The sequence below is a fragment of the Poromitra crassiceps genome (assembly GCF_964638095.1).
Source record: "Poromitra crassiceps genome assembly, chromosome: 16".
Lineage (NCBI taxonomy): Eukaryota > Metazoa > Chordata > Actinopteri > Beryciformes > Melamphaidae > Poromitra > Poromitra crassiceps.
This window is the reverse complement of record NC_139645.1, coordinates 35,334,296-35,406,384: the sequence shown is the minus strand read 5'-3', so window position 1 is coordinate 35,406,384 and position 72,089 is coordinate 35,334,296. Positions and strand designations below refer to the sequence as shown.

The following is a 72,089-nucleotide window of genomic DNA, read 5'->3' as shown; positions in this document are numbered from 1 at the left end:
AGGCACAACATATGCTTTAGCCTAAACAGAGTGATGATATAAATATATATGCTACAATGTAATAAGCCCTGTTGTATTAACCTACAAATGATTGGTAGATGTATCTATAATGACCGCTGTGTTTTGGATATGTCTGATGCACATGGACAACCTGGCATTTACACAAATGAATTGGAGGGAATGAAAGAAGCAACACTGATTGGTTGTGTGGATGTTAACGGCCTCACCAAGCTCACCACGTCTTTGAATCATTTAATTAATTAATCCTCTTAGTTAATCCTGCATGAATCACTGTTGCTGCGCGAGCGCAAGTGACATTCTGCACATCACGGAGAATAACCCATTAATTTCCGCTGCGCCCCTCTGTGTGTGTGTGTGTGTGTGTGTGTGTGAGAGAGAGAGAGAGAGAGAGAGAGGATGTGACAGTTATAGAACACAGTGTTATTGGTATGTGATGGTGTTGATGTGATGTATGATGCGATGGTGTGGAGATCGCATCACATTACGCATGGAGATTACAGTATCCATTGCACAATTTCATTCAAATTAGCATATGACATTTGTTTTGGAATCTACGGATTCGCCTGTTCACGTTAGTTTCCAGACCAATACAACGATGCCTGGGCGCCGGGTCAAGTGAGGCCGACCGAGAGAGAGGGTTGTTCAGCTACCAGGTGGACAGTGGGCCGTCCAGGTGAAAGAATGCCTCCCTTTCTAACAGTCACTGGATGCTAATTCCCAGTCCCAAACTGATATACCATTTATGTGTGCTATATGGTTAGCATGGAAGATGTATGTTTCACCCCTAGACAACAAACGATGCCAAAATTACTTCATGAAAATATATACATCCATTTGCGACCGTAACATTTGAGGCCTCGTCCGAATGGCGCATCGTCTCCAGAGTCTCCACCCTAGAAATTGAGCGTGTGAGCTACTCAGTGATATCATCACTGATTTGTGACCCATATTGTGACATCATGAATCCCAGAACATGTTGCGCCCATGGCACATTGTCTCCAGAGTAATTAAAATTGTCTAAGGCGGGCGGTGTTAGCAAATCGTGACATCATCAGCGATTTGTAACACAAACCGTGACATAATCAAATCCCACAACATGTTCCGCCCATGGCGCATCGTCTCTAGAGTCTCTTAGAATTGCTAGCATCATTAAAATGCCTCCAGAGTCTCCACCCTAGAAATTGAGCTTGCGTAGACAATGCACATCGTCTCCAGTCTCCTCCCTATAATCGAGAGTTAAATTAGATTGTAGTTTGCAGGCTGCCAGGTTGGGTTGGGGTCGCTATTGTCACATATTTTAACGGGGCGAGCTGGCTCTCTTAACGGTTTGGGTTGGTGCCGGCCTTAAAAAGCCTGACCCACACAGACAACATAAACATTCTAAATTGCCCTATACTTCCTGTTGCAGTGTTTGCTAATACAATAGCTGGCAGGAAACAGGTTTCAAACTGTTCCTAGCAACACAGTTCTGTGAAAACTGTCTATATGTTGAGGTTTAGTCAAGTCACCTATAAGCTGAAAGACTGAATGGATTGAAGAGGAAGGAAGTGGATTTCCTTGATTTCCTTTAAAAAGAGCGCAGGAGAGACAGAGGAGACGAATGGGAGATTCTACAATAAGCAAGTGAGTCAAGTGGAACGCAGTCAAACACTGCTGTGAGCTCGTAATGGATTTTGATGAATGAAGCCAATGTGCTCAATCAAAGTGTGGAACGTAGCCTATTTGCTGCTTTTGACCATGTTTTAATGTGAAGTGAATCAACTATCAACTAACATGATGCTGATCATCATCTTAAATAATCTTAACAACAATAAATTGCTGAAAGCGAAACTGCATAGATCAACTTAATTTTTTCACCATTCTCTCTCTCTATTGGAATCAATGGAGAAATGTCTCTCTGCTGCTTCTGACTTTTGTTCATAAAAAAGAAAAGAAAAATACCGCTTGAATTTCAGGACTTTTTTCTCTCTGTAGCGATCTGACCTGGGACTGACGTTTGAATGCAAGTTAAAGCCCCAATCAGTAAGATTTTTGACATTTTTTACTGTAATAAAACAGCTATTTAGTCACAGGACATGGTAGATTGACTTTTAATAGGGAGACCCTCGTCTTTATTTATCCCACACCGCCCTCCATTGGCCAGCACTGGGACTAAGCAGTTTGCTGTCAGCGTCCCGTGTCAATAACATAGAAAAAAGAAAAGCATGCGCGCATGCGCTGTACAGCGGAAGCGCTGTGTTCATGAAAACGAGGAAGTAACTTGATTCGGATTTGCTACGAAAATGATGTTTCACGGAACTATGGATTATTATTTCATCACGTGGTGAGTACCCGATGTCACAACATGTACATAGAGCTTCTGGCGCTGTGTTTTGTTCACTTTGAACGGCGATATCGTTATTGATACTAATGCACGCAGAGGGCGCAGTTGGAAATCTTACTGAATGGGGCTTTAAATAAATAAATGAACGAACGAACGAACGAACGAAAAAACAAACAAACAAACAAACAAACAAACAAACAAATAAATAAATAAATAAATAAATAAATAAATAAATACTGAGGCGGGCATTTATTTTTCAAAACGTGTAGCGACATCCGGCCAGTAAAAGGGATCGATGTCTATATGGGACTTGGCTTTTAATTGAAGTTTTATGGTATTAACAGACTGACTGTTCATTTCTTCAATTTCATCATAACACATCTTGTTTCAGCCATCTTGTTTCAGAATAGGATTTGAATGAATAGATGTCACACATGAGCTTTCTATTTCAATAGAAACTGAATCAAACTAAATACACACTTACACTTCCTCAGGCCTGGTTTCAACCACCGCACTGCATCATGGTCCACACTGTGGGGGAGGGGGGTAAATAAAGTCAGACAGCATCATCTATTTGATCATGAACAAATAACCTTCATAAACTTCCATAGGAGGGATTTTCCAGACGCTGTGATTCATATCCTCCATTCAACATCAAACAATATTCCTCAGCTTCAACTTTATGAATCAGAGTCAATGGGCCTGTTCAGATAGCTCTACTCAGCGTACTTTTGATACTCAAATTGAAGAGGTAGTGTGTTCACACTGTACAGTATATTAATTTTGTTTAGGCGAGATATTCGCACAGACCGGGGGCTTACTCAATATACTCATCTCCCCCATAATGCTTTGTGACTCTTCAGGTGGAGACTGAAGTCATTGTCCAACACGGTATATTTTTTTAAATGTTCACACACTATTTCATAACTTCTGTCACTATTTGAGGTGGATAAGGTGTAAATTAATTTGACAGCGCCAGCATTATGAAAATCTGGGGGGAGGGGGGCACCTTCTGTGTCACAATTTTGTTAGGGCACAAGACCACATGTCAGGACACAAAGGCCATTGTTTTATTGACATCGTGAAGAGTGATTTTCCTGAAATGTGTGTTAAAATGAGCCAATGACACATCCTTTGCATAGGGCAGCTACATTAGCAGGCTGGTAGCAGGGCACTGACAAGGTGGCTTTAGGGCCTTAGGTGGCTCCGTTAGATAACTGCAACTGTAAATGTGTAACGTTAACAGTGATGAATAACACGGTATTGCTGTGCATTAGGGACTGGACTGATCTGATGACACCGACCGAGCGGCGAGCACCATGGAGGCTAACGTTATGGAGACCCAACAGGCACAATGCTGTCATATATTACGTTTAAAGTGTTGTAACGTTAATCTGCATGTGGCTCATTAGTTGTTACTCGTATGCTCTTCTGAGACGTCTAAAATTAAGTACATATAGCTGATAAGTTTAGTCATTAACCCGGGATCATTGCAATAACATATCAGCCAAAAAGCTGCTACACAATATAATGATTTACTATTTAACATTAATGGCTGGTGAATTTGAAGGTAATCTGTCAGTGCAATGTTAGATTTTCACGCTTGACCAGAGGATATTGTTATTACTTGCTTGCTTTTGTCAGAATAAACAGAGATTGCCTCCAAAGAGATCCAATTGTGTTATTGTTGTTGTATAATGTGCTAAATCATGTGACGTTACATCTGAATTATGTATCGCATGCAGACGAGGAGCTCATTCTCTGTTGTCTGGTCAGAGGCACGGTTTGATCAAATGATAAGATGTTCATGTTGAGTGAACGCCAAACAGCTGACTCTGACCAGCCCTTGACCAGAAGATGTTAAAGGTAGGGATGCAGCGATCCACATTTTTTCTGTTCCGATCTGATTCTGATATACTATGTCCGGCAGCTCTCCCTGTGGAAAACCCTGTGGAAACTGGCCTTATTTCTCCATGCTGCAGCTCTCCCTGTGGAAACAAGTTGTCGGCTGCTGACATTGTGTTCAGCTTGACAGCTTGATTTTAATTTCTATTCATTTTTCTAATTTCTATTTTGCTCCACTCAGCTCAGCCCTGCCTGGTGCAGCTAGTCCAGCTGGACCCACTCAGCTCAGCCCTGCCTGGTGCAGCTAGTCCAGCTGGACCCACTCAGCTCAGCCCTGCCTGGTGCAGCTAGTCCAGCTGGATGGTGGTTCGACTCGTTACATTTACATTACGTCATTTGGCAGACGCTTTTATCCAAAGCGACTTACGATAACACATTTTTGTCAGCAATAGAGCAATCAACTATGCAACACAGTCTATAACAACTACAACATCTGAAGGAATAGTGGTAAAGTTAAGTTCGTATTTTTTTTCCACTTTCTTTTTTTTAGAGAGAGAAAGCAGTTAGTTCAAGAAGGGCCCAGATGGAGCATGAAAAGGTGTGTCTTTAGTCTTTTCCAAAAGACTAAAGACACACTCGAGTCATGTCACTCACACCTCCAGGCAGGGCTTGCTTGTTTATCCACATTTACCAGTGTGTTGGGAAATGTATACATTTTACAATTTACCCTTATTTAGACACATCTACCATTCTCAGCCTGTATACAATTATAAAAAACCTACAAATGCTGCAAAAAATGTGTGTGACTCTCAGTCTTCTAGCAGATGGTCCCTCTCCATACCTGAGTCTCCACTGTCCAGCAGACAACAGCTTCACTGAGGCTCCTGGATGATTGTAGCTCAGGTCCAGCTCTCTCAGATGGGAGGGGTTGGAGCTGAGAGCTGAGGCCAGAGAAGCACAGCCAACCTCTGTGAGCAGACAGCCTGACAGCCTGCACGCACGCACGCACGCACGTACGTACACACGTACACACACACACACACACACACACACACACACACACACACACACACACACACACACACACACACACACACACACACACACACACAGGAAGACACACATAGGTTAGGTTAGGTTAAGTTTATTTGATATGGACTAGGGGTGTGCCACCTTAGGCACCTCACGATTCGTTTCGATTACAATTAAGGGTGCTACGATTCGATTATTAAACGATTACGATTAATCACGATTTTCGATGCATCTTTTTCACCAAACAGGATTTTTTTTAAGCAAGGTATATTTGTCAGTATCCATTAATTAAAGTAAACAAACAAATGTACCTCAAGTCAAGTCAAGTCAAGTTTATTTATATAGCCCTAATTCACAAGCATGTCTCAGAGGGCTTCACAGAAAGTATGTCTAGCTGATTCTAGCTGACACAACAGTAACAAGAATATACAGAATAAAGATAACATTTGAACAATGATAATATAGAAAAATAGAAATGAAGAGAGAGCAGAGGAGAGAGCAGGAGAAGGGAGAAGAGCAGGGGGAATGTGAGAGAGTGATGGGGTGGGGAGGGAATGGGAGATGTTGGAGGGTATAGGAGGTGGGGAAGGAGCAAGAGGAGAGAGCAGGAGAGGGGAAAGGGGGTGGGGGAGAAGAGAGCAGGGGGAGGGAGGAGGTGGGGAGAGAATGAGAAATATAGACGCACATCTTGCAAACGGACATATGTCAATTTCTAAGCAACCAAACTATGCCTAATTTAATTGGCTGCAAGCCTTTAGTAGTGAGTCCTTTTGCCAAATAAGCACATGTTCACATATAGAGCTTATGGGTGTCTTGCTTTAGGGAAGAGTGGGTGCCATGCTTTGAATAGTGGCGAAATACTAAGAGCATGGGTGCCATGCTTTAAATAGTGGCGGAATATTGCCATGCTATGCCATGCTTTAAATAATGGCGGAATATTGGAGGGGATAGAGTGGGTGCCATGCTTTGGAGTAAAATGTGTACTATGCTTTAGAGTAGTGGGGGAAGGGGGGAAGAGGAAGAACACCGGGAAGAGGAGAAAGCAGGAGAGTGGAGGAGGGAGGGAGAGCGGGGGGATGTGAGGGAGGAGAGGGGGGAGGTGGGGAGAAATAGGAAATGTGGAGGAGGAGAGAACAGAGGAGGAGAGATGAGGGTGCAGGGGAGGGAGAGCCAGGGTAGAGGTAGGGTCTAGGGTTGGGGGAGGGGAGGGAGTAGGATACGGGCCCGGATTATCTTCAATTGCGACTGAAGTCCACGCATCACATGTTACAGCCACCCTGCATGCTTTCTTCAGTGATTCCAGTTTCCAGTACTTCGGTTTTGGTCTCGTTTTACAGTTAAGGAACTGCTTTCCGGGCGAAATACAGTATTTTTTGCAAATAAAGAAAAAATAATTGCTTTTTTTTTTGCTTTTTTTTTCAAATCGATAATCGAACATTGTGAATCGATTTTAATCGTCACGTGACTAATCGCGATGCATCGATTATACGATTAATTGGCACACCCCTAATATGGACATCACAGAGCATTGGAGATGTAACATACATGTATGCACAGATACATGGTGTTAAGTGTTCATAGCGGAACGCTAATTTTCAACACGTGTCCACAGGCGACTCCTACACCAAAACACAACCCAAGAGGACATACCCAAAAAGAAGCTAAATCAAATATAAAAAACCACAAGAGTAAGGCTATACATACAAATGTATTGACTAGAAAGTCACTATAGAAAGTCACTAAAATACACCCTAGAGGACATACCCGAAAAGAAACATAATCAAATATAAAACCACATGAGGAAAGCTATACATACAAATATTCAAGGATGTACATACAATACAGTACACACAATGTACACTAGGGCTGGGCGATATGGCCTCTAAAGAATATCGCAATGTTTTTCGGCTATATCGCGATACACGATATATATCTCGATATTTTTGAAATCTCTCATAAATGCTCAATTTAACCCTTCAGGGTTCATACACATTTTGACCAATGGATTTCCATGACTTTTCCATAAGTTCTTAACCTGTATTTTATGCACACCTGGGGTAAAAAAGAAGAAGAAAGAAAGGGCAGATGTAGTGAGCAAAGATGGATGATTTAATATTCCATAGCTCTGACCTAAGCAAATCTGACATCACTATTGTGATATAATATGATTGTTTTAGTAAAGTGTATCACTCAATAGTCAATACAAAAAATAATGGCTTTTATAGAACCGAAAGCCTAGCTGCTTAGTCTGCCGATAAAACATCAAAGGCAATTTAGACTCTTATTGGCATGATGGCAACATATAAGCTGTCTGAATTTTGCATTGGGGCCAGTTCTATAGTGAGGCATGGAAAGCCTCACTATACGCCATCATATCTGTGTCGTCTCACTTTTGACTGAAAAATGATGCCTCTAGATTAAAGAAAAGACACTATGTGATGATGTTGACTTTTATGTAAATGTGCGCATTCGTTTTCCTTATAGATTACGTTTAGATTATAGACTACGTTAGCTTCACGTTACCTTGCATGTAACGTTAGCGTTAGTTGCTTTTGGAGACACAAACCCTGGACGTTTCATTTTGAGTAATGGTTTACGCCAGCTCTGGGAGTATGAAGTGCTTTAAATGCGGGGATTTTGGTCACAATAAGCTTGTGGAGCGCTGCCTACAACTAGAACTAGGTAGCCACAACCAGCTAGCTAACGTTAGCCCCATTAGCCCCCATCACAACAGCTAACGTTAACGCCAAACAAATCCGCTGCCTCCTCCCCACGTTTGGTTTAGCGTAACACCAGCTCAGACTTTCCCCTAATCTCAGAAACCTTGCGGGACATGTATTGCAAATTGCAATAGTGGTTGTTTTGTTATAATTTGAAACAGTCAGCAGCCACACTGGAGGCGGCCATGTTTCGCCTTGGTTGCTGGGGACGGGTGTGTGACGCGGTTTGACGTATCCATGTGATTCCCCCTCCCTTGAGTGTGACAGAGCTCTCCCTTGAGAGGGAGAGCTGGCAAGAGGAAACGTGAAGCGAGTCATGCCGGCGGCTTGAGTTATAAACAATGCGTGACAATTATACTCGAATGTTCGCGATATAGTCATTTCTATATCTCACGTGGCACAAGCCGCGATACATCGAGTATATTCGAGATATCGCCCAGCCCTAATGTACACACAATACAGACATAATACACAGAGTACCACCAGAGATCTACAAGGGTATTAAGTGTGAGAACACAGTTGTTTCTCTTTTAACCATGACTTAATACCCCTGTTAAAAACATTAAAATTGTGTTGTGTTTTCAGCTCAGTAGGTAGACTGTTCCATAGTTTTGCTCCTTTAACAGAGAAAGCTGATTGTCTTGCTGGTATTAACTCATTCCCTGCCACAGTTTCAAATAGTAGAGCGAGCGGATAAGCTCCCAAAAATACAGGAATTGTGGACTTTTTGAAAGGAACATGACATTTCTCACATAGTGAGTAAATACCATAAGGTTTATTGTCAGATGTGGAGGGAAGTCAGATTTGAGCTCAAATCCAAGATGGCTGCCATTCCCCCGGGTCTAATGTACAAATGTGCTTATAACACTTGTGCACTCCTTGTCTAAAAAGCATGACATTTCTCACATAGTGAGTCAATACCATAAGGTTTATTGTCAGATGTGGAAGGAAGTCAGATTTGACCCCAAATACAAGATGGCCGTCATTCCTCCCTAGTCTAATGTTCAAGTATGCTCATACCATGATAAAACTTTCACAAATCTTAAAGTATTTCTTGGTGAGAGTGTAGGGTGCCCTTGGTAATCTAGTCCAGATTTGAAAGGCCTAAGTGTAATGGTCTTTGAACTAGACCTGGTTTTATGCAGTCTAGATGGGCAAAAACAATGAAATCTTCCATTTTCCATTCACAGATAGGATAAAAGTTTCCCAAATCTCAAAGTGTTTCTTGGTGACGGTGTCGGCCAGGTCCCCTTGGTAATCTAGCCCAGATTTGAAAGGTCTAAGTGTAATGGTCTTTGAACTGGTTTTATGTGGTCTAGATGGGGAAAAACTATGACATCTCAGTGAAACCACCTATTATTTTGCTTTTCACAAATGGGATAAAAGTTTCACAAATCAGATAGTGAGTGAATACCATAAGGTTTATTTTCAGATGTGGGGGGAAGTCAGATTTGACCTTAAATCCAAGATGGCCGCCATTTCCTCGGATCTAATGTACAAATTTGCTTATAACAATAATTGTGCACTTTTTCAAGTGCACAAGTGCTAGTAACATAATTACTTAAACCCATTCAACCTCTTAATAAACAATATAGGTGATTAGTTTATTTAATGTCCATTATGGTGTAACAAAGTCCAATTCTTTGCATGGCAGCCAGCTGGCAGCTGAAAGGCCTTCGGCTGAGAGCACCAACTGAAGCTCGCTGCCACTGTAAATATTAATTTGAGTATGAACCACAAAAAGAAATGTAATGTAACTGCTGACCAGTTGCTGCTGTATTGTCTTCCAGGAGGATCTGTTGTTGAACGTGTTCAATGTGACTTTTCAGGTTGTTTTCTCCTCATTCAAACTCTAAGTCGAGTATTCTGTCAGTAAAAACGTGTTTTAAATTAAATTTGACAGATCTTCTATTCAACTTTTATTCAGGAGGAAAATTAAACTTAGAGAAATAGTGATTTTGCATAGTTATGAAAGTCAACACTGCCTGATATGAACATTTGTATTGTAACATTTTCAGCGTCATCACTCAACACTAATAGTTTATCATTTATTTATTTTGAATCTAACCCTCTAAAAACAGATCATACGTAGCTCTCAGTGGAAACTCTTTGATTAAAACCAGCTACATGTTGGATGTTCTCATTAATAAACTGCTTTGAAATCACTTATAATACAAAAAAAACCTGTCTCCAATATTTGCGTTTTCATTTCAGTTCTGCACTCAATTTAACATATTGTGACAAGTCCTTTGCTTCAGGTTTCACCAACAGAGGCAGTGTGGAGAGAAATAATGAAATATTCTCTCAGCAGAGACAGAGTAGAGCTGAAAGATGGTTTCTCAGCTGGTTTCAAAAATCACTTCAGCAGGAAAATGAGGGTTCACATATTTTCTTTGACATTCATGTGCAGAGCAGATTTTTTTTCTGACCCCCCTCCCCCCCCATTTTTCTCCCCAAATGTACTTGGCCAATTCCCCCTGCTGCTCTAGTGGCTGCCCCGGTCACTGCTCCACCCTCTTCCAATCTGGGGAGAGCCAAGGCACTGACACACATGCACATTTGCCAGCCACTTCTTTTCACCTGACAAGGGAGTTTCACCGGCAGCACGTAGCACGTGGGAGGATCACGTTATTCCCACCAGTTTCCTTCCCCCCGAACAGGCGTCCCGACCGACCAGAGGAGGCGCGAGTGCAGCGACCAGGATACATACCCCCAATCCAGCTTCCCACCCTCAGGCACAGCCAATCGTGCCTGTATGGACGCCCGACCAAGCCGGAGGTAACATGTGGATGCGACCCTCGTGTTGGCAGGGAATCTACCGCTACACTACCGACGCCCATGTAGAACATAATTTAAATGGTCTGTTGAACAGTAACAATGATCCTGACCTGAGAGTCTCCAGTTTACAGTGTGGACTCCGAAGTCCAGCTGAGAGCAGCATCAGTCCGGTATCCTGGAAGTCATTGTTGCTCAGGTCCAGCTCTCTCAGACTAGAGGCATGTGAGCTGAGAACTGAGGCCAGAGCTTCACAGCTTCTCTCTGACAGCTGACAGACACTCAGCCTGAAGGACAAGAAGACATGTTATTCTCTTATATTGTGTCATTGTATTATTTGTACTGACAAGACTTTATTGATGAGGCTAACTGACCCTTATATTTAATGTCATTATTGTATTATTTTTACTGACAAGACTTTATTGATGAGGCTAACTGACCATTAATGTCATTATTGTATTATTTCTACTGACAGACTTTATTGGTGAGGCCTGGTCTAAAGCAGGTCCAGTGTGTTTGCATGGTGCTGTATACTAAGCAGACTGGAGCACTAACACTGACAGGGAAACTGGTTTGATTCCCACTGGGTCACACATGCTAACCATGTATTCACACATGGTGCTGTAAGCTGATTGGATAAATAAATGCTCCAAATTGCACATGCTTTGTTACGCTGCACATTGAGCTATAAAAACAAGCAAAAAAAGTGGATAAATTATGAAACACTTTAAAAGCAAATGGATTTAAATAATATAAAATACAAACATGAGAAACAAGATGAAGAAGTGAGGAGAGACAAAACATGTGACACAAAATGAAGACAAAAGCAAGTCAATCAAAGTTTATTTTCCAAGGAGTTTTAAAGATGATAGTGAATCTGGAGCCTAAGTACTTTGGAAAGGCTTTCCGCCCTGAGGACTAACATGAAACCACCTTCAGTATTGAGTCTGGAGGAAAGTCAGGACCTGGAAATCTCAGCTCACAGGGAACTAAAGAGCTCCACAGTGAAATTCAGGACCAAAACTAGCCTGCTTTAAATGTGTTCAGCAGCATTTTAATATGAATTCTCTATCTAACTGGGAACCAGACGACATTATGTTAAAACTGGGGAGATGAAGAGGTCACCTTCCTACTGGTTAAAATCCAGCTGCTCTATTCTGAAGCAGCTGGAGAGGAACAGAGAGAGGTGCAGTAACAATGACAAGATATCAGAGCATGGATGATCTTCTCTCAGTCACTGAGCTTCACTGCAGTGTATATGAAGCTCGATCAATAAAATCCAAATCCTTATCTAAAACCTGCAGGGCGACCTTTGCAGATTCAGGAATCCTGTTTTGAGAGACGAGAAATGTGTTGAATCAACTGAGAAAAACTGCAAAGTGCAAACTGATTTTACCTGAGAGTTTCCAGTCTGCAGTCTGGACTTTCCAGTACAGCAGAGGCCAGATTCAGACCTGAGTCATGCAGGTCATTGCAACTCAAGTCCAGCTCTCTCAGAAGGGAGGGTTTGGACTTCAGAGCTGAGGCCAGGTATTTACAGCCAGTCTTTGATAAGCTGCAGCCACTCAATCTGAATAAAGAATAAAGCAAAAACATTACATGAAATATTGCTGAGGGCTTTCTGGCTTACTAGACTGTACTCTTTCCATCTGAAACCAGACAGCCTGTCACATCTCTGTCTCAGGATTTCTCCATTTCCCCTCAACACATTCTATAACCAACCAGATGAATACATCTGCAGTTTGTGCCTTGACGTTTGTGACCTTAGGTCCAGAATGCACTTCTTATTGGGACAATATTTTCATATGGCAATTTTCTCTGGAAATAATTGTAATAAAAAGTTGAATTTGAGTTGGGTGGGAAACTTACCCCTAACTGCACCATACCTTAATGGGAACTTGACCTTCATTTAACCTGAACTCTCTAATTGTCTCTACTGGAGCAACAGATGAGAGTGGATCACAGAATTTGGGGTTTTATCAATTCCAGAAAGCTATGAGGGATCAACCGAGCAGCATTTTGGTAAATAAACCGCGTCACTGGGTGGCAACAGCAATGGAACCCTATGGAGCGTGAGCTTTGGGAGGCTTGAGTGTCTGACTCTAGTCGGCTGACTCTGTTTACATTTTAAAACTGCGACAGTTCACACAACTTTAACACGATATGCATATATTATACATCAAATTATTGAGCTAATTCTGCTCTCACTCAGAATGTATGAAAATATAAGTGATGGTGATGTATAGTTTTTGAGATATTAACGTTTGTTTGGCTCAACTCATACGAATAACTGCCGCAGGGTTCCGCATTTCTGGGTAGCAAGTGACGTCACGCTGATTCGTCTTATACAAGCCAAGGTTCTACCAGAGTTCACATCACACCCCTTTAAGTCTGGAAACACCTCTGGTGTCCCAAGTGCATTTTACATCAGAATATGTATTCGAATTGGAGTTATGATAGAACAATTCATTTTACCACAAAGGAATTTACTCAGGAAGAAAAAATGTAGCACTGTCTGATAGTGATGGTACCAAGCACCGATATTATTTGGTACCGGTTCCTGATTGGTCGGTACCAGGAATTAATAAGGTCCTGGACGTTCGGTGCTGCTATCGTTTTTTTTTTTTTTTTTTACCATTCCCTAACAATGAGGAAGTTGCACCAGGCTTTTGATGTTGCGTGTTTACACTCCTGTCCTGTGACTACACTTGCGGCAGGTTTAAAAGATCAGTAGTATATTTGGAAGAAAACTAGTTTTATGATGGGAGGCATCGCGTTGCTGATTCACACAATATAAATACAATAATCTGATAAAGCGAGTGACTGCCCTGTGATGATTCTGAGACAGAGAGAAATTTCTGCCTTGCGTTGCACAAACCTCACAGTGCTTTGCTGAACCTGACCTATTTTCTGACAGTCACAGAATATTATGTGGACTTTGCCAACTCTGAATACAGAACAGCAACATACAGTGACAGTGTTCACTTTGTAACATGTTAGCTTGCAGCAAATTAGTTACATCCAGAGCATCCGTTCAGATAAAGTTGGTCCACAAACTCCACGTAATGTAACATCGTGCTGGTTTGTTTCATAATCCTTTGAAAACGTTTGTGATTTATCCAGACTTGATGAAGAAAACGTTTTGTAAATGAAAATATGCCCCAGTAAAGAGATGTATTGCAGGCGACTTTGTTAGTGTCGAGTTTCCAGTCAGTGACGTGCGCAATTAATTCTACGTGCAAGTATGATTCCCCCTTAAGAGTGACACTACATAGGTGGCCTAGGTTTAATAAATCATCATATTCACAATCACAGAGGTGAAATAGGCCTTCTCAGGAATTTAACTTGTAATAAGTAATAACAAAATTACTGTTGAATCTTTTCACATCTCTATATGTCATGTCTTTATTTTTTGCACCAAATTATGCAGAGTAGTATCGATAAGAGTATCGATAAGTAGCTCTATCGATAAGCAGTACAGAAGTATCGAAAGGTATCTTGAAAGGTATCGATAAAATCGAAACGATACCCATCCCTATACTGTCTGATTTCAGATGGAAAGACACGATAGAGACATCCTGAAATTACAATATTCATATAATATTCAGATCAGCACATTATATGTCTGACCTGAGAGTCTCCAATCTGCAGTGTGGACTCTCCAGTCCAGTAGAGAGCAGCTTCACATGTGAGGAAAGCAGGTAGCTGTCACTCAGGTCCAGCTCTGTCAGATGGGAGGGGTCGGACTTCAGAGATGAGGCCAGAACTTCACAGTGAGCGTCTCTCAACTCGCAGAACCTCAATCTGAATAAATAATAAAGGAGTTGGACTTCAGAGCTGAGACCAGGACTTCAGAGCTCAGGTCTCTCAGAGTTCACAGCCACAAAGTCTGTTTACAGATTTAATGTAAAATGAGAGATTATCAAAGCAGAACTGAGACTATAGCATACCATTCAAAACCTATAGAGCATACTACTCTTCTACTATGACTAGTAGTATTACTACCACCACCACCAATCATAATAATGATAATAATAATAAAAATTAACAACAATAATAATAATGATAATGACTAGGACAATAATAATGATAATGTTTGTTGTTGTTGTTACTAGTGCACTACCCATGCCCGTTCCCTCACTCCCTATCTTCCCATTCACCCGCCCCCCCATGGGTACATCTACCCATTCCCCTTGCCCCATTCATACATCATGCTCTCCCCCTCTTCTCTGCCCCCCGATTGGTGCAGTATCCATTACATATTGCCCATTCCCCTCCTCCTTGACATCACTGATGATGTCACACTGAAAATGTAAATATCGCTGTAGCTCCCCCTGTGGGCACATTTATAAAAAAGAATCTCAGACTGCACTCGGTCAGGTCCCCCTAAGCACACTCCCCAGGTTTCAAGTCGATCAGAACAACGGTTCTCGAGATATGTGAAGGAGAGAGAGAGAGTGACAGACAGACAGACAGACAGACAGACAGACAGACAGACAGACAGACAGACAGACAGACAGACAGACACTACTTGGATTATAGTATATATTATTATTATTTATACAGTATCATATTATTTGAAATTTCCCAAAAGTGGTTAATGTATCAGTAAAAACCACACATAAAACAATTCATAAATGCAAATTCATGGAAGCCTTTCTGTAAAAAGTGATTAAAAGTAGAATGAAAAATTAGATTTACAGCCTGAGCTCCACAGTCAGTCAGGCTTCACCACAGATTTGGTCGGGTTTTAAGTTTTGAGCCTAAAACACTAAATTCATAAATATCTCTGACATGAGCTGAAGGCAGAATAATACAAGAAGGATATTTCATAGAAATTACACCAATAAAGAGTTGATAGACTTAAAGAATGAAACTCACAACCTATCTGTTAGATTACTAATTGGAATGTGAAACTGAACCTGCAACAGTAATGACTTTACTCTGTTAGAGGAAAAGTAATGTGATTACTGTGTGCCACACTGCTATGTAGAACAACACAGTAGTGTATGTTTGAGGAACTATATATCTTTATAGTAATTCTGATTGTGTCAGCTATATTAAGGTCACTCTACACTGTTCTATACTGTTGGTATTCACATCAGGACTAACCGAGCCTTCCTGCAGTTCCTCACAGCTGGGATCAGCCTCTGTCGCCCAATCACTGATGTGTTGTAGGCATCCAGGTCCAACACATCCAGAACCTCCTCTGACATCTGCAGCATGTAGGCCAGAGCTGAGCAGTGGATCTCAGAGAGTGTATCTGATCTGTTCTCTGACTTCAGGAACTGTTGGATCTCCTGATTTACTGACTGGTCATTCATCTCCATCAAACAGTGGAAGATGTTGATGCTTCTGTCTGGAGAGGTAGTGATGTCATCTGTACTATCATCAGTGTTCATCTTCTTCAGGTTGCTGATGGCTCTCTGGATGCTTTCTGGTGTGCTCTCTGTCTGACCCAGCAGGCCTCGTAAGAGTTTCTGGCTAGACTCCAGTGAGAGACCATGAAGGAAGCGGACAAAGAGGTCCAGGTGGCCATTTTCACTCTTAAGGGATTTGAGCATGGCTCTCCTCAGGAAGACATCCAGGGATTGTTCACTGTCTTTAGATCTACCGTCTTCTTCTTGTTCTTCTTCTTTTTCTTCACCACCCAGGAATGCCTCCAGAACCTCCTTATCCCTGTTTGTGTGACAGTGGAACATGTAGACAGCAGCCAGAAACTCCTGAATGCTCAGATGGACAAAGCAGAAGACCTTGTCCTGCTGGAACAGCACATGCTCCTCTTTAAAGATCTGTGTGAAGACTCCTGAGTATACTGAGGCTGCTGTGATGTCAATGCCACACTTCTTCAAGTCAGCTTCATAGAAGATCAGGTTGCCTGTCTCCAGCTGCTCAAAAGCTAATTTTCCCAGAGAGAGAATCATCTTCCTGGTCTCTGTCTCAGTTCTCTCACCAAACTTGATGTTTTGCTGTTTGGACTGAACCAGCAGGAAGTGGATGTACATCTCAGTCAGGGTCTTGGGCAGGTCCTCTCTCTCACTGGCTTTGAACAGATGGTCCAGAACTGTAGCAGTGATCCAGCAGAAGACTGGGATGTGGCACATGATGTGAAGGGTTCGTGACGTCTTGATGTATTTGATTATTCTTTCTGACTGCTGCTCATCTGTGAATCTCTTCCTGAAGTACTCTTCCTTGTGTTCATCAGTGAAGCCTCTCACCTCTGTCACCATGTCAACACACTTAGGAGGGATCTGATTGGCTGCTGCAGGCCGTGTGGTTACCCAGAGGTGACCAAGGGGAAGCAGTTTCCCATTGATGAGGTTTGTGAACAACACATCCACTGAGGTTACCTCTGTAACATCAGTCAGGATCTCGTTGTTCTGGAAGTCTAGAGGAAGTCGACACTCATCCAGACCGTCAAAGATTAACACAACCTGGAACTCTTCAAAGCTGCAGATTCCTGCTTTTTTGGTCTCAGGAAAGAAGAGATGAACAAGTTCCACCAAGCTGAGCTGTTTCCCTTTCAACAGATTCAGCTCTCGGAAAGTGAACAGGAATATGAACTGTATATCCTGGTTGGCTTTGTCTTCAGCCCAGTCCAGAGTGAACTTCTGTGTTAAGACTGTTTTCCCAATGCCAGCCACTCCCATTGTCATCACTGTTCTAATTGGTGTATCTCTTCCCGGTAAGGGTTTAAAGATGTCTTCAGATCTGATTTTTGTTTCTGGTCTCACTGGTTTCCTGGATGCTGCTACCATCTGTCTGACCTCATGTTGATCATTGACCGCTCCAGTCCCTCCCACTGTGATGTAAAGTTCTGTGTAGATCTTATTCAGAAGTATTTTGTTTCCTGCTTTAGCAAACCATTCATGCAGACACTGAAACTGCTGCTTCAGATTAGATTTGTGATGACGTTGGCACGCAGCAAGAGTTTCTGAAAGACCAAACAACATATTCAATCAATGAGTGAGTAAAGAGTAATGCAAACATTTCCTGATCATTTACACATTCCAAACTCCATGGACTCAATTCAGCTCATTACTGGTGGGTGGACAAGCAGGACCTGCCTGGGTGTAAGGTAGCTGTTATAGAATTGGCTGTTATTACTCAACCAGGAGTTTTAGAGCTGACCAGGCCAAGGCACACCTGTGCAATAAATAATCATGCAGTTTAAACAGCATATAGATATGTCACACCTGCCAGGTGGATGGATTATCTTTGCAAAGGAGAAGTGCTCACTAACACAGATTTAAACACATTTGTGAACAAAATGAGAGGAATAAGCCTTTTGTGGAACAAGCCTTTTGTGTGCATATAAAAAGTTTTAGAACTTTATTACAACTCGTGAAAAATAGGAACATAATTTTTTGTCAAGTATAGTTTGAGGTGAAGGGATATAGTAAGTAGAGCTGTACAGGAAATTATTTGCACGTTTATTCTTATTCTTATTATTATAATGCATCAATAGGAATAATTGCATGAGTGATTTAGGTACCGACCTTCTTTCAGCTCCACTGTTACTGCAGGAAAAGAAGTATAGGAAAGAATATGTTAAACAATCACTCTTAGCATAAATTACTAACTGAATCATTGGATGTCTGCTAAATTTAGGTTCAGCCGAAGATAAAGTTTAAATCATAGTTTGATCAACGATGAGTTTCAGAGCTAACCAGGCCATGGCACACCTGTGCAATAGAGTAGTGCAGGGATGACATATTTCTGTAAGCGCTTTCTGAAAATCGTGTTTAAAAAATCAATTTACGCTTCAAAAGTCATAAAAGTGGTCCTAGTTTGTGAAGATGATCTTGCTGATACACAAACTTCACTGTTTCATAAACTTTTGTTATTATATTACCTTATCTCATGCATTTAACCTAAATCTCCATACACAAATCCCATTGCCTTTTACACATACTCATTCCTGTGGTCCTCTATCATGCTGTTTAATCACCATCTTGATATGTCACACCTGTCAGGTGAATGGATTATCTTGGCAAAGATTAACACAGATTTAAACATATTTGTGGACAAAATGAGAGGAATAAGTCTTTTGTGTACAAATAAAAAGTCTTAGATCTTTTATTACAACTCGTGCAAAATGGCAGCATATAATTCTTGTTCAGTATATAGAGCCCTGCTGGAATCAGTCCGGAAGTAGCATGTTGGTGCTTACGGAGAAAAGTTAATAGGGTTTTAGAATGGGGATTTTCACTTAAATTCATAAAATAAGGTCTGTGGCTAACAAAAGTTTATGGGAGTGGCAATTTGTGTGATTTTCAGAAAACGCTTCAAAAGGCATAGAGACACTGCATGAAATAGGCCACGCCCATCACGGGGGAAAGCTCTCCATTCACTTCCAAACACCAGCATTCATTTTCCTTGAATTAAACATAGCTAAAAGCTGTTGTGTGGTGGGCTGTGCAGACTACAAATATAAAAAATCGCCAATTAAAGTTTTTTTGTACTCCCGAGCAAAACAAGGAAGCCAGTGAAAATTGACGAGAAGAAAAATGTGGATCTAGCTGTCAAGGAAGTAAGTTGGAGTGTTCATCTTCCATATATATGATCTTGTGTGCAACATGCGACCATGCACGCAACATAGGAGAACGCCAGGATTGGGGGGGGGTTTGTGTTTACCCCCGTTTTGGGTGTGGTTTCTGAATGATGACGTGCTCCGCAGTGTCTCTATAAAAGTGATTCACATTCATGAAGATTATCCTGCTGAACACAAATTGCCACTCCCATAAACTTAATCACAAAGAGACCGACTGACTGCCTGACCATGCAGGTGTCAGACCTCTCTATAATGGTCTTGATGCCAAGGGGCTGTCTCACTGTAATAAGCAGGATAGTGTAGAGCAGCGAGTTGGTCATGATCACAAAATAAACCCCTGATCAACCTGAATGATCTCCCTTTCAGGAGGTGGAGCGGTCTTGAATCACCCTGAAAGAGTATGTATCAGTAGCTACTGTACTGGCTCACTGTTAGTACAAAACATTACTCTGGAATCATTACGCTGTACGTTGCAGGCTGTAATGTAAAGCTTTAGTGAAAACACCTGGTAATCTTTTATTCAAGTCTATGGGAGAGGAGTGCAGCGCCTCCTGTGTTGGCAGGGTGGAAATGGAACTCAAGAGAGGCAGTTCAACAACATTAAACATGGAGGGGGGGGCTGGTCTAGGCCTGGTTATGGAGTAAGGCAACTAACCCTAAATAAAATATAGACACAATGTGAATACTATCAATTAGAGGCAAAGATCCTTTTGATTACATCAGTATTAATAATATCAATTAGACAGTAATTAATTGTAAATAAATATAGTATTTCTTGGCTTCCTACCTGTTCTGCGTATGCGTTTGACAATGGGAATCATGACGAGCAGCAACATTGTCAGTACCAAGAAGATGGTGACTATTCTCCCTGTTCTCCGTTTCCCTTCACCATCAGACTCTACAGAAAAACAACAGCAACAAGTGTTAAGTCAAGTCATGTTGCTTTATACAGCAGCAAATCATAACAACAGTTTACAAATTAAAAATGACTTAAAAAATTACATCTTTAGAATGGTTGAAGACCAGGGTCTTTACTAAGTTTCGACCCATCAATTTAAACAATTCCCCAACATGCATTTGGCAGCAGCAGGAAGGAAAACAACTCCTCGAGCAGACCTGGCTATAGGTGGCATCTGCCTTGACTGGTGGGTTGAGATTAAGATAAATAGAGAGAGAGAGAGAGAGAGAGAGAGAGGCAGGGAGGGAGGGGGAGACACGAGAGAGAGGGAGGGGAGAGACAAGAGAGAGAGAGGGAGGGCAGAGACAAGAGAGAGAAGGAGAGAGAGACGTAGTGGCAGCCCTGCATTGTTGTTAAAGTGTTGTAACTCACTCGGGATGAGGGGGTTGCTGATGAGTTGGCTGACCTCCTCACTGACTGGGTTCTCCACCTTACAGCTGAATGATGCATACTTCAAATCCTTCAGCTATAAAACCAGTGAAATATAAGATCACAAACCACATCTCACTTTCATTTTTAACAGTGCTCACTTGGTGCCTTTAGCCTTTGAGTTCCCTGGAGCTGGAGGATATTCAGTGCCTTGCTCAATGGCACTTCAGCAGCTTAAACCAGCTACTCTGGTTAAAGCACAGTCTTCTTAAGCCAACGCCCACATTGGAATCATCCAAAAACACCACCCCTCCTAAAGCACATGATGTACCGTAAATTCCGGACTATAAGCCGCACCTTTTTTCCCGTTTTTTGGGCTTTTTTGGCCCCTGCGGCTTATATAACGGTGCGGCTTATCTATGGATTTTTTCAAAAAAAAAAAAAAAAAAAAAACTCTCTTTTTTAGCACTCTTTCTAACTATAAATCCTATATAACTATAATAAGTTTTAATTTCCTCTCTTGCCCTCTTTTCACCACACTGTATGACACTGTATGACACTGTGTGCACTGTAAAAAACAACACAGGTGGTGTTGTGTTATGTTGTTTTGTTGAAATGTTAATAAATGGGAGCTTCCTCAAACAGCCATCTCTTTCCCGACAATCCCCTCTGTGCATGAACCCTTACATATGGCAATTAAACATTAAAACACAAAAAAAAAAAAAACACACAAAAAAAAAAAATACCATTAAAACACCCGCGGCTTATAGTCCGGTGCGGCTTATATAAGAAAAAAATAGTCAACTTTGCAGGTGCGGCTTATACACCGGTGCGGCTTATAGTCCGGAATTTACGGTAATCTGCTGTGTTGAGAGGAGCTGCTTAGACACAGCTCACAGAAGCTGCTAGCTAAGAACTTCACATGCTCACTCTCTTTCAGTCTTTCACATGTTTCCCATTGTAGCCCTGAAAATCTTTATGATATAAAACTGACCAAATCTAAAAAAAATAGTGGATTTAGCATTTAGTCTGAGTGAAATGTTCTCTCTTTATGGTCTCTCCTGATTCTAAATATAGCTGAATCGCTTGGTTTGACCAAGTAAAACTATTTTACAAAATGTCTATGGAAAAATAAATGGTGGAAAATAAATGGTGGATGAAACCCCTTGGTTTGTATGTCTAACCCGGAAGAGGGCGTGACTTTGGCACTCTGTATTTGGGCTTGCTGCAGGAAGGGAGGGGGAGGGGGGTTAAAACAGCTGAAAACTCACACATGGACAGAAAGACTCAGAGGTACAAACACTGTCAGTAGCATTGCTGTATTGTACCTTTGTAATGATCATTTGGTGTTTGAGTAACTCTGTGGAATTCTCTCTGGTGTTGTCTTTCTCCCAGGTGTAGCTGACTGGTTTAGTGTCTGTGGTGTTTGAGTCACAGCTCAGAATACAGGAGGTCAAATCATCTGCACACCATTTAGAGATGGAGGGTTTAGAGACAGTAGCTGTTGTTGATGGAGAGAAGAGGAGAAAAGCTGTTACAGTCATGATCACTCACATGCACATTGTTCTTTCTCTGTCTCAATGTAGACAGCTGGAAAGAGACAGAGACACTTGCACACCTAATGTGCACTTAAAGGGATAGTTTGGATGTTTTTGATGTGAGTTTGTGTGAGGTACTTGCATACAGTTTGTGTACTACATTTATGCAGCCAGCCTGGTCCCAGTTTGGAGAAATGCAGACCGGCCACATCAGGCAGAGCTGTCTGCTGATGTGAAGGAGGCCATGAGAAAGGTGCAGGTGGTGCATCAGCCCCACTTCTTCCCCACTTAGCTCCACACCTGGCTACAGTGAAGATTTCAGCTAAAAACATGGTGTAAAAGACACCTTTTCAAGTCAACTTGGTATCTGAGGGCTTGTGGAGTCTTGGATTACACCAGGTGAGCAGTATGGAAGCATTTAATGTTTTGTTTTTTATACGTTTTTGGTTCCCTTCACACTCAGCAGACAGCTGTACTTGCGTGATGTGGCCGGTCTCCATTTCTCCAAACTGAAACCACGCCGGCTGCTTTCTACTGCATGTAGTAGGCTACACTGACTGTATGCATGTACCCCACATAAAAAAACTATCCCTTTAACATGAACAAACATGTAACATGGAGGGAGGGTTTCGGCACAATGTTAATAGATTGTATAAACATATCATGTAGCCACCATGATTGTCACCATTTTGAAGCCTTGAGTTTGGCATTTTGACCGTTGCCATCTTGTTCTTTTGTTTTGCCAGACAGAGCCGCAGCGCTGCCTGCTATTGGTCCGTGATAGGTGAGCTGCGAGATCACTGGACAGGTGACCTGTCAATCACACCCCAAACAGGGTTTTTTCTGGCTCAAAATGAGGCAGAATTAGAGCCGATATTCACCGATTACTGATATGGCTGCAGAGTGCCGAGCATTTTTGAGCAGATATAGACCTTTTCTATGTGGATGGTGCACCGATATAACTATGTGCAAAGCTACTCAGACGGCTGCTTTCTTGAACAAATAGGCCAACTTTATTTAAAAAAGAATTTAACATTATGCATTGTCAACTTCTGGAAGTGAGCACTGAGGAAATAAAGAATAGAAATATAATAGCTAAATAAACATCAGTAGCCAACAGTTACTGTATGTTCAGTATAATTGCTGACCATTTACAGTGAATAAAGAATGTAATAAAATAAAATGTCCTGAGATCTACTGTGCACAAAAAGCTTTGGGTATGTGTTGTTAATTGTCTCAATACAGTTAGCTTCACCTAATCCATGGCTTCATCATGAGTCAAGTGAGCTGTCTGTGTAAAACCATGCTCTCGCAGGCTCTTGCCAGTGACTTTTTATCTATTTTGTTGTGCATCTAAACGTGTCTTTAAGGTACTTCCTTACATTTAATTTAATTTTCAAAATAAACCTATTATCACTTTCAATGGCTTATGTGTGCTTTAGACGTGTTATTTTGAAAAACTCTGACCAGAAGTCTTATTGTTGTTGTCGCTGGCGGACATGGGTAGTTGTGAGGAGCCGATGGGAGCTGCTAAACACAGTCGCACTAATGATAAGAGAGCTGATATTCCCTCGAAAACATCTTTTTCCTGGTTGGAAACAGCATTAAGCAGCAGGACTGCAGACTGTGCTTTCAGAAAGGCTCTTTATCGTGAGTGGGAGCGCGTAGCTGCACTGATGTCTGATAACGTTATTGTAGCTAATCAGAGGCTAATGGGCACGGCTACATTACAGTTTACCATCTCATACAGAACAAGTGGCTGTGAAAAGGCAACCAGCCAGCCATCACTTACAAATAATGAAATGGTTATTTGATTGAAGGTTTAGGGGGTAAATTCATGTCTATATCTGACATTACTGGTAAAGGTTGCTGAGCTACTATTTCATCACCAAGCCACGAGTGCAACAGTTGTTAGTGTAAGTATGGTTTCACCTGTCAAGAGCTGGAGGCGGAGCTAAATTATATGGAGGCGGCCACCTCGTAATTGTCCATGCAGGAAAAACCCTGTCAAAGCATCGTCTTTTCTCTCGTCTATTTGAGGCTTAATTGGACCATAATTTACAAAATGAACATCATGCTGTTTTAAAGAAGACTTGAAACCTAGAGATTGAGATCATGAACTCATTAGCAAACCAAATTCATAAATCAAGTGAGAAGTAACCTCATTTTCCCATTGACTTCTATACAATCTGACTTTGTTTTGTAGAAACAGGTGAGTTACATAAACATTCACTTCCCGTACAGTTTCATGAACGGTGAAATAGGGACCAAAACCATTTTTTGAACCAGGTTGTAAACATGCTTATTTCTGCTGTAAAGTTGGGCATTTTAACATGGGGTCTATTTGGACTTACTCGCTTTTTGAGCCAGCCTCAAGTGGCCATTCGAGGAACTGCATTATTTGCACTTCTGAATTGCTTTCATTTTTCCCAGTCAGAGGTTGCCGCTTATGGAACCCAGTGTATTTTAACACATTGAGTGCCAGCCATTTTTTCATCCTGTAGGTAAGTTGTGCCAGGTTTTTTTTTGAGGATTCTGGCTCATTTTACAAGAGCCGAGGATTATTTTCTGTTAAGAATTCATGAACACCAATCATCTAAAAATAACTAATAGAATGTGTGCTTTCTCTGTCTAAAAGAGTTAGTTTGCAGAGTTAGTAGTTATGTAGATATTAGCCGTTGAGTACAGCATGGTTTCAGCGTCTGGAAATTTATTCAGAGATAAATGGCTTTTTGTGAAATTCGACAGAACAGTCACTTTAACCATTCATTTTTGGCATCAGTAAGACCGTCAGACATTCTAAACAATAGTTTTGAACAGTAATTTCCTCCATAACAACAGGAAACACCCCTCTCATTCAAACTCCTCCCTCCGTGTGTCTTCTCCTCCTTCCTCCTGGCTCTACAGCGGGCGTGTCAGAAGCGCGTTGCTGCTGCCTGCCTGCCTGCCTGCGTGCCTGCCTGCCTGCTTGCCTGCGTGCGGACGCTCCTTGTGCGAGTCAAGATGGGCCGGGGAATGCGTGGGCGATGGGCAGATGTTGATTCTGGCCTTTCTGAGGTGTTTCAAAGTGTGTTTCACCTATAATCTATTTTGCAAATCGCTCTCCGCTCTCTGTGTGCGGCTGCCTGCGCGGCCGCTCTCGGGCAAGACAAGTGTGGAATGGATTACTGTAAAATCGCCTCGCCATTTCCTTGAATGGCTTGCTCCCGCGGCAGTTTTTTCTTTGATTTCGCTCGTCTGGGGGAGCACTGTCAACACTTAGTGGGTCGGTAAAATAGATTATACACATTCTCTTGCTCCAATAGTGATCTCGAAGATGTAAAAGTTGTTGATTGATGTCCCACCGTCAAAAAAAAAAAATGTTTATGTAAGACGAGATATCTCGGCTCTGGCACTCAAGCGTTGGATTATGTAAGACGAATTATCTCGGCTATGGCACTTAACGTGTTAAGAGGAGAAATGTCCAATCACAGTGGTACATCAATTCTAGGTTATGAAGAGACTGGCTTGCACTTTTAAAAACACAATGAGGCGGTTGTAGTAGGTGTAGTTCTGTGTGGATCGGTGCTCTCTCAGTTCAGAACTGGGTTTACAAACAAAACCAGTCTGAACTCTTCTCTCTCTCCTCTCATACCAAGTGACGAGCGGTCTTCTCTTCCAGTTTTCACCTCCAAGCAAAATCCTCTTTTCAGGTATAAAGCTAGCATTAAATCATCTTCTGTATCTTCCCTCTGTGTCTCTGGTCCGGATCTTCTCTTGCATCTACATATTTCTCTCCTGACATCCTTCATTTATATTTTTTCAAGCATCTATATTCACTTTTCTAATTATTCCTCTCCTGTCTAACATTGAGTCTCAGCTTGACTTTACTTTGCGTCCGGAGGAAAAATGACGTCGCTGCCTGTTGCACTAATGCTGCCTTCATGGGCTGTCAGAAATAACAGTTATGAAATAGCAGTGGGCTACACTTAATTAAAAGCAAGTGGTGATTCGCACACAACTCCACATCACCGACTTGAAACTGGACAAACTGCCAACATAAAACACTTACAGATGACTTTGAGATGAGTCTCGCTGTTGATGTTGTTGTTGATCTCTGCTGTGTACGATCCACTGTCTTCTCTGGTCAATCCTGTGATCTTCAGCTCTCCAGTTGAAATGTTCAGGTCACCACGATCTATAGAGCAACATGGTTAGGTTTAGCTTATCAACAGAATTCTTCTCAACATAGTTCTTAACATGATTAGGGTTAGCTTCTCAACAGAGTTCTTAACATGATTAGGGTTAGCTTCTCAACAGAGTTCTTAACATGGTTAGGGTTAGCTTCTCAACAGAGTTCTTAACATGATTAGGGTTAGCTTCTCAACAGAGTTCTTAACATGGTTAGGGTTAGCTTCTCAACAGAGTTCTTAACATGGTTAGGGTTAGCTTCTCAACAGAGTTCTTAACATGGTTAGGGTTAGCTTAGAGTTCTTAACATGGTTAGGGTTAGCTTCTCAACAGAGTTCTTAACATGGTTAGGGTTAGCTTAGAGTTCTTAACATGGTTAGGGTTAACTTCTCAACAGAGTTCTTAACATGGTTAGGGTTAGCTTCTCAACAGAGTTCTTAACATGGTTAGGGTTAGCTTCTCAACAGAGTTCTTAACATGGTTAGGGTTAGCTTAGAGTTCTTAACATGGTTAGGGTTAGCTTCTCAACAGAGTTCTTAACATGGTTAGGGTTAACTTCTCAACAGCGTTCTTAACATGGTTAGGGTTAGCTTAGAGTTCTTAACATGGTTAGGGTTAGCTTCTCAACAGAGTTCTTAACATGGTTAGGGTTAACTTCTCAACAGAGTTCTTACAGACAAAATGAACCCAACGGAATGCAAGTAGCGCGAGGGTCGGAGATGTTTCAGAGTCTGAACTAAACAAATCTTGATGACAGGGTTGAGAGGCGGACCATAATAGCGTGTCGATGATTTGATTTGACAATTCTGGGGACTGGCTTTGGCATTGTCCAATCCTGGCGTGTTCCGCCCCCAAATCCAGTGGGATTCAGCGTGTTCTGGTGCTACGTGAGTGGGATCCGCAGAGTACCGGCAGCCAGCTGCTTCTGTGTGGAGCGGAGCGGACAATCCGATGCATGAGTGCTGCCCGCCCGCCTGGAATCTCTGAGGGAAGACCCCTTATGTTATCCCCTAATGCGAGTTTAACGAGCCAGTTACATTTCTTTGCATTCTTAGACATTACCGTTTGCTTTATTTTGTATGTTACATACAATTAGCCAAGTTAGTAGTTAGTTTATGGCCTAGAAATTCGGCCAGATTACAAACACTAGGCGCCATTTTCTCCATTTGGAGAAGAGAATTCTTCTGAAATTAAGATTGATTGACAGCTGCCATGTTGTGATATGATTGGTTGAAATCATAGACTGTATGGGTGAAATGGGGTAGAAATCTATTAGTACTATGTGACATCAGCAAACTGTAGATTACTGTTATGAATTAAATCTTGAAAAATGAACTCTTGATGTGAAAAAGTGTGAAAAACGAAAGAATTTTGATTTTTGTGATTTTTTTGCCATACATTATTAAATAGGTGCACTGATACCCAGGTATTTGAACTAAATATAGAAATTAGCATATTTCTTAGTATACAAGAAATTTGCACGCTCATTTCTAGGTGGATACTGGGAATTTGGCACCGCACTCTGGTCACGTCACGAACAGCGCAACCCCCAAGTTTGAAATCGATTGGACGAATGGTTCTCAAGATATGTGAAAGCCATAATCCCCGAACCGCAACCTATTGATGATTTATTCCCAGTGGTACCATCTCTCAAAGGCATTATATCCGTTATGTATAATAAACTTTCGTCTATGCAGACAACATCTCTTGATGTGTTGAGAGGCGTGGCAGTCTTATCTGAATGTACAATTCACGGATACTGAATGGTCAGACATATTCTCAAGAATACACTCCTCATCAATATGTGCCAGGCATGGCCTAATTCAATTCAAGGTGGTACACAGGCTGCATCTGTCTAGAGTCCGACTCTCAAAGATGTATCCGTTAGTTGATAATTCTTGTAATACAGTAGGTGTAAGGTCTCGCCTGCGACACTAGCTCATACATTTTGGTTTTGCCCACGGCTCTCAGGTTACTGGTCCTCCATTTTTGAAGCCCTATCTAACATATTTGACAGGCCAATAGACCCAAATCCTTTAACAGCCATCTTTGGCATCCAGTGTGAAGACGATCACCTCCCCAGGGCACAGTCCAACTGTATTGCTTTTGTCACACTCTTAGCCAGGAGACTCATTTTATTAAATTGGAAGCAGGCTGCCCCTCCTTCTTTTAAACACTGGATCAGAGATACATTACAATTTTTGAAACTAGAAAAGATTAGATTGGCTGTACGAGGGCCTAAGTATAATTTCGATAGCATATGGCAACCCTTTATTAAATATATTATTGACCAACTGTGAGAGAGCAGTGTTTAAAGGATGGGTTTTCCGTGGGGAATATGAATATATATTAAATCTCACGCCCCTAAGGTTTTCGAATCCGTTGAAATTTTTGAAATTGGAGGTTTACTCACAGAGATATCAACCGAAATCCACTCTGTGTGTGGGGGGGGGTGGTGGGGGGGAGGTGCGGGTGCGGGGACTCGAAATACTACATTTCCCACAATGCACTGGGCTCGCGTGGCCTTCGTTTTTATGCCCACCCCTCAGGCATTTGGCTGATATCAAACTCCAGTAGGTGGCGGTAATGCACATATATGTTTGCCAACCGCCATAAAACTCAAAGAAGAAGAAGAAGAAGGCTTCGACAATAAAATATACAAAGAACAAGAAATAAATCGAAAATAAAATTGCCTCCAAATTGCACCAAATGTAAACGGTAGTATATATGTCGGGAGATGTCTTCATAAAAAAAAATTCATGCAATTTAAGGCATTTTCGTAGGAGTTACGCGCATCTGATGTTGTAACTATTTTCTGTAAAAATGTGTAAAAACGGGTACATTGCTCAGCGTTGATTTCGTTACTTCAACCCACCTACTACTAGATGTAAAATTTGACGAGCTTTCCAATGCCGCCAGTCCCGTGTCGATTAGTGCTTCCGTTCCCGAGATAATGGTCTCTTTGCAAGGAACTATGGGAAGCTAATATTAGCTACAGCAGGCTAGGCGGTTGGAAAGATGGCTGCCTTTTGGTTTTTGTCAAGGCCTCTGAAGGGGCGTGGAGGACCTCTAGAGGCGGGACCATGGCCAACAACAGTTGTAGTTCATAGGTGCACGACTTCCGCAAGGCGGACTTAGGCCAGATGACGCGAAACGCGTCGGCTGGCCCAAAAAATATGTGAGAGATGCTTGATATCTCTGGGAGTGAAGCTCCAATTTCAAGAATTTCAACGGATTCGAAAACCTTAGGGGCGTGAGATTTAATATATATTCATATTCCCCACGGAAAACCCATCCTTTAATTGCAGCAGAGAAAAGGTGGTTTACTGTGAGCCAAATATCTGTACGCACAGTCGCACATACATCTGTCCATTATTGTTATTGTTGTTGTTGTAGTTGTTTTTATTTTGTAGTTGTTTTTGGTGGTGTTGTTGTTGTTGTTGTTGTTGTTGTTGTTGTTTTTTGTCAGTCCCCATGGGGTGGGTGGGGGGTGTTAGGGGGGAGAAAAAATAAAAAGAGTTTTCATACACTTTTGTACTTCATGACATCCATATTTTTTGTGAAAACTGAGAAATAAAGTGATAAAAAAAAAAAAGATATGTGAAAGCCATGTTCTGATTGGTCGAATTGCAGGACATTTGACAATGCACTTTCTTGGCTCCCCAGTAGCCTGTACTACGAAGCTAGTTTAATGCCTTATCCGAGTAAGTTTGAGTTTAAACCTGGTTTAGCCGTACTACAAAGCAAGTTAACTTTCAATCACCATGGCAACTGACGCTGCAAAGCTAACCTGGTCGCGAGCTTCAGAGGATAAGATCAAAATCCATGAGAGACCCATATAATATCGGCTCTCTGGACTCACTCACCATTCATAAGATCGCCATATGAAAAATAGATTGCAGTCAACTGAGAATAGAACAAGCAAAACATTCGTGGCTCTGTAGGCTACATAATTAAATTAAGCCTACTTACCACTTTATGTCTTAACAGCTCAACGATGCGTGGAGAAATATGATCACTATTAATCACCGCGGCGCATATCATGAACGGACCCTCAAATGGAGTGAGGGTGATATTCTCCTACATGCCAGAAAAGCCTATACATATAATATAGATATTAGTTTAAATATGGGATAGCCCCAATACTAAATATGCAGGCTATTCTTGCATCTTTCAGCTGGAACTGTGTCCTGTAGGCTGTATGCCAATATATGAGCAAAAATAGGCTAGTTTTTATCAATGATAACTATGCCCGCATCGTCTCAATTCAGTTCAGCAGTTTTCTCTTTTATAGTAGGCTATTAGGCTTTATACTAGGCTATTTTATATATGAATTATTCGATCAGTGCAACCACACACATGAGTGATAGAGATCATTATTCATTGAGCATGCGTTTCTAAATCTATGGTCTAAATAGGCTTACAGATTGTGGAAATGTATAGACTGAGATTACACTTTTACATTTGTTGCTGCTGCCTGTATCAATGCAGCTGTATCAGACAGAAATCGCTGATCAAAGTAAATCAAATGACTGATGTGAATACAAGCTGCTGCTTTAGACAGCCCTTCAGCAGACTATCCAACGCGGATTTTCATTCTGACATTAAATCGCGGATACATTAAATATCCGCAAAAATCTCTGATCACACTGTGGCTGCGCTGAATGAGGAAATGGGTGTGGAAATGGGTGTGGGCGTGGATCAACTCAGCTGTTCATAATGTGATTGGCTAGCGCACCTCTTTCGCGTGGACGCGCGCCTGTGCACGAGCGAAAAACGTGCGCGTGCACAGGCAGATCCCAGCTTCAGTTATCGACTAGAAAACCAGCGTCGTAGTATCCTTAAACTAGATAGCTTTGATCCTGTTCAGTCAAACCAGATCAAAGGGACTTATCGCGGATCTGTTAAACTAGCTTCGTAGTACAGGCCCCAGTACTGCCCTGCAAAGCCAAAAGGGGGTAACTAAATTGTTTGTAAAAAAAAATAGTTTGTCATTTTTGGAACATTAAAGATCTGCTTTGTCATGTGGATAAATATCTTGAGTAATCTTTTTGTTTTTTCTTGAGAAAATAGGGGGTCATATTTTCAGTAACTTCCAAAAACCCTAGAGAAGCCAGACTGAGGTAACATTAGTAGCACACACCCACCAAGTTTGAAGTCAATCGGAGGAACGCTTCTTGAGATAAACCACTTTTTGTGTTGCCAGTAGGTGGTGCTATGACAATGAGTGTGTCCGAAATTCAGCACCACACTTTGTGGAGATCCCAGCAGCGCACCCTCAGATAAACCGCTTTTTGTGTTGCCAGTAGATGGCGCTACAACTATGCGTGTGTCCGAAATTCAGCACCGCACTCCGTCGGGTTCCCGGCAGTGCACTCAGTTTGAAGTCGATCTGCCGAACGGTCCTCGAGATAAACCGCTATTCGTGTTACCAGTAGATGACGCTATGACTACCATAAAACTTTCCCAAATAGACGGCGGTCCCTTATAGATGCTGTGTCTGGCTACATATTTTGGTAAATAAACGCTGGTCCCAAATAGACGCCGGGTACTTTTTCATGACAGTATGTTTTTGTGTTGCGCTCAAAATGAATTAACAGTCATGGTAATGACGTGTGTTTTTGGCGGAAGTCAGTCATCTTGTTTGGCAAGTGGAGAGATTGTACTTTCTCCCCTTGTCAGACATTATGGTTAGAGGGCAGCTATAACAAATTGAGCTGTAAACTGAAATCCACTCTTCAACTTTAATCAGGTTCCCTACACGCACTGAGCGTAGGGCACCAAGTGTCGCCTAGGGCATCATCCAGAGCAGGAATACCACGGTCAAACAGACAGTGTGATGACCCGCAGTTTGGTAATGCTGCCCCTTCTAAAATTAACTCTCCCCTTAAAAGAAAGTTGCGGGATCTCCTCGTTAATTACATGCGACGCAGTAAACAAACTCACGTTTCCCTCGTCACCAGTCATGCTGGACATCAGTACAAGTGCGAGATTCCTCCCATTCCCGCAAATATGTAACGTAGCCTACGTAAATACAGTGTTGTGTAGTGGAAGCCATCATCTTGCTCTATAATGATCAGAACGGGTGTTGTTCAAACTGAACATTTATTTCTTTAACATGCTGCAGCAAAGGGAGATAAACAGTGGACTTTTCAGTCCATCTTGCAAGACACTATTTCCGTAGTTAAGCTACTGTACTTCCCTGCATATGGCAGATACTTCCTTCTTGGAGTTTCAAAATAAAGCACATCTGCTTCTCAAGTAAAACATAACAAAATTACTATTACCAGATTTCTCAATATATACACACACACACACACACACACACACACACACACTCAGGCGATTGCATTTGTGAATTTTTCTTGGTAGGGGCGGGGGTGGGGGCACAATGAAAAAAATAGCGCTTAGGGCACCCTAATGGCCAATGTGTGTGTGTGTGTGTCACAGGAGGTTATTCTAGTGAGGGAGAGGAGGATGGTCCTCCATTTTTTAGAAGAGATTGGGGATTTATATAATATTTTTTTTATTTTATAAAATATCAATCAAATGTGTTTTTTCTGATGTGCGGACGCTCCTTATTTATTTTTTTACAAGGAGTGTAGTTATAGTATAACTATGGGGTACAAGGAGTGTAGTTATACTATAACTACGGGGTACAAGGAGTGTAGTTATAGTTAAAGTCTAAATTCACTCCTTGTACCCCGCAGTTATACTATAACTACACTCCTTGTACCCCATAGTTATACTATAACTACACTCCTTGTACCCCGTAGTTATACTATAACTACACTCCTTGTACCCCGTAGTTATAGTATAAGTACAGATCTTGTTACCCTCTAGTTAAAGTATAAATTCACTCCTTGTACCCCGTAGTTATGTAGGCTCTTTCACACCGGCCTTGAAAGCCGAAAAATGCACGGAAAATAGGATTCGCGCTTCCGATGTGAAAGTTGTGAACGCGCTTTGGTGGACAATTGTTTTACGCCTTTTGTCCCGCGACGGTAGGTAGTAACAGCGCCGGGTTACCTGGCAACCCGCCTCCATTTGAAAGTGTCGTAGCAGCGAGCCGGAAAAGGTGCGAATGGTCAGCTCATTCATAAAAAAATTACAGGGGAAATCACCTCATGTATCAAGAAAGTGCAGGAGTGAAAGTAAAAAAAGTAGCCTATACAATCATGACTGCAGGGGCGCCAGGAGGAATGCTCCGTGCGGTTAGGCTTTATGCTCAAACGATGTTGACATTAGTAGGTAAAATTAACGGATATAATAATAAGCTTCAGAGGGCTATAGCTGTCTGTGGGAGTTGGTCTGAGGATATTCCCTCTCGAAATCAGCTCTGTGCATTCCCTTACAAAAACTACTAACGTTAAGTAGTCATATGCATTTATAGCCTATCCACCTTATTTTTGAATGCCCCACTGTAAAAAAGAATCGTGGGTACAAGGTCCGGTTTAACGTGACTCATTGTTGCCGCTTGCCATTTCCTTTGTTATACTCTGGCTGCAGACCCGAATTATAAACCGGAAGCTGGAGTCCGTTATAAAAGTTATAAATATAGTCACATTATAAACAACTAACCAACGCTGGAGGTCCGTATGGAAACTCGAAATGTGTGTTACGGTTGGTTATTGGTTAAAAGTTAAATCAATTTGGTGGCGTTTTACTGCCATGTAACATAGCTAGCTAGCCGCTAACATTAGCCACAGTTAGTAGCCGACTACCCACAATGCATTACGTTATCCCAGCACCCGAACGACACGGCTGTAGAGCAGAATGGCTCTGCTGTAAAAGGGTAAAATCCTCATAGACGTTTTTTTTGTCGGGGGCTGGGGGGTTATCTAAATTGGTTACACCGGAAATATAACCCATAGTTAATGTAAGGCAAAATAGCCGCCAAAAATAAGGTGGATACTATTCCCCCGACGAACGTTATGCAGACTGCAGCTGTTTGATATGCGGGCGGTCGTGTATCATTCCAATTTTAGTAGGACACCATATCGATCTGCCCGCCCACCATGCGAGTGCACCTATCCTCCCTGCCAGGGTTGGGGAGTAACGGATTACATGTAACGCCGTTACGTAATCTGATTACAAAAAAACGGTAACTGTAATCTGTCACAGTACATTTTAAGATGTGTAATCTAGATTACAGTAACGGGGGTATAGTAATGGCGTTACAGGTGGGATTACATTCGCCTTTGCCTCTTCATTTATTTTAAACAATAACAACAAAAAACGGTGTAGCCTACTGTGGCTGGTGCGGTGCCAGTGACTGACGAGTCGAGGACGAGCGAGGCGGAGCAACAGCAGCAGCTGCAGGCAGCATTCATGATGACAGAGGCACCCGCGCCGCCTGATTTCTATTCGCACATAGGATAAGCAATAACCACGCCCTGTGGCGCCGGGACTGGCCAGGAGCGTTGTCTTCTTCTTTTGACAGCTGGAATCTCCCACAGCACAAACACTGGAGGGCACGCAGCCCAGCGATTTCATGAACCAACTGAATAGCTCTTGAGAACGGACAGCGTGGTTATTGCTTATCCTATGTGCGAATAGAAATCACGCACCCGCGCCTGTGGTGCCTCCTCCCACGAGTGCATTCACGTCATGGAAATATAACAAGCATTTCACTTTTACGTTCGCTCAGTGTTTAGACAGATCAAGCATCTTCCACATGGATTCTACTGAAAATGACATTCCTGGATAAAAAAAATAAAAGTAATCCAAAAGTAACTGAAAGTAATCCCTACTTTACTTTTAAATAGTGGTAATCGGATTACGTTACTAAGTACAATTTTTAACAAGTAACAAGTAACTTTAAGGGATTCCTATTTAAAAGTAACCTACCCAACCCTGCTCCCTGCTCAGCGGACTAGGAGGAGGGACGTCTTGTTGTTGAATGAATTCGTTCATCATACAGTAGCCTAGGCTACACTAACCTATGAAAATATTCATTTGGGCTAGGAGGAGCAGGAAATCCCTCCGCTCGCCTTTCAATCCGGGAGCAGGGGATTTCACCTGAAAGTACACCACAGCACGGGAATGTGTGTATGGAGAGATATATGTGTCTTTATTCTGTGACTGAAAGTTTACATCCTATAACCAAAGACTGTGCCCCCTATTCTCCCACAGGCCTTCGGCGCTAAAACGGGCCTTAACCGCAAAAAAACGTGCCTTGCGCCTGTTTTGGGACGATATCAATATGGCTTTACGCTGCCAAATGCGCTTTAGGCCGAATGGGCGTGGCGCAGTCCCAGAATGGGCCAAAGTGGGCGTGTCGGCCTTAAATCTCGGCGTACTGATATCTTCGCACCTGGCGTAAATTTAGCGCTTTGCGCCTTTGAAAACCAGGCCTATTCAGTGCGCCAGTGCTCTTCTGCCTCTCCCCTGTCACCCTTCTCTGTCTCTCTCTGAAACCAGGCCTATTCAGTGCGCCAGTGCTCTTCTGCCTCTTCTCTGTCACCCTTCTCTCTCTCTCTCTGACTCCCTCGCTTAGACAGGCACAACACACTTCCCATATAGGAAAAATAAGTTGTAAGTTGTCTGGCCTGTCCCAGCATGCATTGTGCTTCTCCATTTCGCTACTAAATAGCAACCAAATGAGGCGAAATAGATATAAAAGGTCGATCTAAAATAATGTGTAATGGTAACACAGCCTGCAATTGTAGAACATTTCAATATTGGACCAAATAAAACATCGAAATTAAAACACCACCCTAAGTGAAACATATATGTCCTCCTGGGGCTATATATATCCCTTGTCGATTTAACGTGATTTAGATAAGTGACAGCGGAACGCGCTTCCTACTGTCATCTGCTATACTGTGATGTCCGCTCCAATAACTTGGCCCTACTTCACATTTAGTTTTACAATAAAAACACATTTATGCAATGACTTTACATAATGTAGGGTATATTTATGTGCATCATTCTACCTGCAGCAGGGGAGAGAAAACGATATCTTTCTGGACAAACTTTCACCAATATAAAATTAATCTCATCATATAGACCCCTTATACGCCTACGTCACAATGACAACAAACAGCGTCAGATGCGCAAGACGGAGGCAGAAAGACAGACTCCGCGCAGCCCTGTCAAGTAGTTTTCCAGTCGCCTGAAAACTATTCGAGCTAGATATGTCTTCGTGTTGTGCAGTGGGATGCCAGAATCGGAAAGCTATTGTAGGAGAGTATTCGGGTCCGCCTATTCACACTTAGTTAATAAAATAATAAACGATAGAGCCAGGCTGTAACGTTATAATTCACCTAATTCTCCCCACATATCCTGTTCTACGCAACTCGAGGGAACATACACAGCCTCGCACACACGCAATAGAACACAACACAACACTGAACAGTCTGTTACACTATCTACAAAGCAAGGACTAAAGTTTTACCGAATCCCGTCAACTCATACTGCTTTTAATGCTAACCGTAAGTGTCTTTGGTTGCAAGCCGAAAGAGGAAATCGTTAAAAATGCCCGACTTTGCAGTGCTCGCTCATTTCATATCAGGTAAACTGTAGTAGTAGGCTGCAGCCACATCGCTCGGTTAGTTAACAACCAAGTAATGTTAAATAATGTCATTATTGAGTTGAACTGATTGGAACGAGGACATCATTAAAAATGCCCGACTTTGTAGTGCTCTTCATAATCAGGTAAGCTGCCTGAAACTGTAGGCTGCTCAACATCGCTCGGTTAGTTAACGGACCAAGTAACGTTACATAATGTCATTATTGAGTTGTGTGCATTATCAACATAACAATATATCTTTGCAAGTTACAGAATAATTATCTACGCTATCCCCAGTTATAAAGGAATGCACGATATGTATTGCTGGCCATAGGCTTGGCCAATTGACAGCGCCAGTGCGTATGGGTGGGTCTGTAAGACATATCCCATTAAACAACGTTAATTTCGATGCATAACATTGCTTATCACTAGGCGATAAGCTGTGGTAGTAAGCCGAGAACTGCATTTTAAAACTAAAATATAACTGTGTGTTGCAGATGGGCACAGAGCAGTCCTGACAGCGGGGTTCTCGCTGTCTGTCAATGCAAAGCTGACGGCTTTCTGCCTTCAAGTTGCGCGCGCAGCTCAATGTTGACAAGCTGTATAAGGGGTCTATAGGATAGGCTATATTTTTCTAGCTGATGCCTCTAGAACATTCTTTTCACTTTGATCTTGCTATAGTGTAGCATATTTACATGCTTGCAGTATTTAAACTGCAGTTAGATTGGTTTGAGAAGCATAATAATATGGAATAATAGCCTATAATGGAGACAGACAGACTGGATGAAGGGAGGGGGGGGGGGGCAGAGCGCTTGGCTTTCGTCAGGTTTTGCGGGACCACTGGAATTGGAGCTAAAAAGGCAAGCGTGCGATTCGTTTATTGCACTTATCCAATGAGCATGACGGTGCATAATTTTACGCTTAAAAGGCGTGGTTGTAATGCTTTAGGCTGCGTGTAGCGCCAGCACGACGATATCAAGTGCGCTGGTCCACGCCCACTGATTTGCACTGCGCCAGGCGCTCGGCCTAGAAACAGCGCCGATGCAACGATAGGGGCCTGTATCTGTGAGAAAATAAATCCACTTTGTAATCAAAAAATAGATCCGTAAGCAAAAACATAGATTTGAAAACAAAACTATCAACAATCCAATCAAAGAAAAAGATTTTTCATTAATGTGAATTAAAAAAAGTTGCATGCTTGGCTCTGTGTGAAAGCAATTTCTGTGGCGAGGGTGCGGTCTTTGCGGGACTCCTAAACTGCAATTTTTGCGCGATCTGTGTGTGAAAGAGCCTATAGTATAACTACACTCGTTGTATTATACTATAAGTACAGATCTTGTTACCCTCTAGTTAAAGTATAAATTCACTCCTTGTACCCCGTAGTTATAACTACACTCCTTGTACCCCGTAGTTATACTAAAAGTACAGATCTTGTTACCCTCTAGTCAAAGTAGTAATTGACTCCTTGTACCCCGTAGTTATACTATAACTACACTCCTTGTACCCCGTAGTTATACTATGACTACATGCTTATTTGCGGGCTGTATTCTAAAGCGTTACCTAATTTAACGCATTTTGACAACAGTTTCGGCCATAGCCTTTGTCAAGTCTCATACAAACACAGTGCAAGACAGCCATTATAAAGACAGCTGGGCTGATTGAATGGACAACACTGCCCTGCAAAGCTAAAAGGGGGTAACTCAATTTTTGTCAAAAATGAGTTTTTGTCATTTTTGGAACATTGAAGATCTGCTTTATCATGTGGAAAAATATCTTGAGTCAATTGTGTTGTTTTATGGAGAAAATAGGGGGTCACATTTACAGTAACTTCCAAAAGCCCTAGAAAAGCCAAGCAAGACTAAGGTAACATCAGTTACGGTTGTTTGGTTTGGTTTGACTGCACTCTGAATGCTCTGCCCTGCAACGCAAAAAGGGGGTAACTCACCAGAATGCTCAGGTTGAGTTGAGGTGAGTTACCTTACTGGGCAGGCCTAATATCACGATTATGACATCAGACCGATACCACCCCCACCCACACAGACACCCACACCACCCACATTAACTCCCAAGGTTGCCAGCTCATACGGCATTAACCCCCTAACCCTTATACATTAACCCGCGAGGCACCTCATATGACATTACCCCCCGAGGCACCAGCTCATACCACATTAACCCCTGAGGCTCCAGCTCGTACAACATTAACCCCAGAGACGCCAACTCATATGACATTAACCCCCGAGGTGCCAGCTCATACCACATTAACCCCCGAGGCACCAGCTCATACCACATTAACCCCCGAGGCACCAGCTCATACCACATTAACCCCGATGCGCCAGCTCATACAAATTTAACCCCCGTGGTGCCAGCTCGTACAACATTAACTCCTGAGGCGCCAGCTCATATGACATTAACCCCCGAAGCACCAGCTCATACCACATTAACCCCGAGGCACCAGCTCATATGAAATTAACCCCGAGGCACCAGCTCACATGAAATTAACCCCGGAGGTACCAGCTCATACAACATTAACCCCCGAGGCGTCGCTCATATGAAATTAACCCCAGAGGTGCCAGCTCATACAACATTAACCCCTGAGGTGCCGCTCATATAAAATTAACCCCAGAGGTGCCAGCTCATACGGCATTATCCCCCGAGGTGCCAGCTCATGGCAACATTAACCATCCAGGTACCAGCTCATATGACATTAACCACTGAGCTACCAGCTCATACAACATTAACCCCAGAGGTGCCGCTCATATGAAATTAACCCCAGATGTGCCAGCTCATACGACATCAACCCCCGAGGAGCCAGCTCATACAACATTAACCCCCGAGGCGCCAACACAGACACACAACGGGCCAACAAGAGTCCCACCAAACTAGGCTTGAAGGATGTGTAGCGGCCTGATAATCTAGTTATATTATATTTATACGTATATTATATTAAGCGTAATTGTGCCATGAACATGAGACTTTATGTCTATGTTATCATTATTATCATATACTGGTTTTATATAGTGATAAGCAACCAAATGAAGGATTAAATTGAAGTTACTGTCTTTTTGCTTGGCATCACCCCTTATTATTTTGCAGACAATGCAAAGCCAGAGTAAGGTAACTTCCAAATAAGGGTCAAAGGTCAAGTTTGAGCTAAAAAAAAAAATGTAGATAAATAACTACATTAAATAAACAAATAATTAACACATTTACAGTTTTCTTCCTACAATACATTTGGCTGGACAACAACAAAACTTTAAAGTCATTTTTCTCAGTTCTACACTCTGGCGAGTTACCCCCTTTTAGCTTTGCAGGGCAGAACACCTGTCCTGTGAAAGCACACCTGAGTGTGATTACAATGACATCATAGGATCAGTCACGCAGTAATTGATAGTATTCTGTTACATCACCACACGGCCATCTTGGTAGGAAAATAACAGGTGATTTTGATCAATTTACAGGTGATTACAATCAAGTGACACAGTCAATGAGCTGTGTGTATTGTAGCGCCATATTGGTAGGAAAAATGCTTGTGACGTCATCGCAATACTATGCTATGAATAGGCTACATAGACAGTAGATTAATCAGAACATTGATGTCACAGGCTGCTATATACCATATCATGAATCTATGTGAATAAATAGATTTATATAAATAGCCTAATGCATAGAGATCAATCCTGAAACAAGAAGAAAAAAGAAGAAAAGAGCTGGTTGGTACAGTTGTAGCCTAAGCTTGGTTTTCAAAGTGGGGTCCCTAGCAAAAAGGGGGGATAATCTATTTTCACTATAATTCCATCCATAAGTAAGTAGGTTAAAACTGAACAATGATATGAACAGTCTAATCCTAATGCTAAATTGAAATGAGATATTCCTCTAAATCTGTCTTTAAACTGCAACAGAAAAAAACCCGCCTGAGTTTCCTCCCTTGCTATCAAGCTCAGGAGCCGCCGTGTGGGTGTGTGTTGTAACAAGTTTGGGGGTGTTGTGTAGCTTCTGTTAGCCTCCTGGATAGCCAGCTAACATGACAGACTCAAACCACGGCAGTTGTGGGATTTCACACAGACTGTTTATTTATTGTCGACCATATAAAGCCTGGTCTCTACGGCACTAATTCTCTACACACATGTAGAAGCTAGACATAGAGAAGGCTAATTCACACACACCAAGTTGTCACAGAATCTGACTTGCATCTTGCATGGAGGCAGACTGGAGGAGAAGTGAGACGTAAAGTACCGGTAAGTTGTTGCCGTAAAGTCAATACAATAACAAGGAGCGCCACACAGTGGACCAACATGTAATTGCAACCAAAGTGACTGTTACAGTGTGTGTGTGTGTGTGTGTGTGTGTGTGTGTGTGTGTGTGTGTGTGTGTGTGTGTGTGTGTGTCTGTGTGCGTGCGTGCGTGCGTGTGTGTGTGTGTGCAAATACCTATAGATTAGTTTTAGCTGTAAAATTCTAAATCAAAGATGGTAAGCTGGAGAGACAGTTGACGGCCGGAGAGACGGCAACCGGTACGGGATGGGATTAGCACCCCATCTTGGCTCTCTCGTGAGGGAGAAATCCACAAACGCTACGGATTAGCCTCCTGAAAATCTGCGCAAGATCGGCGCGGCCTGGGGTCCTTCAGGCGCAGGTAAATGACGTGCAGCGCACAGGCCCTCTTGAGGCGTCCTTGAGGTATCCTCTCAGCCTCTGGATTGCCTTTGCCACGGGAGGGTCTGGTGAGACGAAGGAGGAGCACGGCCGGGAGTAACCCACAGAGCCTAGATCCTCCATGCACCGAAGGGCCAATACTGCGGCGTAGCACTAGCTCTATTGCAGCGGATTGGGTTCTCTTTTACCCCTCCCGCGGGCAACGTTGCAGACAGAGTAGTAAGGCTGATCCGTGAGCGGCTTCTGGGACGCGAGTCGGGGTCTTAATTGGCCTCGGCTGGGTCTACTGGGCGAGGGTGTATGATGTTGACAGACCCGAAACACCTTACGACCCCAGATAACATCACTGATGACGCGTCCTAGCGCAGGCGGTAGCAGTGTATTTGAGAATGTTGTATAACAAACGTATATGTTTTTGAGATACATCTAGAACTGATACATTTTCTTGATTATGTTTCTCTTATTTATCCATGTTACATCCTTTAGTCAGAGTAGACTTTTTTTGGTTCTATTAATTGTGTGTGTTTTAATCATTTTTGGTTTTACTAATCTTCTGTACTATTAATCTTTTTAGTTCTATTAATTTTTTTTTCTCTCTCTTTCATGATTACATCAACCTGCCATGGGACTACAGGTGGAAACTAGCCCTTGGGCTATAACCTGGCATGTTTACTGTACGGCTGTACTGTTCATTAACGTGTAAAGTCCCATTCTTTAAATAAATGAATCTGAATCTGAATCTGAACTTTGTTCAACTTTCTTTCTCAAATTTAAAAACTACAGGACCATTCAGCAAACATCTGAGAGAACATGTCCTTCCCTCACCCTCACTCCCACTCAAGAGTGAAGCGCCCGGCATGGTTTTGCGCAGCCACGACTTGGAGCCTTGCCGCCGCTAAGCGGCGACAGCGAGACTGTGCATACTCGAACGTAACTCGTTCAAAACATGTCCAAAATGTTCTCGTGTCGTTTACCAAGAACTTGCAATCATGTCGGTGGGGGAACATTTTATTGTCCCTCCATTTCAAAACTCATTCCGGTGAGCCTGCAGAAGGCTTTGCTAGATGAGGGACAAGCACGTTAAATGAGGAAATGGCATTTCCTCATTCCTCACAACAATGAGTTGACGACGCTAGACGGCGCAGAGTCACATTTTCGAGGAGCTGCACGCCCCTACACCGAGCTGCGCCGATAGGACGCCCAGCTGCGCCGATAGGAAGCCCAGCTGCGGCGACCCCCTCGGGTCGCTCGAGCATAATTTGCGCTTTAGTGTTACATCCGTATCTACCCTGGTCAAACATGGGAAGCTTAAATCACCCACTGTGTCTCAGTATAGCCTACCTTCGAGTTGCTTGTAGGGATGCACCTCCTTTCCATACCAGTCTATGGCCAACGTAAGTCCATGTCTCCAACTTATGGCTGTGATGGGGCCAGTCACAGAGGACAAGTCTGGCCTGAGGACAACACTGCCCCCTAGTTTCCCGTAGAGTGGTGTCTCTGCAATGACAAAAAGTATGGACGCTGTGACATTTTAAATGTGAGCATGTGCTTTGGCAGTGTCAGGGGGGGCGGAGCAGCAATGCTTCAGCTAAACATCCAACCTGGTCATAGGCGGCGCTACCTATTAAGCAGAACAGGCCTCGCAGACCAGAGCATTTTATTTGTTATTTTTTTGCGAGGAGCAGTCTGCACTGTGACACTACCAGTATGTTGCATTGTCAAATATCAATTCAAGTGTGTTCTCAGAGCAGGCAGAACAATGAAGAAGCATTTTCAGAGTGGCGTAGCTAGTAGCCTACTGCTGCCTTTGTTGGTAGATTAGGTTCGTTTTAGGCATCAGTCACGGTCAGGCTGACCCTCTGCTCACTGATTGGCTTTGATCCGGTCTGAGCCAATCAGAGAACAGAGAGATGGGGCGGGTCTTTGCAGAATGCTGGCGTGAAATATGACTGCCCCTACCTACTCCACCACTTCCACTGAAAACTCTTCAAGTTTCAGAAAGAAATACAGATGTGAATGGGAAGAATCAAACACTTGGCCATTACATCTGTTAACATCCACTCTTCTCCCCTGGTTGGCCTCTTCAGTGTCCTACTGTACCTCCTGACCTCTTCCTGCCCTCACACTGTGTTGATCTAGTGGCCTTCTTTATGGTCTCATTATAGTCGAGTGAGGCTCGGCAAGGCAGATCACGTGCGCACTCCACGCTGGGGCCGATGCTTTTATAGTCAGAACGGCAGCCAAGTGATCAGCATGTTACATTGTACATTGTGAGAACAGCCCATGGAAAGTCGCAATGAAACGCTATTATGTGCAGTACTGAGTGCGCTTTCACTCTCAAACGACCGTACATGAATGAATCACCAAACTTGTTTTTACTGAATAGCCGTTTCAGTTCTCAGCCCTGATAGCCTACTCTGTGCTGATTTTAATCTCTCTCAACACAACACATTTACTTGTTGAAATGACTAAAAACGAACAGTTACAAATCAAAGTTTTACCACATGGGTAAGGAAATGTGGTGAAAACACAGCTGAGTGTGCTTACTTCTTAATTTCATTTCTCTCCCTGCAAAGAGCAGTGCTCCCTGGGAGCTGTGGAGGTACGCGCTGTTAGAAAAATCTTTGTGGCGGGTGGGTCGGAGTCAATTTCAGACTGAAAACATAACTTGAGATGACAGGTTGAGAGGCGGGTCATAGTAGCATGTCGATGATTTGATTTGACAATTCTGGGGCCTGGCTTTGGCATTGGCCAATCCTGGCGTGTTCCACCCCCAAATCGAGTGGGATTCAGTGTGTTGTGGTGCTACGCGAGTGGGATCCGTCGAGTACCAGGCAGCCAGCTACTTCTGTGTGGAACGAGTGGACAATCCGATGCATGAGTGCTGCCTGCCCAACTGGAATCTCCGAGGGGAGACCCCTGACAACCAGGCTTTCAGTCGCGCGCCATTATCACTATTGCGGTAAATACAATATTCCTGGAATGCAAGTTTTAACGAGCCAGTTACATTTCTTTGCATTCTCAGACATTACCGTTTGATTTAGTTTGTATGTTCCATACAATTGGCCAAGTTAGTAGTTAGTTTATGGGCTAGAAATTCTGCCAGATGACAGGCACTAGGCGCAATTTTCTCCTTTATTTGGAAGAGAAAATTATCCTGAAATGAAGATTTGATTTACAGCTGCCATGTCGTGATATGATTGGTTGAAATGGGGTAGAAATTTGATAGTACTAGGTGACATCAGCAAATACTGTAGTACTGTAGATTACTGTTATGAATTAAATCTTGAAAATGAACTTTTGATGTGAAAAAGTGTGAAAAACCAAAGAAATTAGATTTTTGTGATTTGTTTTGGCATACATTATTAAATACGTGCACTGCATACCCAGGTATTTGAACTAAAATAAAATAAAATTCATTTTTGGGTTCAGCTCGACTTTAACACTGCTAGCGAGACGTGTTATTCTGATGCATTCGAAGAGCCCTCGTCCCCCCTCACACACCCATTGGATAAAGGATGCCCTCTTCTTTGTCAAATTGGAAAAGATCAAGCATGCTATCCGTGGTTCAAATGAAAAATGTGCACAGATTTGGCATTCATTTTTAGAACATGTTGGCTCTCTCCACCTTGAAGTCATGTCCACTGACTGAGAAAGCCGGATTGTGTCCTGGTCGCATGTATACTTTTTACAACCCAGTTTAGGTGAAACCACGCCCCCATGTGTCACGTCACTTCCACTCGCTCGCACCGAAGCCAGCAAGCTTGGAAAATACTTGGGAAAGATGAATGAAGATCTGCCGTTATGCAGCAGAGCAGATATAATACACTTTAAGCATAATATGACACATTAATTAGGCGGATATATATCACTATGTGTATAATATGACATTATTTAAGTAGTAAAACTGATATTAACATCATTTTTTCTTGGCTTTTAAATGTAATCATCTCTGATTCTATATTAGTAGTATATTGGGGGCTGCAGAGTGTCACCCACACAGCCATTTAACGTCCCTATGAAAGCAATGCAATTATAATTTTTAAACGGTGATGGTAATCTGAGAAAAGTAACAAGTCAATGACTATAACATGATCCTGCATTTGGATTTTGCGACAATCGACTGTATCAATGCACCGCAATTAAAATCACGCTAGTTTGCTGGCTTGACCGCAGTCGGATTGCAGGCAGTCTGCAGTAGAAGGGCGTAAAAAACGATGTGTAATGTGGATATTCACAAAAAAGCAAAAAAACAAATCATATCTGTTTGAAGTCTTGGAAGAAGAAGCGGTGTTGCGTGGCGGCATGGTTTCACCTAAACTGGCTTGTAAAAAGTATACACGCGTCCTGGTTGCTGCACTAGCGCCTCCTCTGGTCGGTCAGGGCGCCTGTTTGGGGCAGAAGGGGAACTGGTGGGAAATGGAATAGTGTGATCCTCCCACGTGCTACGTACTGCCAGTGAAGCTACCCGCTGTCAGGTGAAAATAAGTGGCTGGCAACTGCACATGTGTCGGAGGAAGCATGGTGCTAGTCTACAGCTCTCCCCAGATCGGCAGAGGGGGTGGAGCAGCGACCAGGCAGCAGAGGGGAACTTGGGGAGAAATAATTGGGGAGAAAATGAGGGGGGAAGCAGAATAAATGATTGGGGGGGGGGGGACATTTTATCCAGTGAGTTCAAGTTTCAAAAAATTATCTCACTACTACGAAAAAAATAAATAAATAGACGAAATGGCTACTATGGGTATTAACATAATCACACATGAATACAATTGGGCTCATGGAATCATCAAGAGTCTCATCTTTACAGTCATATCCAAATGATTATGACTAATGATTATGAATAATTATGACTTTTTAGGGACCCCAGTATGCACATATATTCAAATATCACTTTAAAAACTTTAAAAATATCACTTTATGTAAAATGAATAAATAAGTAAAAACAAACAAACAAAAAAACAAACAAACAAACAAATAAATAGTGTTCATACAGTATATAAGCCTGTAAAATAAATCCAAACTTACGGGACTCTGGGCTCTCTGCAGCCAGCAGGCAGGCCCACAACAACCACATCAGAGTTACAGAAGGCCACATCCTCTTCTCTCTAGTATATTACAGGATATTACAGGATATTACAGGATATTAAAGTATATTACCGGATATTACAGTATATTACATGATATTACAGTATATTGTAGTATATTACAGGTTATTACAGTATATTACAGAAATGGATGAAACATATCAAATAGTTAAAAGTTTAAAGGATTACAGAATATACTGTATTAGTGATGGGTGAGTTTGAACGAATCATTCAGACTCTTTTTACTGACTCGGGAGTCGCGAGTCATCGTCTGTTTTTATACTTGCCTACACACACACACACACACACACACACACACACACACACACACACACGTACGTCCGCACCAGGCTCTGTCAACCAGCCTCTTGCATCTCCCTCTCTCTGCATGTGTGTATCTATCTATCTATCTATCTATCTATCTATCTATCTATCTATCTATCTATCTATCTATCTATCTATCTATCTATCTATCTATCTATCTATGTGTCTATCTATCTATCTATCTATCTATTTATCTATATATATATATATATATATATATATATATATATATATATATATATATATATATATATATATATACACACACACACACACACACACACACACACACACACACACATACAGGGTTTGAGTTATGGGGGACCTATTGTTATGAATGAGTCCCGTATACTTCTGGGTTCTTCAGTGGAAAAGCCTATGGGATTTAACATGGGGGTTTCACTTAAATGCATAAAATAAGTTCTGTGGTTAACAAAGGTTTATGGAAACGCAAATCTGGGTTCAGCAGGATAATCTTCACAAACGTGAATAACTTTTAGGACTTTTGGAACGTAAATGCGTTTTTTTTACGTGATTTTTATAAAATGCTTCAAAAGGCATAAAAGTTATTCATGTTTGTGAAGAGTATCATGCTGAACCCAAGTCGTTAAACTTTTGTAAACCACAGACCTTATTTATATGCATTTAAGTAAAATTTCCATTCTAAAAGCCCATAGACTTTTCCACTGAAGAACCAAATGGCTGCGATTTCTAGATAAAGCCTACAAAAATATGTCATCCCTGCGGTACTCTATTATTATTATTATTATTATTATTATTATTATTATTATTTAGTTACCTATAGGGTATTTATCAGGGAAGATTTGTCATTAAGAAGTTAAGAATAGGACGAATCAGCCTGACGTCACTTGCCACCCAGAAATGCGGAACCCCGCGGCAGTTAATAGTTTGAGTTGTGCCAAACAAACGTTAATATCTAAAAAAAACTATACATCACATCGCTTATATTTTGACATTCTGAGTGAGAACAGAATTAGAGTCAGACACTCAAGCCTCGCGCCACTTGGGCTCCATAGGGTCCCATTGCCGTTGCCACCCAGTGACGTGGTTTGTTTACCAAAACGCTGCTCGGCTGATCCCTCGTATAGGGGCGGACTGCATAATCGGGCACGTCGGGCAAATGCCCGTTGGCCTGGCCTGCAATTTTTTTTTTTTTTTTTTTTTTGCAGGCCAGGCCAGGCCACTCACTGAACAGCAGGCCAGGCGCCGCCTACTGGTTTACTAGTGGTTTTATTACTTTATTCAGGGTTAAAGTGGGTGCATCTCATTGTAAAATTGGACTTGGCCCAAATTGGGCTTCAAACGGCCCAAATTGGGCTTCAAACGGCCCAAATCTGGTTTTAAATGACCCAATTTGGGCTTCAAACGGCCCAAATTTTTCGCCGCCGCCCTTCGGACGCCGGCACGCACGTCGGCCCGTATCGGCCTGGCCTGCTTGGTATCTAATGCCCGGCCTGAATTATGATCCCAGTCCGCCCCTGGGTTTTACAATACAAACCAGACTTAATGAAGGCAGCTGACTCAGTCATGAAGAATAGACACCCCAGTTTCAATAAACACATAACCCAATGCCTCCTCATGCTTGTTGTGTTTACAGATTTAACCAAATTGATAAAGACTCAAACTAAAGACAATTTTTCTGTATGTTTTTTTAGTTGGTTTTGTAACCACACAATATCATTTCAGTTAGTTTTTTCTAAAGCCTAGTTTATTTTTATATAAGTTAACTAATGCTTTTCACATACATCTCTGAGCTTAAGAGTTCTCCCCATTCCTTAGTCAAAGGTCTCAGGCTCAGCATCTTTGTGAACATGTTTTAAGACAAAACTCTGAGCTAGGAACTTTTCGTGCAATTTAGTTAAGATAAAATGCTTTGTGTGAATTTGGGCCCTCGTCTAAGGAAGAGACAGCACAGGTCAGCTGATGTAGTTCTACCTTGTCCACTAGATGGAGACATTAACCACATCATACAGTGAACTAAACAGACAATAGCAGAACAGCAGAGAATGTTGTTTATGGTCACAAAGAGAACCCAGGTTAGAAATGATGGCACTATGAAGGCCATCTGCTAACAGCAGGTGATTTGAAAGACTTTAGCAGCTGGTCTTTTAACAGTGGACTATACACATCAAAGCCATACATCAAACAGTTGTGTTACAGTACCTGTACCAGTACAGGACAGTACCTGTACCAGTCATGTTACAGTAGCTGTAGCAGTACAGTACAGTACCTGTACCAGTACAGTACAGTACCTGTACCAGTCAGATTCATTCAGATTCATTTATTTAAAGAATGGGACTTTACACATTAATGAACAGTACAGCCGTACAGTAAATATGCCAGGTTGTAGCCCAAGGGCTAGTTTCCACCTGTAGTCCCATGGCAGATTGATGTAATCATGAAAGCGAAAGAAAAATTAATAATACAACAAAGATTAAAAGTACAGAAAGTTAGTAAAACCAAAAATGATTAAAAACACACAATTAATAGTACCAAAAAAAATTAATAGTATAAAAGGTTAGTGAAACCTAAAATAAATAAAATAAATAAAACACACAGAGCATGCTGCAAAACATGGCAAATGATCTGTTAAGTATGTTAATTGTGATCACATTGTTGGTTTGATCTGAGCCATATTTTCAACTGGCCTTTGAAGGTGGCGAGACTCGGGCATTCTCTAATCGAGGGAGGTAGATTATTCCAGAGAGTGCTTCCCATGAAGGATAGGGTCTTCTGACTAAAGGAAGTTTTTCTAAAGGGGACCTCACAGACCTTGTTCGTAATGGCCCGGGTGACACGGGTCGAGTTGGCGGTCGCACGATATTTGATAAAGTCAGCAAGAGGAGGCGGCGCCAGTCCATGTAGAACTTTGTATATTAGACAGGCAGAGGTGAAATTTCTAAAGTTCTCAAAACTTAGCATGCCATATTTACGTATGACATGGCAGTGGTGATGAGAAAAGGGTTTTTTATCTAGTATTTTCAGGGCTTTTTTATAAAGTAGTTCGGCTGGTTTGAGTCATGTTACAGTACCTGTACAGTACAGTACCGTACATGTACCAGTCATGTTACAGTACCTGTACAGTACAGTACCTGTACCAGTCATGTTACAGTACCTGTACAGTACAGTACCGTACCTGTACAGTACAGTACCTGTACAGTACAGTACCTGTACCAGTCATGTTACAGTACCTGTACCAGTACAGTACCTGTACCAGTCATGTTACAGTACCTGTACCAGTGCAGGACAGTACCTGTACCAGTCATGTTACAGTAACTGTAGCAGTACAGTACAGTACCTGTACCAGTACAGGACAGTACCTGTATCAGTCATGTTACAGTAGCTGTAGCAGTACAGTACAGTACCTGTACCAGTCATGTTACAGTACCTGTATCAGTACAGTACAGTGCCTGTACCAGTACAGTACAGTACCTGTACCAGTCATGTTAGTCAGTACCTGTACCAGTACAGTACAGTACCTGTACCAGTAATATTACAGTCAGTACCTGTACCAGTACAGTACAGTACCAGTACAGTACAGTACCTGTACCAGTCATGTCACAGTCAGTACCTGTACCAGTACAGTGCAGTACCTGTACCTTGGAAGATGTTTGCCTTGTGAGTTCACAGCATCAAGTCACAGACACCTTCTGTCTTAATCTGGAGAGGAGACACAAACAGAGAAGACAAGCCTCAGTTCAGACTGTCTGTCCGGCGGGAACATTTTCTGAGGGTGCGGCCATTTCCTCATAACTTCTGCCTGCCTGTGCTCTGCCTTGAAACAGGAAATCAGTGAAACAGCCTGGCTAAATAAGTCAATATAAGACTTGAAAATAAAGTTTCCACAACATCACTCATGTTGAACTAGATCTGCTGACGGAGTCAGGAAAGTAAAATAGACTGGAAACTGTGGAAACAGATGTTACAATACCTTTCAGTGGAGAAAAGAATTCGGTGACTGATAACAATCCAAAGAGAGAGGGATGAGCAGAGGAAGAGAGAGAGTGACGGGCAGGCATGAGACAGAGACAGAGAGAGACAGAGAGAGTGAGATAGAGGGGGAGGGGGAGTGTGTCAACAACATGCAGCCTAGTCAGATTGTTGTGAAATATTTTTGTATGTCAAACAAGATGTGAAACTGCCTGAAAATGGATGTGAAACTGCCTGAAGGGACTTCCCATTTCTGCTCAATGCTCTGATGCAACCAACCACACACACACACACACGCACACACACACACACACACACACACACACACACACACACACACACACACACACACACACACGCACGCACGCACGCACGCACGCACGCACACACACACACACACGCACGCACGCACGCACGCACGCACGCACACACACACACACACACACACACACACACACACACACACACGCGCACACACACACACACACACACAGCGTGTTAAACCACCAGGAAACATGAACTCACATTTCATTTAGTTTAGACAGTCTGGCCTTCAGCCCTTCATCTTCAGTTGTGGTGTTTCATTGGAGATTACACCTGCCAACACGCGGGAGTCTCCCTATTTTTAACCCTCTCTCCCGTTGTGATAGATCACGAGATTTATAAACATAATTCTGCCTTTTATTGAGTTTTTGGGGGTCGTTTTGTTTTTCTTTGAGTGCGGTGTCATACACAGATGTTTTGCACACCCGCCGAGAATTGCATCCCCACCACATTTTGGGGCCGTTTTAACTTAAAAACAGGGATGCAAATCTCGGCAGGTACAAACAGCCGAGACTTGCCTCCACCGCCATAAAGCTAGGAGAGACCCCAGGCCTCGAGGTCACCTGTACCCGGATTTTAAGCACCAAATTTTTGCCTCCATGAGCCAGAAGAGAGCCCCAAGCATGGAAGTCACCTCGATGTGGATTTTATGCATCAAAGTCGGTCTCCATGAGCCAGGACAGACCCCCTGGCCTGGAGATCACGTCTACCCAGACAATTATATAATTTGTAAACAGTTAAGTTTCCGTATAAATCATTAAAATATGCAACCGTGAGGTGGGGATGCATTTGGCGGCGGGGGTGCAAAACTCGGCATGACACCTGGACACTTGCGAGAGGCGGACTGCTCTCGTCCCTGCAGGGACGGATAGCACCTGTACCAAGATAGGGCCCTTGGTGTCTATCTTATGTTTGCTTTTTTACCATTAGAAAGGTGTTGGAATGCTTATCTTTAGTACTACTACTACCACTAACAAGAACCATAATGGAAATAAGCGGAAGCTTTTTTATGTAATCCTTGACTGTTTTTTTTTATTACACTTTACTTTTGCAAAGTTTTTTATGAAAATGTGTCAAATAAATCAAATCAAATGAATCAAATCAAATACTAGGGAAGATGTGTATGTGTTACAGGGCCGAAAGTCACGATAAAAATGGTTAAAATCTTGTCCAACAACGCCACCTAGGAGAGAGCCTAGGACTCTGCTAAAAAGGCCAGAACATAGGGTCAAACCACAGGCCCCGAAATCACTCAGAGTCAATGTTTCACTGCACTTCCACTGCACACTAATATGAAGCAGAACCCGGAGGTATTAGGCTTTTGTGCCTTTAACTGCATTCAAGTTTAGGGTGATAAAACACCGCCATCCAAAATCAGAACCCGAAGGTATTAGGCTTTTGTGCCCTGCACTGCACTCAAGTGTATAAGCAAATAAAACAACAAAAACACAAAAGACACAGTCGTCTGAGTGTCCGGGGCAATAAGTGACTAAAACAGACAGGCTAGACTTAAAAGTGGCGGGGCAGATAAAATACCAGACTTAATATAACAATAATAAAATGTCCGTGGTAAGTAGAACAACTGGGGTAGCAGTGTCCAGTAATGGCAGAGAGGAGAACAGGGGGGAGGGGGTACTTAGCTCGAAGAGGGGTGAGCCGTAACTTCACCCATCTGCCGCGGTTGGATAGTCTGCACGTTGTCCCACTGAGGCCGATATGATCCACTGCCTCCAGGCTGGTCTGCTCCCGTCCGGCACGTCACCACCTGGGGAGCACGAGAAACACCGCCAATCTTCCGTACATAAACCACACACTCGCCTGGCCAAGCAGCCGGCCTCTCTGTGTATCCGCCGCAATGATGGTAAACTACTCACAATTATCCTGGGCGATAACGGCGTCCTGCTATCGACCCTGGCTGGAGTTGTAGAGCAGAACGGATACTAGGCTGCTGCGCTTCAGGTTCGTGTGCCTCTGGTTCTCTCTGCATGTCGGTAGTCACGGCTGGTTGGGTGGCGGCTGGGTCGGCTTGGTCTCTCCTCGGTCGGCTCTCTCTCTCTCGCTCGGGACTCCGCGTAGGCTGTCTCTCCCTCCAGTCTCTTGGTTTGCTGTGTTGGCTGGCTCCTCGCTGTCTCCGGATGGTTGGCTGCTGGCCTCACGTTGGGTCGGTTCGCTCTCTCTCTCATCTGGAGGAGGAACGGCATCTGTAAGAGACTGGGGAGCCCCACCCCGCGTGCGGCTCCCAGTGGAGCGGCTTCCGGGCCTTCCCCCTCTCTCCTTCTCCCCCATGAATCCGCCACGGTGCGCCCATAGATACGACCAGGAGAGAGGGGTACTCAGCGGCCATCCCAGCCGAAGCCGCTTACACCTGCATCTCACCCAAGCCGCAGGCAGGGCTAAACGCTGCTCGCCATCTCAGCAGCTCCTCCTCTGGACTCCTGCTGTCAGCCAGCCATCTCCATTCTTCTCTGGTCTCTCTCCTTATATCGCAGTGCCTGCCTTTGATTAAGGCCACAACTAGTGTGGCCTTCAGGGGCAGTCAAAACAGAACACAAACGTTCCCAGAAACAACTAAACAAATAAGATAAATATAAAACAGTCCCCATCACATCTGGACCCCTAATTTGCATATTTCTTCTTCTTCGGAATGACGGTCTCGTACCGGCAGACGGTGGTACGCTTGCGTGACAGACTAGGCCGTGTGGTGAACAGTGGTGTGTGAACAGGCTCGCCATGGGGTGAAAGATGTGAGGCGATGCTGGCACGGTCTGTGGCCAGAGAGGCGTTCTCAGTCAAGGGGCACAGCGGCACAGTGCACCGAGCAGCTTGATGGTGGGCTCAACTCCCCCGTGACTGCCGGGCAGCCACGTGCCCCGCAGTGCCGGCGCTGCTGTTGCAGCCTGAGTGGGTGTGGCGTCGAGGATGGCCCAGCAGGGGGCTGGGCGGGCTGGCTCACCTCCGCACGGGGAGGCCCTGCCTATTAAATGTTGTAACGTTAACTCATAATTCTCATGTGCATGGCTCATTATTAATGCTAGCTATTACTGTGCAGGTTAAAATTGCTGATGATCAGTTGTTTCAACATAGGATATTGCAATAACACAAGCCAAATGCTGACAAATTTGAGACTTTGAGAGATTTGCTTTGAACCGTTTGTACGTATCTGCCAGTGACCGGAGAATATTTTTATTGGCTTCTTTTAATGCTTTTGTCAATAAACATTGCCAACAAAGATACCCTTATTGTTATTATGTATGCTATGTACTTTAGTGGGTATCTTTGGTATGGCACCCCCCCCTCCCACCACCAAAGACCACCCATATCCCCCTAACCACTAATCCTATACCCACCCCTCGAATCCCGACTATCTAGCACCTTCCTATCCATATGGCCCCTCCCCCCCAGTAAAAAACGAGATGTAAGATGTAAACGTGTCATGAGCAGGATGTGATCAAATGAATACTGCAGGTTCCCTCTTTCTGTCCCCCCCCCCCCCGCCCACACACACACACATACACACACACACACACACATACCCCCCCCCCCCACACACACACACACAGACACACACACACACACACACACACACACACACACACACACACAGAGTACAGTACACCTCTCTATTGTATTTATTTATTTTTCAACTGTTTTATATATGAGGGGCGAGACTTCTCAGACATGAATAGCTGCAACCAGAAGCTTTACAGCTCACTCTATCAGTCGGTCGGTGGGTTGGACGGTCCACAAATATGTCTCCGCCCTCTGGCAGCCACAGTTTTCACACCTATAGAGAAGCAAAGTGACCCCCTACTCCCTGCTTCAGCACTGTACCAGAGATTTTCATCCACCATTTATTTTCCCATGGACATTTCGTAAAATGCTTATAAAAATAGTTTTACTTCGTCAAACCAAATGGTTAAGATATTTAGAATCAAGAGAGATAGAACATTTCACTCTGACTAAACTAAAACTAAAAAAAACAACACAGAAAAAATATTTTCTTTAAATCCATGATTTTCTTTTAACGTTTTGGTCAGAGTAAAATGTTATGCGGTCTCTCCTGTTTGTTTCTAAATATATCTGAAGCGTTTGGTTTGACGAAGTAAAACTATTTTTACAAGTATTTTACGAAAAGCTATTGCAAATTCACTTACTTTATTCAGACAGCCTCCATCTGACAGGTAGGCTACTGTTGTGTAGTGGACTTAGCTTTACTAAAAACTCATCTGACAGGTAGGCTACTGTTGTGTAGTGGACTTAGCTTTACTAAAAACTCATCTGACAGGTAGGCTACTGTTGTGTAGTGGACTTAGCTTTACTAAAAAACCATCTGACAGGCAGACTACTGTTGTGTAGGTCTACTGTTGTGTAGTGGACTTAGCGTTACAAAAAACTAATCTGACAGGTAGGCTACTGTTGTGTAGGTCTACTGTTGTGTAGTGGACTTAGCTTTACTAAACACTCATCTGACAGGTAGGCTACTGTTGTGTAGGGCTACTGTTGAGTAGTGGACTTAGCTTTACTAAAAACTCATCTGACAGGTAGGCTACTGTTGTGTAGGTCTACTGTTGTGTAATCGACTTCGCTTTACTAAAAACTCATCTGACAGGTAGGCTACTGTTGTGTAGTGGACTTAGCTTTACTAAAAACTCATCTGACAGGTAGGCTACTGTTGTGTAGTGGACTTAGCTTTACTAAAAACTCATCTGACAGGTAGACTACTGTTGTGTAGCGGACTTAGCTTTACTAAAAACTCATCTGACAGGTAGGCTACTGTTGTGTAGGTCTACTGTTGTGTAGTAGACTTAGCTTTACTAAAAACTCATGTGACAGGTAGGCTATTGTTGTGTAGTGGACTTAGCTTTACTAAAAACTCATCTGACAGGTAAGCTACTGTTGTGTAGGTCTATTGTGTAGTGGACTTAGCTTTACTAAAAACTCATCTGACAGGTAGGCTACTGTTGTGTAGGTCTACTGTTGTGTAGTGGACTTAGCTTTACTAAAAACTCATCTGACAGGTAGGCTACTTTTGTGTAGTTCACTTAGCTTTACTAAAAACCCATCTGACAGGTAGGCTACTGTTGTGTAGTGGACTTAGCTTTACTAAAAAGTCATCTGACAGGTAGGCTACTGTTGTGTAGTGGACTTAGCTTTACTAAAAAGTCATCTGACAGGTAGGCTACTGTTGTGTAGGTCTACTGTTGTGTAGTGGACTTAGCTTTACTAAAAACCTCATCTGACCGGTAGGCTACTGTTGTGTAGGCATACTGTTGTGTAGTGGACTTAGCTTTACTAAAAAGTCATCTGACAGGTAGGCTACTGTTGTGTAGGTCTACTCTTGTGTAGGTCTACTGTTGTGTAGGCTACTGTTGTGTGGGTCTACTGTTGTGTAGTGGACTTAGCTTTACTAAAAACTCCTCTGACAGGTAGGCTACTGTTGTGTAGGTCTACTGTTGTGTAGTGGACTTAGCTTTACTAAAAACTCATCTGACAGGTAGGCTACTATTGTGTAGCTCTACTGTTGTGTAGGTCTACTGTTGTGTAGGCTACTGTTGTGTAGGTATACTGTTGTGTAGGTCTACTCTTGTGTAGGTCTACTGTTGTTTAGGCTACTGTTGTGTAGGTCTACTGTTGTGTAGGCTACTGTTGTGTAGGTCTACTGTTGTGTAGGTCTACTGTTGTGTAGGCTACTATTGTGTAGCTCTACTGTTGTGTAGGCTACTGTTGTGTAGGTCTACTGTTGTGTAGGCTACTGTTGTGTAGGTCTACTGTTGTGTAGGTCTACTGTTGTTTAGGCTACTGTTGTGTAGGTCTACTGTTGTGTAGGCTACTGTTGTGTAGGTCTACTGTTGTGTAGGGCTACTGTTGTGTAGGCTACTGTTGTGTAGGTCTACTGTTGTGTAGGCTACTGTTGTGTAGGTCTACTGTTGTGTAGGAGAAACAAAGCCAACACTGCACCGTTCTTTTGTTTTTAGGTTTCCTTTTCTCTGAGCCTGCGACAACAGAAGGTAAGTCTATACTGATACTTTTTCAAGGGTAATAGTTTGCTCTCAGCAGAGTGACCTGTACTTTAAACTCGGGTGCCTAAATAAAGTCTAGATACAAGAAGTCAAAATTTAAGTAAAACTACTAGCCCTCTTGGGATATCCAGCTTCTATACGCCTATGAGAGCTAAGGTTGGGTTAGCGAGCTGAAGGGGAAGGGACTCCCCCACACTAAACCAAGGGCCTGAGGGACAAGTGAGGCTGATACAGGGTTTGTAAGTGATTCTGAAGAGCATCCACCATTGTGCCATTTCATGATTATGTTTTATTGGTCCTATTTTTCTCTACAAATACAGAAATTGGATTTCATTGATGTTCCCAATGGCACAACGACAAAGCAAACATGTTTTTTATAGAGCTGTGTTCGAATCGAATGTGATTGTAATGGAGCCTCTGGTGTCCATGTTAGAGGTCTGCAGGTACATGTAAATGGGACATGTCAAATTGATAAAAAAAAATCCTCTGTATTTTTTTTTATGAACTTCCTTCATATAAACAGGTAGAAACATTCAACATAAAACACTAATTAATTCTAATTAATTCATTCTACTTTCATTCTAAGCGACTACTATACGTCTATAGTATACAGTACTGGGGTCTGGGCGGGCGTGACGTGATCACGGGGAGAGGGGTGTGGGTGGCCGCCTCAGTCCCAGGAGTGCCACGCCACCTGTTGGTGGATGGTTTGGTTTTGTATGGAGATCATTTTTGGAGCATGGATGGTGTTCTTCCAGTGGCTGCGTGCGCAGCGAAGATGGCCCTAGAGTGAGAGCTCTCGTTCTCACTCGTAAAACCCGGGTTGTAGCACAACCACCCTAACGTTTTAAAACATAGATAACTGTAATTACTGCTAAAAGCTGCAGGTCGGGGGGATGGTTCCGTAATACGGATATACTCACAAGAGGGTGAGGTGATGCGTCAGGAGGGACGCACGCGTAAGGGAAGCTTACTTGAGCCGTACTCGTTTTAAGCAAGGTTTAGAGAAAAAAACTGGCCTGTTTGTCGACGGGCAACAGATGACGCTAGGTACAATGCTTGGCGTCCAAACTGCAGTATAGAGGAAAAGAGGAGGCCGTACCCAGACCTGAGTTTTATGTGTGTGTAGTCAGAGGTGTAGTGCTAGAGAAGTGGGGGAACACACCTATATGGGGAACACCTGCACACGCACAGGTCCCAACAACCCCCCCCCCCGGCGCGCGCGCGCGCACACGCACACACGCCAACAACATGCAGCCTAGTCAGATTGTTGTGAAATATTTATTTAAATGTCAAACAGATGTGAAACTGCCTGAAGGGGCTTCCCATTTCTGCTCAATGCTCTGATGCAACCACACACGCACACACGCACGGTCGCACGCACCCCAAGTACAATTCCTCTTTTCCCCCCTATAAATACTGTCAACCCCCACCCAAAGTCCTCACCTCCGCACGGGGAGGCCCCGCCTATTAAATGTTGTAACGTTAATGGTAATTCTCATGTGCATGGCTCATTATTAGTGGCCGGGCCAGCGAAGCGGCAGGGCCACTGCTTGTATTTGCCTGTATTATTATTATTTTTTTTCTTCTTCTCCCAGGAAGTCAGACTTCCCATGCATGAATATAAACCAAACTTTGCACAAAGGACCAGTCCCATGCCAAACTAAGTTGACGTGAATTTGGCACCAATAGTCCTGATGGTGGCGCTACAGCGACCGTCTAAAGTTTCAAATTTTGAAAATTCATAACAAATCAGGCATATGGGCTACAACTTTGACACTTTCACCCAAATGTGTGCCCAAATGAGGAGAAACTTTTGTACGCTGCAACCTATGGCCAATTATGAAGTCTAAAGACTGCAAAACTGCAAAAACTGTAAAACTAATTAAACCCTACTCCTCCCACATTTTTTCTTCAACCGACACCAAACTCCAGCATCTGCATCGATAGACTGTCCTCCACAAAAGTATCAATGTCACTTGAGCAATGATGTCATCAGTGATGATGTCATCAATGATGTCATCCTTCCTGGCTGAGTAGGACTGGGTGGGTGATGTGTTCAACTGCCATGTACTTAACCTGCTGCCTTCTGCCCCAGCCCTGTCATGAATGGCAGTGTTTTAATCTAAGCAGATTGGATTGCATGCAGCAGATGACAGAAAACTCATCCATAAGAGACTTGACTTGGACTTGTGACTAAAGACTTGAGACGCGATTTGGACTATAGCTAAAAGACTTGAGACCTGCCCGGCCACGACCCATTGCTGCGCAGCAGCTATAATTTACTCTTGCTCTCCTGAGATTATAACGCTAACGCTAGCTGTTACTGTGCAGGTTAAAATTGCTGATGATCAGTTGTTTCAACATAGGATATTACAACCCAAGCCAAATGCTGACAGATTTGAGACTTTGAGAGATTGTTTTAATGCTTTTGTCAATAAACATTGTCAACAAAGATACCCTTATTGTTATTATGTATGCTATGTACTTTGGTGGGTATGGTATCTTTGGTGGGTATGGCACCCCCACCACCAAACACCACCCATATCCCCCTAACCACTAATCCTACCCACCCCTCGAATCCCGACTATCTAGCACCTTCCTATCCATATGGCCCCTCCCCCCCAGTAAAAAACGCTTGTTGATGCAAGATGTAAACACGTCATGAGCAGGACGTAATCAGATGAATAAACCTAAACCCCCCACCCAACCACACACACACACACACACACACACACACACACACACACACACCCGCCCACACACACACACACACACACAGGCGCGGACTGCATAATCGGGCACGTCGGGCAAATGCCCGGTGGCCTGGCCTGGCCTGCAAAAAAAAAAAAAAAAAAAATGGTGCCCCCAGTCAGGCCACTCACTGAACAGCAGGCCAGGCGCCGCCTACTGGTTTACTAGTGGTTTTATTACTTTATTCAGGGTTAAAGTTGGTGCATCTCATTGTAAAATTGGACTCGGCCCAAATTGGGCTTCAAACGGCCCAAATTGGGCTTCAAACAGCCCAGTGTATGCTATGTACTTTGGTGGGTATGGCATCTTTGGTGGGTATGGCACCCCCCACCACCAAACACCACCCATATCCCCCTAACCACTAATTCTACCCACCCCTCGAATCCCGACTATCTAGCACCTTCCTATCCATATGGCCCCTCCCCCCCAGTAAAAAACGAGATGCAAGATGTAAACACGTCATGAGCAGGACGTGATCAGATGAATACTGCAGGATCCCTCTTTCCATTCCCTACACCCTACACCCCACACACACACACACACACACACACACACACACACACACACACACACACACACACACACACAGAGTACAGTACACCTCTCTATTGTATTTATTTATTTTTCAACAGTTTTATATATGAGGGGCGAGACTTCTCAAGACATGAATAGCTGCAACCAGAAGCTTTACAGCTCACTCTGTCAGTCGGTCGGTGGGTTGGACGGTCCACAAATATGTCTCCGCCCTCTGGCAGCCACAGTTTTCACACCTATAGAGAAGCAAAGTGACCCCCTACTCCCTGCTTCAGCACTGTACCAGAGATTTTCATCCACCATTTATTTTCCCATGGACATTTCGTAAAATGCTTATAAAAATAGTTTTACTTCGTCAAACCAAATGGTTCAGATATATTTAGAATCAAGAGAGACCATAGAACATTTCACTTTGACCAAAACTAAAAAAACACAGAAAAAATATTTTCTTTAAATCCATGATTTTTTTTTACGTTTTGGTCAGAGTAAAATGGTATGTGGTCTCTCCTGTTTCTATATATATCTGAACCGTTTGGTTTGACGAAGTAAAACTATTTTTACAAGTATTTTACGAAATGTCTATGGGAAAATAAATGGCGGATGAAAATCTCTGGTACAGTGCTGAAGCAGGAAGTAGGTGATCACTTTGCCTCTATAGGGGGCTGAAGTTGGTGCAGCTATTGCAAATTCACACCTTTTTTTTCTTTTCTGAAGTGTTGCTTCTTCTCTTGCAGAAAGACAGAGACCATTTCCTGTTCTTCAGTCAGACAGCCTCCATCTGACAGGTAGGCTGCTGTTGTGTAGGTCTACTGTTGTGTAGTGGACTTAGCTTTACTAAAAACTCAGAGAAACAAAGCCAACACTGCACCGTTCTTTTGTTTTTATGTTTCCTTTTCTCTGAGCCTGCGACAACAGAAGGTAAGCCTATACTGATACTTTTTCAGGGGTAATAGTTTGCTCTCAGCAGAGTGACCTGTACTTTAAAATCAGGTGGCTAAAATAAAGTCTACATACAAGAAGTCAAAATTTAAGTAAAACTACTAGCCCTCTTGGGATATCCAGCTTCTATTTGTTTATTTGTTTATTTACAAGGATCCCCATTAGCCGCCGCCGAAACGACCGCTAGTCTTCCTGGGGTCCAAACACAATACACATTACGTTACAAACAATTGTAAACTGTAGACCGTAAATAAAGGTGCAGTAGTAAATTACCATATTAAAATGATAAGAAATAGTAAATGCATTGCAATACAGAAAATCAGAGTAAAAACCGATACAAAATAGGATAGAAAAACAACAATAGTTCTATAGGCCTATGTGAGCTAAGGTTGGGTTAGCGAGCTGAAGGGGAAGGGACTCCCCCACACCAAACCAAGGGCCTGAGGGATGAGTGAGGCTGATACAGGGTTTGTGAGTGATTCTGAAGAGCATCCACCATTGTGCCATTTCATGATATGTTTTATTGGTCCTAATTTACTCAACAAATACAGAACTTGGATTTCATTGAAGTTCCCGATGGCGACAAAACAAACATGTTTTCTATAGAGCTGTGTTCAAATCTAATGTGATTGTAATGGAGCCTCTGGTGTCCATGTTAGAGTTCTGCAGGTACATGTAAATGGGACATATCAAATTGATTGATTTTTTTCCTCAGTATTTTTTTTAAAATAAACTTCCTTCATATAAACAGCTAGAAACATTCAACTATATAAAAGACTAATTCATTCTAATTCATTCATTCTACTTTCATTCTAAATGACCACTACGTCTCTATACAGTATGCTTGTTGTGGAAGTTGTGTCCCAGGAGGACACGTCAATAAGTCATGTGACCTACCGGGAGACACACATATGCGTACACACACACACACACACACACACACACACACACACACACACACACACACACACACACACACACACACACACACACACACACACACACACACACACACACACCTATACAGTATATATATAGGTGTAACCCAGGGTTAAATTAGGGGTTAGCTATAGTTTTTTACATTTTATTTTAAGTAAAAGCTAATTTTTCAAGCTCTTTTATTTTATTATGAACCACCATGTGACTGTCAACCTACCTACTGCAATACCATGTACCTACCTGTTTACTTACCATACCAGTTGACCTGCCAAATGCTTACCTGTTGTGTACCTGTATGTATGTATGTATGTATGTATGTATGTATGTATGTGTGTTGTTTTATTTATTTTATTACTTACCTGCTATATTTACCTGCTGTGTGATTATTGTATTTTTATTTTATTGAATTGAACGTTGAAGTGAATTTTTAGCCATTGGGTGGCTACGCCACCATTTTCCACCACTGTGGACTACCAAAAGTGGGACAGTACACCCAAGGACTGCCAAAGGGTTTGCCAATGTACCTTGCTAGCCAGCCTGGTTGGAAGGCATGTCAAGACATGTCACCAGGAGTTCATTAATGCAGTTCTCACGGAGCGGGACTGTGATTGGAGGGATGTGGCCGCAAAGGTGGGCACAACAGAGACTGCGGTAAAACGGGCATAGGGGATTGGTGGAGTGGCGCAGGGAGAGGGCGGAGCTACGGAGTTTTCGGGAGAGGAGAAAGTTTTGGAGTCAGTCTGATCTGGGAGTGAAAGGAGAGACATTGCGTGAATTTACTGCAGAAGTTTAGAGAAGTATTAGTTAGCTGGCGTTGCTCCTGCCTAGCGTGTGGAAGTTTGGCACTGGTAGGTGGTATGGAGGTGGCCTCAAGCTACTAAGGACTTTTAAGAACTTTGCTGGAAGAAGAGCGGTCTGTCCACCGTTCACGGATAGTGAAGAGCGGAGCCGTTCTCCACTGATTAGCTCAGTCAGTGGGTATGTCGTGTTAACTGGCTCTCGCCAGATCAGTGAGTCCACATTAGTTAACCGGCACGAGAGACCAGCGTCAGCACTGTGTTTGACAGAAGCGCAGAGTAAAGCGGACACCGGTGGATTTCTCCCGTTTCTCAGCCCAGCTCCACAGAAGGACTGCGCCCGATATCCACATCTCTCTCTCTGGCCACGGGAGTTTCACTCACCTGTCCCCCGTCTGATTCATTTGCCCGCAGCCCGCCACCACCTGTTCAGGTACAGTCCGTGTGTATTTTTTTGGCTCTGAAAAGAGTGAAGAGGCTATTCTGCCAGCCACAAGGAACTCACACCAAAAGCGCAGTACTGCAACGGGGTGGGATAAGTAATTTTGTGTGCTTTGCGGGGACTGTGTATATTGGCCAGTTGCAGCTAAGTGTGTGTGTGTGTGTGCGTGGTGTATGCAAGGTGGGCCCACATAATTGTTTATTTTACAACTGGTGTTATTGATAGTCATTATAAGTAATCAAACATTACAGTACATGTTGTTTGATGATTTATTTTGTTTATTGCATTTTCCATTGCATATTTCTTTTAGTATTGACATTTCATCTGTGAGGTGATTTTGTAATATTGAAGGCCTGATTTCTGAAAGCAGGACAGTAAATTCACAGGTACCAATACACCATACAGGACTGGTGTATTGTTTATTTGTTTATTACCATTTCTGAGGGTATTCATAGCTGTGAATAGCATTTCTTTTGTGGAGTGTTTCATTTCATTGTTGCTTACATCCTGAAAGAAAAAAGAAACAAAGTATTATTATCACTGTTATTATTTGTTAGGCAATTGTATAATTAAATTCTGGTTTTATATTTTTCTATACTTACCTGGTAGCGTGATATTATTACTCTTCAGTGTATTTCACTTACCTGAGGGTATTTCCTATAAGAGAAAGGGGGAGAAATATAATTAGTATCTATAGTTATTAGGGATTAGAAACACATTGAGGATACATTATACATTAGTCTATAGGATAAGGTATATTAATGGGGCATTGTTTAGTAAGTATTTAGAGTACAGTAGAGGTAATTATAATTTAAAGGGCACTTACCTTGAATTTACAGGTCCCCTCCACTGTCATTATTAAAGGGGCATTTCTAATACAAAGATAAATCAAACAAAAAACCTAAAGGGAAAAAGTCCTATATAGACTCATAGGCAAAGAACTCGGGAAGCACTAAACCTATTAGCTCATAGGGGTACACAAGTGCTACATAAAATGGGGGCTCGTCCGGGATTTCTTTGTATTTAGAAGTAGAAGTAACCCAGCAATAGAAGTACTAGTTATAATTATAGATATTGAAAATGGAGTCGCAAGTCGATTTAGTAGCTGAGCTGCACGCATGGTGTGAAGGAGAGCACTTAGATGAGGCCCATGCACTTATGGTTCTTCTGCCTGAGGAGCTAGAAATAGACAAGGTAGAACACACACTAGAGACAGTGAAGTGTTTGGGACGTGTGAAGGTCCGAGGATGGATAACCCACAAACAACGAGGCAAGTATAAGTTCTTGTGTGAATGTAAGGAAGTCCTAAAGCCAGAGCTGGTCCCACCGGAGGTAGTTCCGGGTGAGGGCCAAGAACCATGGTCCATCATAATAGTGGTGGGAGAGTGGACGCCGCCTGCACCCACTGATGAGTTCAAAAAAAAAATTAGAAGGGTTCATCAGGGCCGAAGGTAAGTCCATGGGAGACCTCCAAGGTTTTTTTCCGGTTGCCGATGCTTCCTCTGACACTACTGATCCGCTCTTGTGCGCGCTGGGTGAGTTATTCAACAAAGCAAGGCCATCCAGTGAGCAGACAAATTATCGCCGCCTACGCCAGTTTTCAGGGAATGTGCCGGTCCCTTTAGGGGAGGAGCCATTCGAGACCTGGTTAGAGCAGGCTAAGTTCATGGTAGAAGAGAGTGACTGCTCCATTAAGGAGAAACGGCGACGTTTGGTAGAAGGCCTAAAAGGGCCTGCCCTAGAAATAGTGAAGGCTGCACGTGCCAGTGACCCAGAGGTGAGTCCTGACCAGTGCATAGAAGCCCTCGAACAGGTGTTTGGAACGGTTGAGTCAGGAGAGGACCTCTATTTTGCATTCCGTTTAATGCAGCAGCAAGCAAAGGAGAAACTCTCTGATTTTGTGAGGCGTTTGGAACGAGCGTTAGCTAAAGTGGTTCAGCGAGGTGGTCTCCCGCCAGGGAACGCAGATAAGGCGCGGTTGGAACAACTGCTACGAGGCGCAGTGGCCTCTGACCTTATGCTAGTGAACCTGCGGTTGAGGGAAAGGAGGGTAGCACCACCTACCTTTCTCCAGTTGTTAAAGGAGGTACGCTCTGAGGAGGAGTATGAGGCCTCAAGAACCAAGCTAAACCCGTCGGTGCGCGCCGTTCAAGCTCAGTCTGATTATGACAGCAAGCGGGCCGAGATACAAAACCTGAGGGCCGAAATAAAAGAAATTAAGGCGATGTGCGTTGCCATGGCAACCACCACACCCCCTCAACCAGAGAGTAGGGAAAGACAGGTGCCAGTTAGTCCTGTCAGCTGTCCCGAGACCCGCGGTGATGCGGAGGTGTCTGCTTTAAAGAAACAGGTCAAACGCTTGCAACAAAAAGTAGACAACCAACAGATTCAACAGGCAGACGTGCCTGTGGCAGTGTTGCCGGTGGAGACGTCCAGAAATGTCCCCCGCCCGCCGCCACGAAGGCCGCCAGCCGACCCAGACGAATATTTTTGCTACCGCTGTGGTGAAAATGGACACTATGCAGGTAAGTGCAAAAACCCTGAGAACCAAAGTAGGGTCATCCAGAAATTGATCCAATCTCTGAAGAAGGCCAGAGGTCCGTACCAGAGGACCAGTCCCGGGGAGGATACCGACCGTGTGACCTGCCATGCCAAGAAGAGCGCCGTGGACACTTGGAGAGGTAGAGACATTCCTCCGGGCCTAATTGGACCTCCCTCTCTAGAGACAGTGAAGATCAATGGCCACCTGTGTGAAGCACTGTTGGACAGTGGCTCCCAGGTAACCATTATATTTGAGAAGTGGTATGACACCTACATGTCTGATGTCCCTATCTACCCGGTAGGTGGACTCGACATATGGGGCCTCAGTGAGTCGAGTTACCCGTATAGAGGTTATGTAGTGGTGGAAATGGAGTTTCCACAGAAAGTAACCAACACCCCGACTACCATATCAGTGATGGCGCTGGTCTGCCCCACTCCGAGAGGCCCAGACCAAACCCCCATCATAATTGGAACTAACGCCAAGGCAAGTCTGCCTAAGCGTTTAGCTAGACTGTATGGGGAAGTAGCGGGTGTGAATGTAGCTAGCACACAGGGAAAGGGACACAGTACCAGTGAAGCCCCAGCAGGCTCCAACACCGGGCAGCGGGAAAGTGAGGATGAGGAGGTTGGGTATGTGAAGTGGCTAGGGCCTGGCACATTAGTGTTGCCGCCTGGGGTCAGCTACCCAGCTCTCTGTCATGTGGAGTTTGAACAGCCAGTGGATAAAGAAATCCTTATGGTAGATGTTGCTCCCAATGATCCTCTCCCGGGTGGTGTGTTGTTGACGCCTATGGTAGTGCCACGCTATGCAGTTGACATCAAAAAGTTCACTGTGCTGCTACAAAACGAGTCTAGGCGAGAAGTGGAAATAGCAGAGGGTACGACCCTTGGTTGCCTATACCCCACCGACGTGGTTAAGTCTGTGCCCAAGCCAGAGACGGAACCTACTGAGGGGTTTGACGCTTCCAAACTTGATTTCGGAGATGCCGACATACCTGAGGAGTACAAGGAGAGACTCCGCCGCAAGCTAACTCAGAGGGTAGACGTCTTCTCATTAAGTGAGTGGGACGTAGGGCTAGCGAAGGGTGTAGAGCACAACATCCGTCTAGCGGATGACCGGCCCTTTAGAGAGCGGTCTAGACGTCTAGCCCCAGCGGACATTGACGATGTGAGAAGGCACATACAGGAGTTGTTAGCAGCTGGCATCATTAAGGAGTCGCGCAGTCCGTATGCCTCACCCATAGTGATTGCACGGAAAAAGAGTGGCAAAGTCCGTATGTGCATTGACTATCGCACTCTGAACAGCCGGACTATACCCGACCAGTACACCACACCCCGAATTGACGACGCTCTAGACTGCTTGTCAGGGAGTCAGTGGTTCTCGGTGTTAGACTTAAGAAGCGGCTACTACCAGATAGCCATGAAGGAAGAGGATAAGGAGAAGACTGCTTTCATCTGCCCGCTGGGGTTTTACCAGTTTGAGCGCATGCCACAGGGCATCACTGGGGCCCCAGCGACATTCCAACGGCTGATGGAAAAGGCAGTAGGAGACATGAACCTGTTACAGGTATTAGTCTACCTTGATGACTTGATCATTTTTGGCCGGACTTTGGAGGAACACGAGGAGAGACTCATGAAGGTGCTAGACCGACTCCAGGAAGTCGGGCTGAAGATCTCGTTGGATAAGTGTCAGTTTTGCCAACCTAAGGTTAAGTATGTTGGACATATTGTTTCAGCAGAAGGTGTGGCTACTGATCCAGCGAAGATCGAGGCTGTCACCACCTGGCCCCAGCCCACTGACCTGAAGAGTTTGAGATCTTTCCTGGGTTTCTGCGGTTATTACCGCCGGTTTGTCGCCAACTACTCCTCCATCGTCCGACCTCTCACGGAACTGACCAAGGGCTACCCTCCCACGCAAAAGGGAAGGAAGCCCAACGCCTGGGAGCGAGGGAAGAAGCACCAGCATGACCCTCCTTATTATGACGAATCTGAACCCTTTGGTGAGCGATGGGATGCAGCCTGCACTCAGGCATTCCACAACATCATCAACTGCCTCACCCATGCTCCGGTATTGGCATTCGCAGACCCCAACAAGCCGTACATCCTGCATGTGGATGCGAGTTTATCTGGGTTGGGAGCTGTGCTCTACCAGGAGTACCCTGAGGGTTTGAGGCCGGTGGCATTCGCCAGCCGGAAGTTGAGTGCGTCTGAGCGGAATTATCCCATCCACCAACTGGAGTTCCTGTCCCTCAAATGGGCGGTCGTGGACAAATTCCACGATTACCTGTATGGGGCCAGATTCACAGTGCGTACGGATAACAATCCGTTGACGTATGTGTTGACCACGGCCAAACTCAATGCCACGGGGCACCGTTGGTTGGCCAATCTGTCCACATACGAATTTGACATCAGTTACAGGCCAGGCAAAAATAACATTGATGCCGACCTGTTGTCAAGACAAGTGGCATGGGAGGAAGACACAGGGGGATGGGAGACCATCCCAAAGTCTGGAGTGCGGTCGATCTGTAAGCGGATACGTACCCGAAGCTCTCCAGTACTGCCACCTAGATATGTCGAACAGCTAGGCGCTCCCCCAGAGTGTGTCCCTGACATTTACGCGTTTCCCACTAGGGTGGATGTGAGCGTGCCCAGTCAATTGTCCCGACCAGAGCTCATTAGTGCACAGGTCGAGGACAAAGTGATAGGACCGGTCTTACAGGCTCTGAAGGGTGGTAAGTGGCCGGAAGACGTAGAGATGAGTGCAGACTTGAGGTTGATGAAGAAGGAAGTTGGGAAGCTGGTGATTAAGGAGGGCCTCCTGCATAGGCACAGCAAGAGACCGACTGGAGAAGAGGTCTCTCAGCTGGTGTTGCCAGCAGAGTATAGGGCCATTGTCCTTAAAGCCATGCACAGCGACCTTGGACATTTAGGCATTGAGAGGACAACTGATTTGTTGAGAACTAGGTTTTATTGGCCTCGTATGGCTTGGGACACTGAGCAGTTCATCAAGAACTGTGGGGAGTGTGTGACTCGTAAGAGCCCTTGCCAACGAGCGGCGCCTTTACACCAGATTGTCAGCAATGGTCCCATGGACCTCGTCTGTATAGACTTTTTGTCTATGGAACCAGATTCTCAGGGAATCTGTAATGTGTTGGTTGTAACTGACCATTTTACGCGGTACGCCCAGGCTTTTCCGGCCAGGAATCAGAAGGCATTGACAGTGGCCAAGATTCTGGTCGATAAGTATTTCATCCATTATGGGTTGCCTGCAAGGATCCATTCGGATCAAGGAAGAGACTTTGAGAGCAAGCTGATCAAAGAGATGCTGAAGATGCTGGGGATACGCAAATCGTGCACCACACCGTACCATCCTCAAGGGGACCCGCAGCCGGAAAGATTTAATCGGACCCTCCTCTCCATGTTAGGTACCCTGAGCCAGGAAAAGAGGCGAAGGTGGAGCCAGCATGTGACCTATCTGGTCCATGCATATAACAGCACCAAGTGTGATGCTACGGGGTATTCTCCGTATTACTTGATGTTCGGGAGAGAAGCTAGGTTGCCGGTTGACGTATGCTTTGGGACATCTCCAGATGGTGAGGACCATGGGCCCCACAGTAAGTATGTCTCTAAGCTGAAGGATGACCTTCAAAAAGCGTTCAAGCTAGCCTCAGATGAAGCCGATAAGAGTCACCAGAGGAACAAGAAGGCCTATGATAGGAGGGTGGGGTTCCAAACGTTGGAAGCCGGAGATAGGGTCCTTCTTAAAAACCTAGGGTTGAAAGGGAAACATAAGTTGCAGAGCCGATGGAGTTCCATCCCTTATGTGGTCGAGGGGAAGTTACCAAACTTACCTGTGTACCGCATCAAGCCAGAAGATGGACACGGAGCTCTGAAGACCATCCATAGAGACCATCTCCTGCCCATCGGTCAGTTGGTAAGGCTGCCGAGGACAGAGAGAGAACCTGACCCAGTGAGGCCGCAAACCCGATCCAGGACCGGGAGGGGAACCTCACGACCGCTTCCGCTACCCGTCCGCGAACCAGAAGTGAAGGACTTTTTGTCTGATTCTTCCTCAGACATGGATGGTTATGTGCCTCCAGAGCCATACCAGGAGTACCTAGCTGGACTGTTGAGGCAGGGAAGCAGGGTTAGGCAGGACCGAGAGGTCACTATTCCCCCTCCCCAGGAACCAGACCCACTTACAGATGCCGGGAGTGAACCTGATGAGGAGGAGGTAAGTGAACCAGATGAGGGTTCAGACACTGCTCCTGACGTGGATCCTGAGGCACAGGCCGAGATGGTAAGTGAGGAGGAAGAAAGTAGGGATGAAGAGGAGGTAGAAACAGAGCCGGTTGCGCCAGTAGTCAAGCGACGAATCAAACCGATCGTTAAACTTACCTATGACGCGCCAGGCCAGGCAAGGGATGAGCCCATTACCATTGTGCACCGGGGGGTGGGAGTGACCATCCAGGCCGATGATGACGGTGGACCGGGAGTAGCCCATGCCCTTCTCCAATATTGGTGTAAAAAACCACCCAAACCGCCCAAAGTAGTTAAGTGAATGAGGGCATTCACATTTAAGAGGGGGGAGGGTGTAACCCAGGGTTAAATTAGGGGTTAGCTATAGTTTTTTACATTTTATTTTAAGTAAAAGCTAATTTTTCAAGCTCTTTTATTTTATTATGAACCACCATGTGACTGTCAACCTACCTACTGCAATACCATGTACCTACCTGTTTACTTACCATACCAGTTGACCTGCCAAATGCTTACCTGTTGTGTACCTGTATGTATGTATGTATGTATGTATGTATGTATGTATGTATGTGTGTTGTTTTATTTATTTTATTACTTACCTGCTATATTTACCTGCTGTGTGATTATTGTATTTTTATTTTATTGAATTGAACGTTGAAGTGAATTTTTAGCCATTGGGTGGCTACGCCACCATTTTCCACCACTGTGGACTACCAAAAGTGGGACAGTACACCCAAGGACTGCCAAAGGGTTTGCCAATGTACCTTGCTAGCCAGCCTGGTTGGAAGGCATGTCAAGACATGTCACCAGGAGTTCATTAATGCAGTTCTCACGGAGCGGGACTGTGATTGGAGGGATGTGGCCGCAAAGGTGGGCACAACAGAGACTGCGGTAAAACGGGCATAGGGGATTGGTGGAGTGGCGCAGGGAGAGGGCGGAGCTACGGAGTTTTCGGGAGAGGAGAAAGTTTTGGAGTCAGTCTGATCTGGGAGTGAAAGGAGAGACATTGCGTGAATTTACTGCAGAAGTTTAGAGAAGTATTAGTTAGCTGGCGTTGCTCCTGCCTAGCGTGTGGAAGTTTGGCACTGGTAGGTGGTATGGAGGTGGCCTCAAGCTACTAAGGACTTTTAAGAACTTTGCTGGAAGAAGAGCGGTCTGTCCACCGTTCACGGATAGTGAAGAGCGGAGCCGTTCTCCACTGATTAGCTCAGTCAGTGGGTATGTCGTGTTAACTGGCTCTCGCCAGATCAGTGAGTCCACATTAGTTAACCGGCACGAGAGACCAGCGTCAGCACTGTGTTTGACAGAAGCGCAGAGTAAAGCGGACACCGGTGGATTTCTCCCGTTTCTCAGCCCAGCTCAGAAGGACTGCGCCCGATATCCACATCTCTCTCTCTGGCCACGGGAGTTTCACTCACCTGTCCCCCGTCTGATTCATTTGCCCGCAGCCCGCCACCACCTGTTCAGGTACAGTCCGTGTGTATTTTTTTGGCTCTGAAAAGAGTGAAGAGGCTATTCTGCCAGCCACAAGGAACTCACACCAAAAGCGCAGTACTGCAACGGGGTGGGATAAGTAATTTTGTGTGCTTTGTGTATATTGGCCAGTTGCAGCTAAGTGTGTGTGTGTGTGCGTGGTGTATGCAAGGTGGGCCCACATAATTGTTTATTTTACAACTGGTGTTATTGATAGTCATTATAAGTAATCAAACATTA

The 72,089-nt window shown here is 43.6% G+C and overlaps 1 protein-coding gene and 1 pseudogene across 2 annotated transcripts in view; both read right to left on the bottom strand.

Annotated features, from left to right (window-relative positions):
- The window catches only part of LOC310791608 (stonustoxin subunit beta pseudogene), an 8,184-nt pseudogene extending 4,519 nt beyond the window's left edge, over positions 1–3,665 (bottom strand). The window contains exons 1-2 of the transcript in view: positions 3,649–3,665; positions 2,829–2,875 (exon numbers count right to left, since the gene is read on the bottom strand). The product of the transcript in view is annotated as a stonustoxin subunit beta pseudogene (transcript). The remainder of the gene's footprint in view (positions 1–2,828; positions 2,876–3,648) is intronic.
- Positions 3,666–11,845: 8,180 nt separating this feature from the next.
- On the bottom strand, positions 11,846–50,344 carry LOC310791607 (NLR family CARD domain-containing protein 3-like; the record flags this gene model as incomplete). Its single annotated transcript, XM_083653272.1, has 11 exons — positions 11,846–11,882; positions 12,113–12,286; positions 15,829–16,388; positions 16,431–17,650; positions 20,058–20,168; positions 20,601–20,694; positions 21,926–22,059; positions 22,152–22,187; positions 23,603–23,662; positions 26,187–26,312; positions 50,332–50,344. The coding sequence occupies 11 exons, from the start codon at positions 50,342–50,344 to the stop codon at positions 11,846–11,848; spliced, it is 2,565 nt and encodes an 854-aa protein (XP_083509398.1).
- Positions 50,345–72,089: the final 21,745 nt, after the last annotated feature.